Below are 72,089 nucleotides of genomic sequence, written 5' to 3'. Positions count from 1 at the left end.
TGTTACGGGGAAACCCAAAAGAGAGGCATCTCTATTATTAGAGTAACTGCCCTGGCAGATAGAGCAGCCAAGGCCACCACTAATGGAAAATTGGTACTACTGACAGCTGCAATCATACCTGATACTCCATCCATGTCAGCGGTGCCATACTATACACCTGAGAAAATTAAATGCGCCGAACAGAAAGGCTTACAAAAGGATTCCTCCAGACAGTAGCTAGAAAGCGACAAACTTTTTATCTGAGGCTGAGCAATGAAAAATAACTAAGCATTTCCATGGCTTCTCACATCTGGGACAGTTCGCTACTCAAATTTATTTCCCAAACATTCCTGGGATAGGGGCGATTCTAGACTACAAAAAGGGTCAGCACGGCCTTTGAACTTTGTGACATGAAGACCCAAGGATCCACCGCTTTATTCTACTCAGTGGTATATTTAGATCTCCATTGGCTGCTAGATGTTCCTACTATAACTTTGATATTTCTATGTTCAGACCCAGTGTCTTCTCTCAGAGCCTTTAGCACTAACCTCTTTCCAGAGTAAAATAGTAGATTCATGCTTATGTTTCCTATCCAGTTACTATTTCATATGCATCTCATTTAACATTCTTTAAGGCTAAAATTATTTTATTTTCCCAGTGAGAAATCAAATAGCAGTTTATGAAAACCAGAAATGTAATAATAACTCAGAATTAATTACTCATTAGCCAATTATCCTCTAGATTAGAAATTACAGTTCAGGTTGGTAAAAACAAGGCTATAAACAGTACTTAAACTGCAGAATTGGGAAAATCTCTGGAGGATAACACTGAGAGTGGGGCCATAGTTTTCCCATTTTTGGCTCCTTGGTTTTGGCCAATAATCTCATATTCTTATTTTTTACAAAAAAGCTTCTCTAGTGCTGTTAAAAATCATGATCAAAATATATTTCAATATATTGTATACACATTATATTTTCCCATCTACAGAGTTAGTCTGTTTGCTTGCCTGTGACTGAATAGGTTATAATACTAAAACGGGTAATTTATTTACTTTTTTTTATGAGAACAGGAAGAGAGAAGCTTCAGATTATAGGGTTTATTGTTAATGAAGATTCTTTTGTCCTAGGAAATAAATATATTTGAACTAATTTATGAACAAATGTGACAAGAAATAAATAAAATACATCAATTAAATATAAACACAAACAATTCCTATCATAGCTATGTAAATAGACACATTTTATAAAATGTTATATAATATACAGGCTAGTTTGGTAAAATTATATATATGTAAATATATCATGGATTTAAGTTTCCTGGCAACCAGGGCAAAAAAGAGAGATACTTTTAGTTATGAGAAGGAGAATCATAATAAGTTATTTAGGGAAGATAATTTTCCTCCTGACTTTAACTCTGAAGAGGAGGGATCATATGGTGCTTTTCTTTAGTCACACAATAATAAAATGGGAAAAATTCTTGACGTACTTCAACTGTAAAGTCAGAAATTGACTTCACTTGTCTATTTTACCCATTAACCTCCCAAAGAAAGCTATCAATAAAACGCATTGAACCTGTTCAAATATTCTATACTGTTACCAGTTTTGGGATGTGATCATTTATACTGTGCTGAAATGTGTCACTTAACCACATTGTATCATGAATTACAACCTGGTGTCATTTAAGAGGTTATTCATATGACAAATTAACACATTTGTCACAGATCCAAAAATTTAAAGTCTGAATTGGAATTTGGTTTTAAAATGCTTTTTTGATAGAATATTTGGTTCCAAAAAGTAGAAATTGAATCAAACTCAATTTAAATAATGTTTAAAAATATATAAAAATTAGTTTTAAACTAGTATAGCAAGTTTTATCCTGTGACAACTACATTCAAACAGAAGAGATTATGAGACTAAACCAAATATTAATCAAACTAAACTATGACTTCTAGAATCTTTTTAAAAATAAAGTTTCATGTTAGTGCCTCAATTTCGAATGCTAAAGTCTGCGTTGATCAATAAGTTTTAGAAAAATAAAAATGGACCGGAATGAATGAAGATAGTTATGCTAAGGATAAAATAATCTAATAATATAATTTTACTCACCTTGTCCCCAAAGGGCATATGTCCCTAGACATAATGCTGAGAAAATTGACTCTCAGCAATTTATACTGTACAAGGAGCTGTGATAACGTCTGGGCTGTGAGACTCAAGTGGATATTTTTCTTTTGGTTTCCCGTCGCAAAATACTCCAGTCATCACCTCTAGTAGTAAGTTATTCTTCATTCTGTGGCTTAATCTTAAAATGTGGGTTTTCTTTACATTCTTATGCTGCCCCTCTCCATTGCCTCAGAACCACATCCTATCAGTAGATTTTTCCATTCTGAAAGCTGCCTACATTACAAGTCTTATCCAGTGGGTGTTAATGTGGAAATAATGAAGATGTCACATTTTTAGAAATGTTTTCACAGCCTCTCACCTTCACATTTCTTTAAAAGTGTTAAGAAGATTTATTTTAATGCAGTGACCTTAACTAATAAGAATTAGTCCCTCTAAAGCTATCAAAATACAATTTTTTTAGCATTTCATTTTCTACAACTTGAAAAAATTATATTTCTACCAAAAGTTGCATTTCAACAACAACAACAAAAATACTCAATACTTACTCCAATTATACAAATTCACTTTTGGTTAAAAAACATAACTGCTGGAATTATCATCTTGGGTCATTTATATGCATAAAAATGGGCAATGTCAATATAGCACATCCCATACCATTCTTTACTTATCTTTACTCTCAGAAAATTATGACTTAACATTTGTATCATCAAGCACGTCACAATTTTGGTCTCATATTGAGAAAGCATAAAGTATCATAAGACCCTGTCGGCCATATGCCAGTGAAATTAGAAGGGCTGCATGACATTGAGAGTGAAAGACCAAAACTATAGGTAGGAAATGTGGAAGATTTTCACTGGAAAATTTATTGTTAATGTAAAAAAATCATGAAATCTTAATGCCAACTGGTTTTATGGAAAAAGACAATGGGTTGAATAAGAATTAGAGTCATAAGAAGACATCACAGCACCCTACACTGAAGAATTCACTGAAAGAAAGGGACAGAAAGCAATGGGACTCACATTCAATTTAGACATGCACATAAAATTTCAATGAAAATGAAAAGAAATGCTTTTTAAATCTAGAGGAATGGTTAATCTATGATTATCCCCAAGAATATGATCTGAAAGTTTAATAAAACGGTAAGATGGTAAAATAGCAATTCATGACACTCCTAGGCACATACATGCTCACAAAATCAATACAGTGTTCTATCAAAGGTTATACAAATCTTTATATAGCTTTTAGAGAAAAAGAACTATACAGATAAGAAATAAGCAGAAAGTCATTTGTTTATCTTCTTTAAAACAGTTCAGAGATGTCAGTCAAACTTTGAATGACACTTGTCATACTCACAGCTCATCTTACGTAGGTATTTTTCCCATCACTTTATCAATCCAGGATTTGTTTAGAGTTACAAGAATAAGGATTCTTTGTCCAAGAAAAGCTGCATAACTAAATAATCATGATTTTGGTGAGGCTTTTAGGTGTATATAAAATCCATGTTCCTTTGATTTTTTTGTATTAATGAATAATCTACTACAACAGGATTAATTCATGTCATTTACAATTTAATCAGTCAGGCACTAGCATGTGTTGTGCGACCTACTAACAATAGCTAATAATAAATTAAGTGGTTAGGAATACAAAAGTAAAAAAAATCATATTGGACAATATCACTCACGTAGTGTTCATGCCAACAATATTTTACCTGTTTTCTAAAAATGAAGAAGAAAGCAAAGAAGAGAAATCCAGAATCCAGAATGTGGGAGATTGTGCAGGACAACTGAGTTGGACTTTAAAAACATAATATTTTCATAAAAGACAAACAAATATATAAGGTATTTCTCTACATTTGATTAAAATAAAGAGACATGAAAATCAAATAGCCTGTGTGAGTCATAAGAAAAAATATTGTAGGTGGTATTTTTGACACAATTGGAGACAATTAAATATGGTTCTTTGGGATGGAAAGAATTAAGCAGCAATTCTCCCAGTACCAGTGGGTGTACCCAGGAATAAAGAAGGCAAGTGAACTGTCTCCTTGGAAACATTTCATTATTGGACCCTCTGACAACAAGCTAATAGTTTTTGCTAGCAAGAGAGTTCTTATCATGAAACACTTTAAGAAGGATACACCTGGATGTCTGGGATTATTTACAATAAAGAAATTTGGATTCTGAAGGTGGATGGGGCATGGTTCTTTAGAAAATATCTCACATAAGCTCACAGAACTTATGTAACTGAGTATAAAATGTTTTCATGACTAAATAGCTTTCTTCTGTGTAAGTGATATGAAACGCAAAACTTGCTTAGAGACTGCTCTTGTACATCTAGGCCAGGGGAGAGCTCAGCTGATGGTCTCAGTTCTCTCCCTCCTTTGCTGTCTCTCTCGATTACTTGCCTTTGAAACTGCTAGTAAATCAAGACGCATGTAAAATTGTGTTTCCTGTTAATCTGATTTGATTAATGATTCTTTGTGTTAAATAATACACTTGAAGTCATTGTTAAATCAATATTACATTTCTGTTGTAATAATATTTTACATAATGTCCTTCATTATTCGTTTAATATTTTCTATAACTGTAGCTGGCTAATCTTTCTCATTCCAAATCAGGTTGATCTTTTTTCTTTTCTTGATTCTTAACTTCCCCCAAGGGATGTATCTATTTTAATAATCTTTTAAAATAATTAGCCTTTAGATTAATTTTTCATTTCAAAAATATTGTATAAAAAGACATATAGACTATATGCAATACACAGATGGCAAATCATTTGTGTATATTATATATGTAATTCTGGATGTCTAATGGGTTTTTGTTCTCTTTTTTTTCCAATTTCTTATTGCTCTCTCAATTGTTTTACTTTTTATAATTTCTTACTGTTTTCTAGCTAGGTTGTTATTTAAATTACGTTCTTTTCTTTAGCACTTATCAACAAACAGGTTTCTAGTTTCCAACAATCAAGGTATTTAGGAAATTTTTAGATATTTCTAGTTTTATTGAATTATGGTTTAAAATCTATGCTTTTTAAAACCCATTAAGATATTAGTTACCAAATTATGCATGATCAATTTTCCCTAAGGAGGTATATACCCACAGTCACACAAGGTGTATACACACACTTACACAAAATAGTATATAGTATGCGATATCATTTTTTAAATAGTATTTTTTAGAAAAATTATTTCCACAGTATCTCTCATGGAGCCTGTACTTAAATCCTCACATACATTCTTGAAATTTTTTCTTGTTTGTTTGTTTATGTAGGTGTCACATGTCACCTTTGTCTACTCTATGTCACTATGGGCATTTTGTGAGGTTTGTACTCTTTGCTGGCAGGATTTCCTTGTCTGTTCCTTGAGGTTTATAGTAGGTGGTATCTGCCCCAAGGCTTGTAATGGAGTTGCTGGTAGTCAGGAGACTTCCAGGCCACTGTCCAGGCAAAAAAACTGAACCTCTACGTCCTGGGCTCCAGCTCGACCCCAGTCTCAGGTGGAGAGAAAACTCATCACACTTGCTGGCTGTCTTCTCTTTGGCTTAGGGTCAGGGAGTTCAGACATACTCTAAGGGAAAACGAGTGTTTTCCTTTGCTTGGTGGATACAGATATTTTCAGTCCAGCTATTCTGTGATCATTCTGGGGTTCTCTAATGCCTGTGTTTGCCCATGTTTCTGATACAGAATGGTGGAAGTGCTGAGCAGGGATTGGAGGAAATTATATATATAATTATATATATATATATATATATACACACATAAATAACGTGTTTATGTATGTATATACACACATAAATAACGTGTTTATGTATGTATATACACACATAAATAACGTGTTTATGTATGTATATACACACATAAATAACGTGTTTATGTATGTATATACACACATAAATAACGTGTTTATGTATGTATATACACACATAAATAACGTGTTTATGTATGTATATACACACATAAATAACGTGTTTATGTATGTATATACACACAAATAACGTGTTTATGTATGTATATACACACATAAATAACGTGTTTATGTATGTATATACACACATAAATAACGTGTTTATGTATGTATATACACACATAAATAACGTGTTTATGTATGTATATACACACATAAATAACGTGTTTATGTATGTATATACACACATAAATAACGTGTTTATGTATGTATATACACACATAAATAACGTGTTTATGTATGTATATACACACATAAATAACGTGTTTATGTATGTATATACACACATAAATAACGTGTTTATGTATGTATATACACACATAAATAACGTGTTTATGTATGTATATACACACATAAATAACGTGTTTATGTATGTATATACACACATAAATAACGTGTTTATGTATGTATATACACACATAAATAACGTGTTTATGTATGTATATACACACATAAATAACGTGTTTATGTATGTATATACACACATAAATAACGTGTTTATGTATGTATATACACACATAAATAACGTGTTTATGTATGTATATACATACATAAATAACGTGTTTATGTATGTATATACATACATAAATAATGTGTTTATATTCATCAATGATACTCTATTGTACACTTAAAATTTGTTTTAAGTGTTATATATCTGTTTTAAGTTATATATATAACTTTATATAAAACATATATATGTTTTAAGTTATATATATACATATATACATATATATACATATATATATACATATATACATATATATATACATATATATATACATATATATACAGGAGTATATATATATGTATATATGTATATATATATACATATATATATATAATTATATATATATATATATATAATTATATATATATATATATATATATATATATATATATGCCCTGGACTTGTTTTTCTTTCCTCCATTCCAGGAGAATGCAAATGTAGCAGTGCCTCTTCTGCTGTGCAGAGGAGGGTCTCTCCCTAGCGGGTGGAAGAGCAATGACATGGGCTTTTAAACCTCGATCCCTGAGTGACTTCACGGAGAAGAGCTGCATCATGACCCTGACATGGGTGGAGGTGACACTATAAAAAAGTAAACATCGGTCCTTTTCAATACACTCCATTTTGTGGTCCTTTTGTTGAATACATCTTAGTAACCAATATGGTACACAAAAATGCCTCTTTCCTCACACTGTCTCACACTTTTAACAACAGTTGTCAGTTTGATGTTTGCTAACTGCTCTGTAAAATTGTATCTTATTGTCTTTTTCATTTTTTTCTTCTTATGAATGAGATTAGTAACATTTTATGTTGATTGAAATCATTTCTGATTTCAGAGAACTCTGGCATTTCCTTTAGTTATTTTTCTATTGGTTTATACAACTTTTATTATTGTTATTATTTATCTTTAGGAATATCAAAGCTTACAGTGTCATATTTGTCATAAGTGATTTTCCCCATTTTTTTCATGTTTTATATATTTGTGGTGATTTTTTGATCATGAAGAAAATGGTGATATTTTAGGTAATGACTTTTATTGATCTTTTAAAAACAATTCTTGATTTCTGTTTATGCTTATAAAGATCTTCTATACTCCAGAGATTTTTCAAAATTGGTATTTTCCATTAGTATCTCATGATTTATTTTGGTTGCTTTGCATAGTTGATGCCTCTGGAATTTATTTTGGTAAAGGTTTGTGAATTTGTGATTCATTCTTATTTTCATCTAAATGGGTGCCAGATTATCACAACATTTGTTGAATAATTCATCTTGTCACCATAGATTAAATGATGATTTCACAGTGTTAACATTACAATAAAATATTCAAATAAATATGACCCTGTAGAACAAACATAAGAACCCAACATTATTTGCACAAATAGTATAGAACTGTAGTTTAGGTCTCCTGCCCTGCATAAGTTTTTAAGTTATTAATTCAAACGTTATTGGGAGTCGATATTAGAATGGTTTTGAGGGAGATCAACAGAGAGCAACAGAAGTTGGCATCAGCTCTCTGGACATAATAAAAGGTTTCTATAGAAGATGTTTTGTGTTCTCACTTATCTTCTCACTTTTACAAAATATTTATAAAATATCTATCAAATTCTTTGAACTTTTATTTTATTAACAGAGATCTGATTATTATTTCTTCAGTATTAATTCACAGTGTGAATTCACTGTGAATTGTTATCTACCTGTATTACATCTAATGCTAGTTTTAATTCAAAACATATTTTGCTAAATTATGAATGACAGAGTGTTTACTTGGTGATTTGTATTGATTTATCCTGTATGCTTCATAGATGAATGGCTCATACATGGTAATATGCTTCCAGAACCTTCATAAGTTTTTGGAAATTATGTGAACTATTGTTGTATAAACTGACTTTATTCAACATCATCGATGGAGTGTGATTGCTACTTGCTTAGGAATGAAAAATGTAATATCATATCCAAATTATTCTTTTTCAGACAAATAAGGATCCTCAAGCTGCATGAAACTGAGAATAAATATTGTTAATCAAGCTTGCTACATTGGAGCCATCTGCCAATTAAAGCACTGTTTCAATTTAATCGAAGGATCTATCAAACAGAAGGGTGTATAAAAATTTCTGTAAAGGAAATACAACCCACGAAAGAAAGTGTGCATGATGAAGCTGCAGTGGGCAATGGTTTATGGTGTGTAATGGGCTGAGATTATCCTATGGAAACCCAGGCTGTGTTTTTGAAGTGAGGGGATGGTTTAGGGGAATATCATGTCTATATGGTAATCAAATACAGGATTTTGTCCAAGCAAAATGATTTGGACGGGCTTCCTGATCGACTTTTAGATAATTGATACATAGTCTTGCTCATAAAACTGACGATTTCAGGCTCGAGAAGCTCATATCCCTGACCTCACCTTGCCCGCCAAACTGGCCCCCAAAGTCTGTGACAGGATCGTTGGTAAGATACAAACCTGTGAACAATGGTCTCAGAGACATCTCTCCTCCTCCCCTGCCCCATTCTAACAGTTTTGAGGATAAGACATTGACATTCTTGGGAAAAAATAAATAAAAGAAACCTGGAAGAAGATAACTTCAGTGACAAATTCTACATTACCCATGTGAAGCTGAAAGAAAGTTAATCTCTTTCTGTCCCTTTCTTGACAAAAATCAAATCTCATGCCTTTATTTCCTTCCATTTTTTCTCCTTTAAAATAGTTTAAATGTTTCTCAGCCTGAAGAGCCATAAATATAAACCGTGATTTTTTTTTTCTTCTTTCTTGAACAACTTCACTGTGTGATAGGTTTTTGGCTACTTTTCCAAGAAACATCCTGTGAGTGTGTTTCTGAATAAGGCAGTGATTTATACTTACCCCAGTGTCGCCATAGGGCCAACTCTCACATCCTCCTCCTTCCGGAGCCGCTAGTTCTCAGGCACGGCCTTACTGCTCTTATATTCCTCCTTTCTTTTTTTTTTTTTTTGATGTTCTTTGACTGTCCTGTCGGAGAGGTTGTAAAGCAAATTGATGTCACACTCTAGTCTCTGCAGTTTCTCCTAGTTATTTATTTTTATAAGATCTGTGCATTGATTACTTTCTTTTTTATTATTCCAAATAGAGATTTACTGTAGAAAGTACAATAACTGCCTTCCCCTGTATTTTGGTGTCATGTACTCTTATTTTCTATTTTCAAATGTTGAATATTAAGAGAAGAGGGTGATGCAGAATCAAAAGAATATGCTTTAGGTGGTTGTTTTGCAGTGCTTGGAATAAAAAGAAAATGAGCTACAGTGCTTAATTCTGATTAAGAAGGGATCCTTAACTTTTCCTCATATAAGAATAATAGGTTTCTGATAATGTAGAATTTTTTGAATCACTGGTGTTTAAAATAGAGAAAATGTAAGTAGCATTACGCCTGTTTTGAATAAAATTATATAATGAAAAAATATGAATTGGTTAACAGCAAGATATTAGCAAAAATAGCAAGGAGACTAATTCATTTATTCATTCAATAAATATGTATTGAGGAGCTACCATATTCACACACTCTTCTAAGTGCTAGCAACACAGAAGTGAACAAACACACAGGGTTCTTGCCGTGTAAAGGACAGGCATCTAGTAATAAACATTTAAAAGATCAGATATGGGGAGTACCATGAAGAAACATGCAGAAGAAAAAGGGGTATAAAGGAAAGGCAGGTTAAATATGAAATAGAGTTGTGGGCAAAGGTTTTCTGATGCAGCACGCTTGGTTCAGACCCCTAAAGGATATCAGGCTGATTTGGAAAGAGCTTTCTTCATGATCAGAGAGATATCCCAATTTCTGAATGTCTTGTCTCTGAATAAATCATCTGCTCTTTCTGAAAATGGGATGTTTTCTCTTAAAATAAAGAGAACAAATAGCTGTTGGGCTCCCATGCTAACTCACAAATCCTAAATAGTTACTAATTTAGTTGAGTTTGTGCTTGTTCCAATAAGCAGTTTGGAGGATTAGTGAATATCAAATACTCACAACCCATTCAACACCTGTCCCCAAACATGTCCTATATTACAGTGTCTGGGCAGAGGGAGCTCCGCTCAAGTGAATTCAAAAACCGATTGACACTAAAATCCAAACAAAATTATGTTCCTGATCTGATGAAGAGAACAAGAAAAGAAACTGTCCGTTCTATCTCCCCCATGCTGATGGGCACACTTTTAATTTTAGAGTCCCTTATATGTCATTCCAGGCTGTTTTCAGGGAATGTGCCTGACAGGTGGGGAAAGTCCACAGTCAATCTTTGGAAACATCACCCTTGCAGAATGGGTGGGTCGGTGGCAATCTGTGAAAAGCAGCTGCCATGGGTAGCTTGCTTTCTCAAACCCGGCATGTACCCACAGATCTAACTCTGTTCATGGAGTGTCTGCTGCTCTAGGATTTCAAATAGGTGCCACTCTCATCATCCTAATCTATGGCTCTTCTAGTTTCGGTGATCTAGCAGCAATGGGAGCATTTTCACAGGTGTTTTGCTATCATCCTCTCGACAAAAATGTTGTCTAGGTAAGTACGGTCTCCAATGTACAGATGGCAAAATTAAAACACAGATCAGTAAGTAAACAGATGCTCTGCACACAGTGTATTAATTAAGGTTCTCTAGAAGGACAGAACTAATAAGATAGATGCATACATACAGGGGAGTTTATTAAGGAGTATTGACTCGCATGATCACAAGGTGAGGTCCTGTAATAGGCCATCTGTAAGCTGAGGGGCAAGAAAGCCAGTCTGAGTCCCAAAGCTGAAGAACTTGGAGTTCGATGTTCGAGGGCAGGAAGCATTCAGCACGAGGGAAAGATGTAGATGGGAAGACTAAACCGGTCTAGTCTTTCCACGTTCTTCTGTCTGCTTTTATTCTTGCTGTGCTGGCAGCTGATTAGATTGTGCCCACCCAGATTGAGGGTGGGTCTGCCTCTTCCAGTCCACTGACCCAAATATTAACCTCCTTTGGCAACACCCTCACAGATACATCCAGGAAGGATACTTTGCATGCTTCAATCCAATCAAGTTGACAGTATTTACCATCACGGACAGTAAGTATCAGAGCTGAGATTAAAATCCAGGGCCTGATCACTCCAAAGAGCACGGATGAATCTCTATCAGTGACTCCCAAATTTAAGTATGCATCAGAGTGACTTGAGGTCGTGTTGAACACAGACTGCTGAGTCCCACCCCAGTGATTCTGATCCCATAGCTTAGGGCTGGGGCCCAAGAATTTGCTGTTCTAAGCAAATTCAAGTGATACTGGTGCCTCTGGTCCAGGAACCTCATTTTCAGAACATCGATGAGTCCCACACTGACACAGAGAATTTAGTTTGCTTTCAGAAATTTTGAAAGTTGGACTTTGAAATTATCACTTTTATTTTTTAATTTTTAAGTTTTTATTAACCTAGGGTTACTTTGCTATTGTGAGTTAATAATAAAAAAGACAATGGCTCTGGGAACCATTTTTATTCTTTGAGGATTCTGCCATGAGGTGGAGTTGAAGCGACTAAGTGTTCCACTGTTGGAAAGCAGCAATTACTTCTTCTAGAATTACAGCATCAAGGGAGTTAAGCAGTTCTGTCACACCAAATACTAGGGGCAACAGCAGCTTGTAGAGTGTACTGAACTCTCAGGAGCAACTTCACATAATCAGCATTATCAAGTCACTCTTGGGTAGCTCTTTCTACATAACCTGTTTTGATCTAGTGAATTCAGAATACTGATCTGGCAGCCTGCCAAGGCATAGACATTACAAAGCACATAACGATCTTAGAAGATACATTGCCAAATACTTTTTATAAGTGACTTACAACTGTTGAAGTTAAGTGAAAATGAAAAGGAGAACAAGTCTCTTGGGTCTTTTTCTCTAAAACACCATTTGCTGAAATGTCCCATCAGCAGACATGGATTGTTCCTGAGAAGCTGGAAGGATTCAACAAGGCATACCCTGCAAAGATGTGGGCATCAAAGACGTGTAATTTAACCACTAAGCGTCAGCCAGGTGCGATGGCTCATGCCTCTAATCCCAGCACTTTGGGAGGCCGAGGCAGGTGGATCATGAGGTCAGGAGTTCGAGACCCGCCTGATCAATAGAGTGAAACCCCGTCTTTACTAAAAATACAAAAATTAGCTGGGCATGGTGGTGGACGCCTGTAATCCCAGCTACTCAGGAGGCTGAGTCTGGAGAATCACTTGAACCTGGGAGGCAGAGGTTGCAGTGAGTGGAGATTGTGCTACTGCACTCCAGCCTGGGTGACAGAGTGAGACTCCATCTCAAAAAAAAAAAAAAAAAAAAAAAAATAGAGTCAATTCCTCACACTCTGTAGCTTAAGGACTTTGTTAGTAACTCATATTAATAACTCACGAGCAACGGATTTTTCCTAATACCCTCTGGGTGGTTAGTTGCAACCTTTTCTTGGACAGCACCAAATCTGAGGGTATCTTGTTCCCTTCAGTGTGACAGGAAAGAGGCGGGAAGAACACACTCTAAGTTTTGGAGAGAAATCGGGCTTTTCATGAAGTGCTAGAGCATCAGCCCTGGCCATGGCCGTGGTTCCTAAGACGCGGAAAAGTGCTTATTTTCCCAACTGTCTCAAATTTTCGTTTTCAAATATTTTGCTAATTTCTTTGGTAACCTAAATATTTCCCCTTACATTTAAATTTGCATCTTATGTTTCTCATCACAGGTTAAAATAGTTGTAAAGGGCAAATTTTGAAATGTTGCATATTGACATTATGAACCACAATTATTTTATCTTATTGACATATATGCCATAGATGATAAATGCCAATGTCATTCAATACCATTTTATTTTCAATACCAGAGTCCTTATAAAATTTACAGAAAAAAAACTCTTCTTCAGCAGTCAGAAAGTTTACATTGCTGCATTCTCCTTTTTGAATTCCTAATTGCATTTTATCTTCCCCACAATATCACACCATAATATAATATGCTTTTATTTTTGAAAATATTTTACGGACCATCTATAATGTTTCTTTGCAAACAGATGTATATATGTATGTTTACACATATATATATGATTTAAAATGTCTTGTGATCTTAAATTGCTGTGAAATTTTTCTGCCCAATGGTATTACAGTATCATCATTATTATTGTATAAGGATAACCAAAATATCATTATTATTATTGATATAAAGATAAAACGCTTAGTAAATACTGAAGCATAAAGAGCAAAATTTCATTTGAAATGCATCTTTTAATAAGATGGGAGGGATATACATGTACCTTAAGGAAAGGATTTTTTTGGTTGGAAAATAAAAGTCTAGCACTCCAGCGAGGTTTACTCCTTGTGACAATGGCCGTAACAAGACCCAGGAGATAGATTACCTGGCTTCACCAATTACTAGCTGTGTAATTTTGGACAAGTTAATTGATATCTCTGTGTTTAAGCCTCTCTATCTACCATATAGAAATAGCAATAGTGCCTATCTTATGAATCATGAAAAGTACTTAAAAGAATGCCTAATATATATCATAGGTGTGACACAAGTTTTAGCTACTATGATTAATGCTATTATGAAACTTTTACCAAAACCTCACCTGCTTCTGGCCCAGTCCTGTCCCCCTTGCTTGGGTAATTACTACTTTTCACTATTATTTCTTAAAGTTAATTTTTATTTGGGAAGCATTTTCTTACTCATATCCTCTGAAGCCTTTATTCACCATTCCACAGCATTAATCACAGCTTTGTAATGCCATGATGAACAAATACTTTCTTCCATAGGAACTGTGTCTTGGGAACACTTGCAGCCCCTCTACCTACAGGAAGGAGACCCTCCATATAAATTATTTTACATGTATTTAAATGATATACCACAAGAACAGTTGACATTAAATTAGTATTAAGAAAGCAGCATGTTCTCTTTTGGTGTTACGTCTAGTTAAAGAATCATCATATAACTCTTAATGTATTATGTGGCCTTCTTAAAAAGAATGATGGATTCAGTGGCTTTGGACACATAGGTTTCTACAAGGTGATAATACTTCAGGAAGTAACAAAGACACCCACTCGTTTGCATTTTCCTGGGAGCTGACCTCGTTTCTCATGAGTCATGGGTTAGCCCTCCACTCTATTTTCTACTTCTATCTAGAAGTCGACTTAAGGATTGTGGTCAGTGGCAGGTAACCTGGACTGAAAGAAGTCTCACATTCCAAGTGAGTAAGATATGACTTAAAAAAAAATCAGAAGAACATTTCCAATGTCAGCCATCATTCTGTAGTGATATCACCATCAGGGCAGATCCAAGAGGACTTTGCTGTGGGGTTAGGGCAGAGAGAGCTGAGCAACGATTTTTTTCTTTTCTTTGAGATGGAGTCTCGCTCCGTTGCCCAGGTTGGAGTGCAGTGGTGCTATCTCGGCTCACTGCAATCTCCACCTCCCAGGTTCACGCCATTCTCCTGCCTCAGCCTCCCGAGTAGCTGGGACTACAGGTGCCCGCCACCACACCCAGCTAATTTTTTGTATTTTTAGTAGAGACGGGGTTTCACTGTGTTAGCCAGGATAGTCTCAATCTTTTGACCTTGTGATCCACCTGCCTCGGCCTCCCAAAGTGCTGGGATTACAGGCCTGAGCCACCGCGCCCGGCGTGAGCAATAATTTTAAGTTGGGTTCCATGATGTAGCAGCCAAAATTAGCCCTGATAAAAGCTCCTTTATAAAGCCAATAGAAATCTACATCTCAGAGAAACTATCCATACAACTTCTCCAATAGGTTAAGCTAGATCCTCTTTTTCGTTATTAATATTTTTTAAATTTCTGACTATTATGAGTTCTAAAACACTACTGATATTTTGATTAGAAAAAGTGATGGCTTACTCAGAATACTTCAACAAGAATTTCAGGATAGTTGGATGTAAGTTTTAGTTGGACAAATTAAAAGTCTCAGCATATATTCAAGACTATATATAGCATATTTAATCAAGAGTCCTTGTTGAATATTATTGTGTAAACTTAAGGAATTCCACACCTCTTCAGTTTCAGCTTAAAATATTTCAACTTCAAAGAATAATCATGTTAACTTCTCAAAAGTAGGATGATGTGGCTAGTTTTCTGTTGTAATTGATCATGAGTTATTTTGAGTTATAAACTTCCATATGGATGTACAGTTTGTATTAAAAAGTGACATAGTTGAATTTGCCAATTTGCTTCGAGTTCCCCCTAAATTATATTCAACCTAGATAAATAAACCCATCAATATATAAATGTAAGAAATGTAAAATGGACTCCACAAATCACTAAAATTAAACTTCTATCAGCTAATGATACTCAGGTGATTTCAGAACTTGCTAAGACTGAAAAACACGGTTGAAGTCTTCTCAAATCTGTGGGAAAAAGAAACAGATTTTTGTTTTGGATAATCAAAAGTGTCAAAGCAATGGAAAATTCTCAATACTTTTATAATTGAAGCAAAGCACATAAAAATGAATTTCCTGTTTTCTTTCATGACAATTTGGCCTAGTGTCCCCATGTATCCTGTGGGTACCCACTCAGAAGTTTATAGAAGCATTGGCTCTCTGTATGTTACCTAATCTCAAATTAAATTTAGTGTATATGAAGAATGTTATTTTATTCTCTGTGTATGCAATCTCTCTCTCACACACACACTTACACACACACCACTTTTTATTGAGAATGTGAAATCCCTAGACAAAGGATTGAGGCAATAGTTTTCTAGAAATATTCAGGATAAAAGAAGGAAGGTAAAATATTTTTGGTTAAAAGTCCCTAAAATTTGCGTTTCTCTGAGGATCGCACCACTGCACTCCAGCCTGGGTGACAGAGTGGGACTCCGTCTCAAAAAATATTAATAATAAAATAAAATAATTTAACAAAAAAAGTCCCTAAAATTATGCAGGGTGTTACTATTCATTCTGTGAGAACCTATAATACAAAAATTAAGCAAAGAAAAAAATTTCTGCTCTTCTTCTGGCATTGTAGAAATTAACTATTTCGTTGGTTTATCCAGTAAACAGTAGTCAGAGCAGACCTACACAGTACAACTTTTCACCTATTGGGCCAAGCCAAGAACTTGCTCATTTTCACTCTCATGGTTGTATCATTCAATACCTAGCCAAAAAACTGATACGGAAAAACAACATTTTATTTATATGATGAGAAGTCAGGAATAATGGACAGTAAAGTGATACAACTACAAGCTGAAGTTACTGAATATCTATTAAAATTCGTTTATGAGCATAAGCCCAGGAAATAAGAAATCTGGTAATACTCTAACATTCACAGCATTTTAATCTTTATTTTCTACACTACTCAGTGTGTTTGATGGTTAATACGTTTAATACTTGAAGTTATAACTTCAAAGAACATTAAAAACCTATAGCCCTCTAGAAACCATTGTTTATGTGTGGTAAATAAGATACAGAACGACCCATCAAGAGTCAGAGGTCCCAGCACGAGCAGGTCGGACATAAGGAAGTCCAGGCTTGCGCAGAGAGGAGGAACCTTCACACCCTACAGCCCCTGCTGGGAGCCCAGGACAGAAGACGGCTGTGAGGGGAGGAAGGAGAGGCACCCGGGAGGAAGTGTCCCATGCTCTTTCACTATCGTCTTTGGTAAATGTTAGAAATTCATTATAAGCAGGCTGGGCACGGTGGCTCATGCCTGTAATTCCGGCACTTTGGGAGTCCGGGACAAGTGGATCACCTGAGGTCGGGAATTCGAGACCAGCCTGACCAATATGGTGAAACCCCATCTCTATTGAAAATACAAAAATTAGCTGAGCATGGTGGCACACGCCTGTAATCCCAGCTACTTGGGAGGCTGGAGCAGGAGAAACGCTTGAACCCAGCAGATGGAGGTTGCAGTGAGCCAAGATCACGCCATTGCACTCCAGCCTGGGCTACAAGAGCGAAACTCCATGTCAAAAAATAAATAAATAAATAGAAATTCATTATATGCATAATATCTATGACTTGTAGATTGAAATCTTCTCAGAATAACAATAAATCATCTTTGACAAAGTGTAAGGAAACACCTACCCAATCAAGTATTTTTAATTCCTTAAAAAGTTTATATTATTTAAAATGAAAAGATATAGAAATAATTACTTTAAATTTTATTAAAAGTATCTTTAACATTAGTCATTTTATTAATCGGAAACAATAAGTAGTAAAGACTCTACATCCTGTAGAAAATTTCTCAATGTCATTAAAATATGAAGTCACATGTAATTTCCTACATAGGGTAGGGTATATGGAATAGAATAAGAAATGATGTTAAGTTTATTGATTATAAATTGCTTAGTTGGCAATCACTGAACCTGAAACATTATCTTTTTTGTAGTAATTTTAGTTTAGACTTCTTTAAGTGCTAATTCAGCACAATAATACAAAATTTCATTTTAATGTTAATGAGTCACACATTTTGAAGGCTTTAATTTCAGGAGTATCATCACAAGAGCAAGTTCAATGTGAACTAGCTTGTGCCTCATGTCTCTGGTGTATTTTTCATTTTTCCAGTTTTTTTTTCTGTAGATTATATAGGCTTTTCTATGTTTATGTGAACTTTCATAGCTATTTTCATTTTATTTATTATCCTTTTTATTTCCTAAGATATGAACATACTCAAAACATTTTAAAGGCATCACTAAATATTTTTATTTAAAGAATAATTCCTTTACAGGGACATGGATGAAGCTGGAAACCATCATTCTGAGCAAACTAACACAAGAACAGAAAACCAAACACTGCATGTTCTCACTCATAAGTGGAGTTGAACAATGAGAACACATGGACACAGGGAGGGGAATATCACACACTGGGGCCTGTTGGTGGGTGGGAGGCATGGGGAGGGATAACATTAGGATAAATACCTAGTGTAGATGACGGGTTGGTGGGTGCAGCAAACCACCACAGCACGTGTATACCTATGTGATAAACCTGCAGGTTCTGCACATGTATCCCAAAATTTAAAGTATATTAAAAAAAAAGAATTGAGTGTAAAGACAGAACCTTTGTGCGTTAAAAAAAAAAAAAAGTTTAAGCAAGGTAAGGACTGAAATTCGTAGAAGAGAGAATTCTAAAGGATACATTGATGTGTATATAAAATTAAAGAGAAGGATAAGGAAAATAAGTGTAGTTAAGTATACACTAATGTCCAAAAAACCTAAATGTATTAGATATTGGCATGGGTTGCATATATGTACATAGACTTAAAGCTGATTACTGGAAGTTTTTATGCAAGTAAAAAATATTATTTGTAACTTCTCAAGGCTCTGAGAATTAAAGTAAAAATTCAAATCATTTCTGGAAACCTAAACGAATCATGATTTGAAAGATAGAATTAGTGGGAAAGCGTATTGTTTCACATAATAGGTTCTCAATAATGGCATACAGAGATAAGTAGAATTAGTTTTATATAGTTGCATTTAGCAGAATAAAGATGACTATGGTTATCTTACAGAGAGATTATTGCCCCAAAGAAGATACATGTTTATAATCGTTCAGTACTGTTTTCTTAACAAATTACAGAATTATAACTTGAGCAGATATTCAGTTCCCACCAAAAAAAGGCAATTCAGTGGCTATTTTGAAAATAAAACTTCTAGGACTGGAACTTGTCTTAGACATTAAAACTGAAACCAAAAACTGTAATATTGGATTAAACAAAAGCCAAATATACTACTTAAAATGAATATACTGTAAACTGCACATGAAGATAATTAATAAACAGGGAGATAAGGCCAAAACAATAAAAAATAGGGCAAATGTTATGACAATATCAAAAATTTCCTTGAGTAATGAAAAAATTAAAATCTATCAGGAAGAGGTAGTCACCTAAAATATAGCTTTAGTATATTAAAAATAAAAACAGAATTATATGTGGATTATTGATCAATCTATAGTAACAGCTTGAAATTTTGTCATATCCTCAGGATTTGATTAATTAAGCAGAGAAAAATATTAAAAACGATACAGAAGATTACACCATCCAAAATAATTTTACCTAATTGATCTATTTTAATATGCAATAACATACACTCATGGAACATACAACACTTTTTTTTAGTAACCACAAAATATTTATAATGGTGCATGTACTGAGATACTAAGGCAACTTTAAATATTTTAAGATAAACAATAAAATTTAACATAAACAGATAAAATAAACTAGAACTCTTTTAATTGCCGGAAAGAGCATCTTGAATATTGATTCATAATAGCTACTACGAAGCAAAAAGATAAATTGTAGAATGAATAATACGGAGAACAAGGCCTTCTAAACCTAGTTAGCTCATTGCCTCCTGTCTGAACATGGGTCCCCCTGAAAGTGGAACTTGAGACAAGAAAGTAATATTAGGGAGCAGAGTAGAGGTTTAGAAGAGGAAAAAAGGCAGGAAACCTAGCACAAGAGTAAATTACCTAACTACTCACCATGTAGACAAATAGAGCTTGATTCTGGAAAAGTCTTCTGAAGATCCACATACAATTTATATCAGAAGTTTCAGTTATTACGAAAAAAATAAAAGTATCAATTGCCTTTTGTCCTTCATGAGTCGCTTGAGACTCCAGATGCTAGCAGAGTTCAGCAGGCATCTGGGGCCGCAGTATCACAGACTCTGAGCAGAGATGGATCGTGGTAGGTCTTAAGACTGTCATCTTCATTTGTTGAGGAGTCATCTACATCATTTAAGGCAACTTTTCTCTGGATGTTTTTAAGATTCCTTCTTTGTTTTACATTTTAACAGTCATTCTATAATGTACTTTTGTGGCTTTTTTTTTCTGTATTTACTCTGTTAGAGGTTACAGAGCTTTGCAAATATTTTCATTGAGAGTTTTCATACTTTTGAGGTGTATGTCGTCTATTACATCTTCAAATATTGCTTCTATCCCGTTTTTGCTTTCCCTTCTTTTTCTCAGACTGTAATCACAGTTATGTTAGATCTTTTCATATATTCATCTCTTCCATTTGTTTCTGTACGTTTCCTGCTTTTATCTCTGTACCTTGATGTGTAAATTTTCTTCTGATCTAGCTTTAGTGTACTATTCCTCTCTTTAGGTGTGTCTAAACTAATGTTAAAGTGATGTACTGACATATTTCTGCTTTTATTTTTCACTTGTAGAATTCCACTTGATTATTTTGTACTGTGTTTTATTCTTTCAAAATATTCTATATTACTCACAGTTACTTTAAAGTTTTTGTTGGTTAACTGCAATATCGTGATGTCTTGTGGCTTTATTTTTCCTCTTACTTTTAATCTTTTGAATTTGGTCAATGCCTATCTTTTTAATGCATTAAATGTCATGCTGTGTCTGAAAAATTATAAAGACAATTGAAGAATCTGGATGATGTTGTTTTCTGCCAGAGAGGACTTATACTTCCAGCAGTCAGTTAGGATAAGGGCAGGTAATTTTGCTCCAAGTAAAGATTGAGCTGCTTGAACCTGGCCTCAGTTTTTATAAGAACGGGCTTATCCGGGTTTGTTTCTGTTCCTATTGTGGTGATTATTTTATCTGAACTAAAAGCCTGATTTGTTTACTGAAGCAGATTTTCTTGCAGAATCCTGAATTCAATTCCATTTCTACTTCCACCTCTATAACCTTTAACAAAATAAAAACAGAAAACTACAAAAGCACCTCATAGTACAACTGTGAAAACACAAGACAAAGAAGGAATCTTAACAACAACTAGAGAAATGTTGCATTAATGATGTAGATGACTCCTCAACAAATGAAGATGACAGTCTGAAGACCTACCATGGATGCATCTCTTTGACACTGCAGAAAGCTCTACTCACAATTCCAGCTGCTTCTTAAGATGGGCAAATGCCCCAAAGACCAACATGTTGCCAAGTTCAGGACGCCCCTCTGCGCACTTCCTTCCCTCCATAACAATGGGTCCTATTGTCATGGTCACTTTGTTGGTGTGCTGATGCCTATAAATAGATATTTGAAATTGCTTTTATAGCTCCTCTAGCTGTTGTTAGTGGGACAGTTGATCTTCTAGAATTAAAGATAAAATTTAAAAATATTTGTTTTATAAAAAACAATCAAAATAGGTCAATTAACCACTATTCTTATTCCTCTTCAGTAAACTCACATTTGTGTTCAAATGTATAAGTAATAAAATGGAAGAATAATAATCCAGTATAAGAAGGTATTAAATCCTCATTTGACTGACAAATACATTTCAGAAGTGTTGAGTAGAATTTTGATCAATGTGCTTCAGGAATTTATCGGTGCTCAACTACTGAGTACTGATGCATGAAAAAGAATGCCAAGTACTTTAAATATTGTTTTCAATTAGCATTAGAAAAATCGGAGTTGATAATCATGTCCAGAACAATATATCCCAGATCACATAATGCATGTTAGTCTGGCAACATTTTGGAGACCATTATACAATGCAAATTAGCTATTATGTAATGAAATATGAGAAAATAAAAATAACTTGTTTTTAGGAAATCAAATAAATTAGAGCAATGATATTCTTTATTGAAACTGTGCACACATAAAAATAAGTGAGAATTTGGAAGATATGAATTCACTAAGCACATTTCTTATGGGTGATTGCTTTAATAATAAATTATTTTTTCTTAGTAAAAGGCAGGTCTCTTTTATATGTACAATTGCTTGGTACATGTGAATGATTGTTTAAATGGTGCCAATTACTTGACCCAATGAATATGAAAAGAGGAAGCTTAAATTATTGGCCTTATAATAATTTTTATATAATAGGAAATTACTTATAAATTAACGAATGAGTCCAAAAGCTAAAAACATAAAGTTTCCCCCCACCAATCCCACCCCTTGTCCACCCACATTACTATTCTAAGAGACTGGCATACTTCTCTAGATGCAATCTTGTTCTCAAAGTGGACTGATCCACATTTGTACCCTCCTGTCCTCTGTCCTATGGTCAAAAACTCACATGTCCCTTGGAATGTGTGGTAAAAGAGTTACGACTAAAATCCTACTCCAAAATATTGTCTGAGTTTTGCTAATTTGATTCTGAGTAAATAAAAAAAAAATGTCAGAGTTTTCCATTTAGGAAACTTACCAGCTGAAATACAAATAAAATGTATGTGACATACAATTTAAAACAACTAAACAATTATAAGGCACGTTATAGTATGGGGTGGGTTTAGAGAAATTATATTATTCAGTACTTGGTACCTTTTACCTGACAATGTGGTTATAGAGGCAAATTATAACTAACTTAAAGCTTTTGTGAATTCTTTTACAATATGGTATTTCATTTCCCAATCACCCTATAGTCAAAGTTCAAATTTGTAGATTTATAGTTAAATAAGTCCTTATTTGAAGTCAGAGTAGTACTTCTTTTGAGTTAAAGGGGTTTTTAGTTCAGTTGTGAAGTTGAACATCAACCTATAAGGTAAGTTAAGAGATGGAGTGAGCAAAATAAAAGCGTAGAAATTGCATGCATACCTAAAGATATCTTGAAAACAAATCACATATCAGTCCATGTGCTCATATTACTTAAAAAATATTTTTTCAAGCAGATCAATTGCTCATAGACTTGTAAAACAACAAATTGATATATAAAAGAAGACATTTATGGACATTTTTTTTTTAAGGACAGATTTCTAAGCTGGGCCCTAACCATGCCTCCCATTGATTGTTTCGTACATAACTCGTTTTTGGAGAAATCACTTTAATTATGTTTTTATTTTTCTGGATAAATTTTATTTCCTGCCCTCAGGCCTCTGCCATTTTCCAGTTGACAATGTACGTAACAACAACCACGGCTGTACCACATATGTAAAATAGGTGCATAGAGAAAGGTACCCACAAACATGAATAATTTTAGTACCTTTGGTTAACATTATAACAACAAACTCCAAAAATTAGCTTTTGTTGCAGAAATCCTGAAGTTTTATATAGATAACTTAAAATTCCATGTGTCAAGGGGTCTCCAAGACTACCTCCATACTGGATGGTTTATTAGGAGGTCTCAGAACTCACACGCTCAACTCTTGATTATAAGTGATTACCGTGAAAGAACACAACGCAAAGTCAGCAAAGGGCAAAAATGCATGGAATGAAGTTGGAGGAAACCAATTGCAAGTATCCAAGAATCCTCTCGCAGTGGAGTCACGCAAGACGCACTTAATCCCTCAGGGCCATGCTGAGGGACAGCACATGCGAAATGTCTACAGGTGACACTCATTAGGATTCAGTTCCCAGGTTTTATAGGGCTGGTTGCTTAGCCATCTTGTGTGTACTACATGCCATAATTCTAGACTCTCAGAAGAAAAGCAGTTCGAGAAGAAGCCATATTGCTTGCATAAACAGTTTAGGGACAGTGAGTCACCCTTATCAAGGAATCATGGGAATTGTCCTGAAATACGAGATCCCAGACATCACCCAAGGGTTGAACTTGTTGGCAGGATTTTTTAAGTGAGAGCAGCCTCAGGCCTGCTCTGTCACCATTCTTCTGCACAATTCCTTTGATTCTGTGGTCTTATTTCACTTGTGATTTAAGTTCAGTTCACATGGGATACTCATATTCAGCTATTACAGATACACCAACTATAATAATGATAGAGAAACAATAGTGTATTATTATGTTATATATTATTTTTAAAAATTCTTAATGTAAAACCCAGGAAACAAGTTCTTTTTGAAAGGTAATTAGCAAAATATGGCAAGGAAATTTTCCTTCACACATCACTGATCACCGAGGTCTCAAAAGCAAGTCTTTTACTCAAAAGTAATTCAGCTTCATTGATAATACTCTACAGGTTTAAAAAATAATTTCTTCTTTGTATACATTTGCAAGAACTATTAAAAAATTCTATTCAAATGTGATAGATCTATTCAAGTGCTTTTGTGAAAAAATATAGTAATACCTATGATAGATTAGAGATAATGGCTAAACTTATATCGGCAAGAATATTTTGAGCCCTCATAGAATAAAACAATAAGAATTGCTGCATAAATGAATTTTGGAAGTACTGATTTGTTACTTAACTATGTGACATATCATTATGGATTATTAGAAGTTCAAGATCTCAAATTATTCATGTAATATTAGCTGCATGATCTTCTTATAAATGTCTACTCAGATGAGTTTATTTTTTGCCTTGACCTTAGAATTCAGGATATGTTTGATGATAATTATTCTCTACATGACATTGAAGTTGAGGTGGTAGTTAAAAAATGAATATTAACTGCACTAGCATATTCAGTTTTAGTACTAGCAAACTATTATTTTTGCCCTAACCAGGACTCTAAATATTTTTGAGAGTCAAACAATAGCAACAAGCATTAAGCTCATCAGTAACATATGCATTTCAAATAGAGTAATTACTGCTATCTGCTGTGACATTCAAACCACAAAATTTTATTGATTAAACACAATAGCGATGTATTTCTGACTCAAACAAAATTCTACATGGGTTTGGCAACTTTCACAGGGATTTAGGTTATTTTAATTTTGAGGTTTTACCATCTCATCATGTCATCCTGAGTCCTCTACAGGCACTGCTAGAAGAACACTGGATTTTTAACCCCTCAGCCCCAAAATGACAGCATCACCATGTACAAACCATTGCCCAAATGGGTTGCATGGCTGAAATCCAACTCCAAGGAAGGCTGGGGAAATGTAAGGGAGTGACTGGAATATTCAGTTACTGTGGTCTTTCCTGTACTTATTCCTAATCTCTTTTTTCTTCTTTACAAAGATCTTTTCAGATCACTTACTTTTTGTGGTTTTTATTTAGCAGACACAAAAACAAGTAAAGAGACAATTACACAGTCTAGGTAACTGCCATGATAGAAGTTTTAATAGCATGCAGAAAAATAGAGGCAACTGGTTTGCCAATAGACAGGGAAGTTTACCTAGAGAAGATGTCATTTGAAATAAACTTAATTCTAATCTTACAGCTTGAACAGCTGTGCCACTCTACTGCTGTGTGCCCTAACTGCCCACTTAGACGCTTTTTATTCAAAACAGAATTTAATATTATCAATTTATAAAGTATTCCTTTTCTCTTCAACTTTATTAAGGATACAAAATGAACATACAAAAATAAATATTGTTAAAGTGTTTGTACTACACAAAGCCATTGGCAGAGTCAATGCAATTTCTATATAATATTATGAGACATCTTTGAAAAACGAAAACTATTTTTTTTTTTTTTTTTTTTTTTTGAGACGGAGTCTTGCTCTGTCACCCAGGCTGGAGTGCAGTGGCGCAATCTCGGCTCACTGCAAGCTCCGCCTCCGGGGTTCACGCCATTCTCCTGCCTCAGCCTCTCCGAGTAGCTGGGACTACAGGCGCCCGCCACCACGCCTGGCTAATTTTTTGTATTTTTAGTAGAGACGGGGTTTCACCGTGGCCTCGATCTCCTGACCTCGTGATCCGCCCGCCTCGGCCTCCCAAAGTGCTGGGATTACAAGCGTGAGCCACCGCGCCCGGCCTATTTTTTAAATTTAGTTTTTGAGCTGCTCTGTTATGTAGAGTAGTTACTTATGCATAAATGGTTCTCTGCTTGTCCAAAAATAATATTAACTATTTGAAAATAATCAAGAATGACCAACAGAAATATTTAAAAGATTCAAGGGGAAATGCAATTCTAATACATTCATACACAGTGATCAGATCTAGCTTTTATATTAATAATATGTAACGATATTGTTTGGATATTAGTTCAGTTGCTATAACTGAATGGCCTGAAAGAATAGTGCTGTAAAAAAAGGAACTGTTGTAGCTATGCAAAATAAATGAAAAAATATATACGTCTATATGAAGACATGTACTCAAATGTTCACAGCTACTTTATTCATAATAGTCAAAAATAAATGTCCATCAACACTTGAAAAGACATATAAACCAGACAACTGAGTACTCAGCAATAAACAGGAACCAACTACTGATACACAAAACAGCACGAATGAAACTCAAAATTATTGTGAGGAATAAAAGAAACCACAAAATTGCATACATACAAGTTACATGTATGTACATCATGCTCTATGATTCCATTTGTATGAAATGCAGACTAGTGCATAATAACAGAGGGCCAAACTGTGGTAACCTATAGATGAAGGCAGAGTGTGGGGTAGAGGTCTAAGGAACATGAGGAATCTTTTGGGGATGATGGAACTATTCTGCACCTTGACTGCCATGGTGTTTTGATGGATGAACACATTTGTCAAACTCACTCAGTTGAATACTATAAATTTACTTGGTAAATAGTTCCTTCTATCTTGGGTGGATATTTTTGCCATAGCATGTAGTACACTGCCTTTGCATTGTTTTGGCCATTGAATGTAGCACACGCCTCTCTTTCCGGTGAGACTCTGAGCTACCAGGTTGCAAGAATAGGGGCTAATGGCTTTTTGAACCTAATGTTATCTAGCGTCTTACAATATAACATTTGAATAATAGATGTGTGTTATACTAGATGTTCGGGGATAGATAAGGCAAAACCCCTTTCGCTGAATAGCTAAGAGATTCATGGGAGAAAGAGAAAAGGACATAGACAACACTCTGTAAGTTAAGTGCTGCTACTGTGGTCAGTGTGTGAATTATGAAAGAGAGCAGAGAGCAATAATTCTTCAAGGTTGAGTTCCAATTCCACTTCATTTGGAAAGCTTCAATGAGTGTTATAGGGAATTTTTTTTCTCCACTTTCAGTATGTATAGCAGTTAAAGATTATAGCATGTATCTGCTTCTAATTAAATACTATAAGTCAGGTCTTCATGTGTGTCTCCATGAATATGAGCTCATAGCAAGCTACAAGCTTCTTTGTAATTCTTTGTGTCTCTAGAAAAGCACAGTGCATTTAGGTGATGTCCAGTAACTGTGTCTTACTGATGTCTACGTACTCTTGATGACAATAATGAGAATCCATTTTACTAAAAGACTCCTATGCGTTTGAAAGGCTAGTCTGCCAAAATGCATTATAAATAGTATGGTATATAAAAAGGTATATGAGGCTTAATGTCAGAATAATTACACCATGATTAACCCTCATGTCTAGATTTAAGACAACTGTGAAAATCTCCTAAAGGAGCCTGGTATTTGAATAAGCTTTTGTGGTATAATTATACTTAAGTAAATATTTTATATAAGATTGAAGCAGAGGAACTATATTCAGTCATGAGTCTGTGGATTAAAATACCAACATCCCTGCACTAATTTTGAAATGCAAATAAAAATTATCATTTTATAAGTAAAATTTACTGTGAATTATAAACTATATCAATTACATTCTGAATTACATGGGCAAATTTTGACATCCTGAGAACAAAATACTTTATTGCAGCTCCTGATAAATTCAGTAATGGTGGTGATCCTTGTAGTCACATCTACGAGAAAAATTTCTGCAAGTTGCAAAAAGAGCATCTGATATTCCAGAAATATAGCCGCAGAGAGTGTGTTGATTCTTGCATTAGTCCATTTTCATAATGCTATAAAGAAATATCTGAGACTGGGTAATTTATAAAGAAAAGAGGTTTAATAGACTCACAATTTCACATGGCTGGGGAGGTCTTACAATCATGACAGAAGGGGAAGGAGGAGCAAAGTCATGTCTTACATGGCAGCAGGCAAGGGTGCATGTGCAGGGCAACTGCCCTTTATAAAACCATCAGATCTCATGAGACTTATTCACTATCACAAGAACAGCATGGGAAAAAATTGCTCCATTATTCAATTCCCTCTCACTGTGTCCCACCCATGACATGCAGATTATCAGAGCTACAATTCAAGATGAGATTTGGGTGGGAACACTGCCAAACCATATCATTTCACCCCTGCCAGCTCTCCCAGATCTATGTCCTCACATTTCAAAGCCAATCATGTCTTCCCAACAGTCCCTTAAAGTCTTAATTCATTTTAGCACCAACTCAAAAGTTCATAGTCCAAAGTCTCATCAGAGACAAGGCAAGTCCTTTCCACCTATGATCCTATAAAATCAAAAGCAAGTTAGTTAATTTCTAGATACAATGGGGGTACAGGCATTGGATAAAAACACCCATTCCAAATGGGAGAAACTTGCCAAAATGAAGGGGCTACAGGCCCCAGGCAAGTCTGAAATCCAGCGGGACAGTCAAATCTTAAAGCTCCAAAATGATCTCTTTTGAGTCCATGTCTCACATGCAGGTCATGCTAATGCAAGAGGTGGGTTTCCATGGCCTTCGGCAGCTCTACCTCTGTGGCTTTACAGGGTACAGCCCCACTCCTGAGAGCTTACATGGACTGGTGTTGAGTGTCTATAGCTGTTTGCCAGGCACATGGGGCAAGCTGTCAGTGGATCTACTCTTCTGTAGTTTAGAGGACAGTGGCCCTCTTCTCACAGCTCCACTAGAGAGTGCTTCAGTGGGGACTCTGTGGGAGCTCCCACCACACATTTCCCTTCCACACTACCCTAGGTTCTCGATGAGAGCTTCGTCCTTGCAGCAGACTTCTGCCTGGACCTCCAGGCATTTCCATACATCCTCTGAAATCTAGGCAGAAGTGCCCAAACCTCAATTCTTGACTTAAATGTACCCACGGGCTCAACACCACATGGCAGCTGCCAAGGCTTGGCATCTTTTAGCAAATGCTGCAGAGGCTGGGATGCAGGGCACCAAGTCCCTAGGCTGCACACAGCAGGGGGGCCCTGGGCCCAGCCCACAAAACCATTTTTTACTTGTAGGCCTCCAGGCCTGTAATGAGAGGGGCTGCTGTGAAGGTCTCTGACATGCTCTGGAGACATTTTTCCTATTGTCTTGGGAATTAACATTTGGCTCCTTGTTACTTATGCAAATTTCTCCAGCTGGCTTGAATTTCTCCTCAGGAAATGGGTATTTCTTTTCTATCAATTCAACAGGCTGCACATTTTCTGAACTTTTATGTTCTGTTTGTCTTTTAAACACAAGTTCCAACTCCAAACCATATCTTTGTGAATATATAAAACTGAATGCTTTTAACAGCACCCAAATAAACTCTTGAATGCTTTGCTGCTTAGAAATTTCTTCTACCAGATACTCTAAATCGTCTTTCTCAAGTTCAAATTTCCACAAATCTTTAGGGCAGGGGCAAAATGCCACCAGTCTCTTTGCTAAAGCATAACAAGAGTCATCTTTGCTTCAGTTCCCAACCAGTTCCTTATCTCCATTTGCAACCACCTTAACCTGGACTTTATTGTCTATATCACTATCAGCATTTTGGTCAAAGCCATTCAGCAAGTCTCTAGGAAGTTCCAAAACTTCCCACATTTTCTTGTCTTCTTCTGAGCCCTCCAAACTGTTCCGGCCTCTGCCTGTTACCCAGTTCCAATGTTGCTTCTACATTTTGGCATATCTTTATATCAGCACCCCACTGCTGGTACCAATTTAGTGTATTAGTTCATTTACATACTGCTATCAAGAAATACCTGAGACTGGGTAATTTATAAAGAAAAAGAGGTTTAATGGACTCACAGTTCCACATGGCTGGGGAGGCCTCACAATCATGGCAGAAGGTGAAGGAGGAGCAAAGGCACATCTTACATGGTGGTAGGTAAGAGTGTGTGTGTGCAGGGGAACTTCCCTTTATAAAACCATCATATCTCATAAGACATATTCATTATCATGAGAACAGCATGGGAAAAACCCACGTACGTGATACAATTACTTCCCACTGGGTCCCACCCATGACACGTGGGGATTATGGGAGCTACAATTCAAGATGAGATTTGGGTGGGGACACAGACAAACAATATCCATTTTTATGCTACTGTCCCTCAGCTTCAAATACATCTTGATATACTTTGCTTTAGGATGCAAGAGCCGGCCTCTTCAAACCACATTTCTTCTTTTACCAATACATAGAATCCCTTTTTTGAGCTTCTGCATAACATCATAAGGAGATATTTCAGTAAACATCTGTGTTCCTGCTTAAAAGGCATATCTTTCAAACTTGTAAATTCTAAAAATAAGCCAAACATTTACCTTTTATTCTTCCAAACTTTAAAAAATTTGTTGCTTTGTGCATTGCACCTGATGACTTTTTAATGTCATATTTTTAACCTTTGCAGATCTCAAAAGCTGAATAACGTGTATGTGTATATGACATTCTTCCTAAATTGTAAGATAACTGTTATGGTTTCAGTGTCCTAATTGGACCCTGCTTCATATAGCTAGGTAGGCATCTTGTACATGAATGTAGAGTGTGCTTTCTGAGCTCTACCTAACTACCTTTAGTGGTTGCCAAGAAGAGTGGTTCAGTGACAAGGGCTGCAACATCAGGTGAGTGAGACATGGGTTCCAATCCCTTTTCTTCCTGTCACATGATCCTGGGTAAGTTATTTAACTTCTTGCACTTCTTGCATCCTTAGCACGCTAAATGTGTAATAAATGTGTTTAATGATAATTAGATTGAAGATTTAGTGCAATTAGCAAGTGTGGATGAAAACTCTGAGCACGTAATTATTGGCAATCATCCCTTCTGCAGTTAGAAATTACTACTTCCTGATTATCTATAGATTGTCTTTTGTGATTTCTACAATCCATTATTAGGTCTCTGTGATAATAAGTTGTAGATTCATGTTTGAACTCAGGTAGAAACCCAAGCTTCCACCTCAATATCAGGAGAAGATTCCCTTCTGGGTTGCATAGGCCTTAGAAATGTCTCTATGATCCTACTGTATTGTGGCCATTGGTTTATTTCTTTTAACTATGAGATGGTGAGGTCCTTGTGGGCAGAGATGATGTGTCATTGGCATATCTGTCATTTTGCAATAGACTTTATCACTCCTACCTTAAATTAGCTGATATCCCTAGGCCTTAAATTAAAAGCCGGCACTTGACTGTAATGCGCCAGTTTAATTCAGGCCACATTCACTGCGTGAAATGTTAGAGTTGGATAATTTGAGCTGCTAGATTTTTGCTCAGCCTCTTGTCTGCCTCAGCCTCTGCCATATCTTTACTAGGCTAATAAGAAGCCAGAGGCATAAGGAAGCCCTTGAGCCAAGGACATCCTTCCAAATTGTCCAGTGGGTTTAGAGAAATAAGAGGTAATGTTAAAACTGGATTTTATATTAGTCATACTTTAATAGTCTATTGCTTTGAGTAAGTCAATACTCATTTACAGAAAAAAATATTTTCTTATCTTTGGATCTGGAAATCAAGTTTTGATTGGTCTAAAAGCCTCACTCATTTTTTTAAAAAATCTTTAGTCTATAGTGGGCATATAGTTGCCTTTCAAGAAACTTTGGAAGAAAGAGAGAAATTTAAAATTTCATTTAATTAAATAAATTAAAAGGCAGATGAGGGAAAGAAGGAAGGAAGGGATTCAGGGAATCTGGTATTTTTCTCCTGAAGATTGCTGTGTTTTGTTTTGTGTGCCTGTTTGTTTAGTAGCATGCCTGGGCTAAAGCAATGAAGTATACATTTTCTATATAAGTAGCAATGAAGTATACATTTTCTGTATAATGTTTCTGTTAAGTTTTTTTTATTTGTATGTATTTTTATTTTTACTTTTATGTAGGAATTTCTGATTGGAAATAATTTGTGCTGAAATTAGTCTAGCCAGTAAGACTTCCATCCTCTGCCGACAGAACCTTTTGTGAGTAAGAGAAACATTAAAAACTTAGGCTCCTTTTAAGTCTGCCTCCTGTATTACTTTCCTTACTTATTTTTTAAAATAAATGTGTTATTTTAGGGTATCTTTAGGTTTAAAGAAATGCTGCCAAAACAATAAATGGAGTTCCTATATAATTCATACCTAGTTTCTTGTATTCTTGACATCTAACATTAATAGGATACATTGCTCATAATCAATAAGCTTAATATTGATGCATTATTAATAATGAAATTATTCACTTTGTTAAAATTTCCTCAGTTTTTACCCATTTCGGGATCTTGTGCAAGACACCACCTTTAACCATGAAGTCTCCTTTGGCTCCTCTATACCGTGAGAGTTTCTTAGATTTTCCTTGTTTGGGATGACTTTGACCGTTGTGAGGAGTACTGCTCTGCTATTTTATAGAACGTCCTTCATGTTAGGCTTGCGTGGTGTTTTCCTTGTGGTTAAACATGGGGTTGTCAGTTCCAGAAGGAAGGCCATGGAATCAAGCACATTCTCCTCACCTCAAACCACAGGTACGTGCTAATGACAAGCCTTATCACTGTTGATATTAAACTTGACCTCCTGGCTGAGGAAGTGCCTGAGAGATCTATCCAGTGCATGGCTACTCTTCTCCCTCCTTTCCAAATTGCCCACTTTGGAAGAAAGTCCTAACATGCAACTGACACTTAAGCAGTAGAGATTTGGGTCCTGCCACCTTGAGGGCAGAATGTCTACGTAAGCTATTAGGAATTCTCCGGCATGAGTGAGGTATCTCTTCTCTCCCATTTATGTACTTAATTATAATGTATTCATCAGCATAGGCTCATGGATATGTATTTTACATTTGGGGTTGCAACCCAAGAATATTTTTGTTGTGTTGCTCAAGTTGTCCTAGTTCTGCCTGTTAAAACCCCTTTCTATGGGATCCTTTATTCATTGACATAACCCCATTATTGTATTTTTTCTTGAGCAACTCCTTTTTCTCTGGTACTATAAGATGCTACAGGCTCATATTTTATGTTCTCTTCCCCAGCCCTAGAACAAGCTATTTCTGCAAGGATTCTTATTTCTCTTTTCAGAATGGTATTAGAAGCTAATGTCTGAGCACTGAGTGATCAGTGGCCCAGTTACCCTTCAATGGGCCCTTCCAGGTCTCGTCTGCTCATGCATTACACTTCAAAACCTTGAGGCCATAAGCATGTGAATGTCTTTGTTCCCGTTTGGTCTCAGCTGTTTATGTGCTCAGCTTCAGCCAAGACTTGCTTGCTCCAAGTGAGAAGGTGACCTCGGGCTAACAGAGCCTAGAATTTGGCCCTTCCTCTCTTGCCTGCCTCCAAGACGTCACTGCCACGGACAGAGCTGCTGGGCATGGCCATCACCCTTTGTTGCCAAATGAGCCAGCCCCTGATAACTATTGCAGAGAATCAGCTCTATTCACTGTTTGCCACGCCCTAGCAGAAACTTGGCACTGCCAAGCTGGGAGCAGGTGTGGAAGCACCCCCAGGCCAGAGTACCCTAAGCACCCACTGCTCTTTCTAGATGCTCAGCATCTATGATGGAATTACGAGATGGGGACTTTGGGAGTAGATTATGTTATGAGGGTGGAGACTTAATGGATTGGATTAGTAGCCTTATAAAAGAGTCCCAAGGGAGAACCTTTGCCCCTTCCACCATGAAAGGACTCAGTAAGAAGACTCTGTCTATATCCAGAATGTGGGGTCTCACTAGACACTTAACTTTTTTTTTTTTTTTTTTTGAGAAGGATTCCTCCTCTGTCTCCAGGCTGGAGTGCAGTGGCACGATCTTGGCTCACTGCAACCTCTGCCTCCCGGGTTCAAGCAATTCTCCTGCCTCATCCTCCATAGTAGCTGGGATTACAGGCACATGTCACAACGGCCAGCTAATTTTTGTATCTTTAGTAGAGATGGGGTTTCACCATTTTGGCCAGGATGGTCCTCGATCTCTTGAACTCATGATCCACCCAGCTCAGCCTCCCAAAGTGCTGGGATTTTTGGCGTGAGCCACCGTGCCTGGCCGACACCGAATCTCCGGGAATTTTTATCTAGGACTTCCTAGCCCCCAGTGCTGTGAGAATTAAATATTTATTCTTTATAAACCATTCAGTCTATGACAACTTGTAACAGCAGCCCAAATGGACTATGACACTGCCACTTGGGCGTTTAGATCCAGCAGATGCAATGGAGATCCTGGTATTTTGTGGTAATGAGGAAGTGGTGTGGCATCTCTGGAAAGCCCAAACAGCTAAGCTAAAATGCAGACACTACGATTCTGGAGCTAGACAGACAATGCCATCTTCAGCAGAGTCCAATCCAAACCTTGCTTCTGGCAGGCTATGAGGCCCTAAGAGAGAATAGGAGACTAAACACCTGATCCCAGGGAGCCAAGCGACAATGTAAGTGGAGCTGCTCGTCATCAGATGGTTACTGCTACACCTCTCAATATGACTTGATGGTCAGCCAGGCTACAGGAATCCATTACGCAAGGGACACTGCACATTCAAAATCAGGCTTAAGCAGCCTGAAGGACAAGAGGACATCACACAAAAAGGTAGTCCAAACCTTCATGCTATCTGCCCTTGTAGCACTGATATTTTTCACTCAGCTCACACCTCTGGCACTATGGTGATGAGAAGGTTCTCTTCGATTGCCTGATAGAAAACACCTCGAATCTCATTTAAGAATGGGATATAAGTAGACATAGATAGATAGATAATTGCAGGTCAAAATGCACTGTATAGCATCAACTTTGCATTCAGAGGTGAGTCTGACAGATCTTGGTGAGGAAATCCTTCCCCTAGGCAAAGATGTTAGCAATACATACTGTCATCAGCTTCATATTTTAGGAGAAGGGACATGTTATAAGGAAAAACAATCCACTCCTGGGCAATGAGGAATGATTTGGCTGGGAATTCTGGAGCCTCGAAGGAGCAAGGTTGAAAGATTGGAGATAGAAAGTTATGGAAAAGTGATGCGTGCATTCAGCAGCAGAGACTCAAGTTGATCCTTGATATGGCACCAATCCTGGAGGAGACCAGCTCGCCATGTGATGATAGTCTTTTTTGCCAGACACTTTCCACCTTACAGCAGGAAGTGTGTGTCCTCATGGAGAAGGAGTCATGTCCTGGGATTGCCTTCTTTTCCTGCAGTGGCCGAGCCAGCCACTGCACTATGCAGCACTGTGTGCATACTCACAGATGGAAAGTTGTCACGGAAACTCATCCAGCATCATTTAGACAAATAAATCTGCTTTCTGAAGAAGGTGGGGCTTTATGAGCAATGTCTTACTAGATACAGAATATACTTTGACCCAACAGCCAGTAGAAGATAACAGAAAAAGCCCATTTGGGTAATTTGGGCTTCCTGTCCTCTCAACTTCAGGCTCTGGTTGAACAGGGGTCCTGGCTCCCTACGAAGACATGCTGGTCCCAGGGACCTAGCAAGCGATCCACAAAATTCAAAGTTATGGCTAGATCCAGTCATGCTGGGTTCCTCATGCTAGTGGGCCATTAGGCAGAGAAAGAGTTAATATACTGTGGGGCAACTGACTGAAATTTTGAAGAGGAGAGAGGTTTGCTCCTTCATAATGGCAGCAGGGAGAAGTATCTGGAACTCAGCAGGTCCTTTGGGTACCTGCTGTGGGCTTCCAGTTCCAGAAATAACTGTAGATGTGCAGTTGCTGCAATGGTGGCCAACAACATAATAAACAGGTGCAGAAACCCTGAGGCACTGTTTCACTGTGCGAATAGCATCCATCAGCAAAGTGCTGGCTGAGGGTGAGAGTTATGCAGAGTTAGTGAAGGAAGAATGAGAGGATGACTCTAAGATATGATCCTGAGATTAATTGGAACAGTGGGAAGCATAACTTGATCCATTAACACTCTCTGGTGAGGCTTTTTTTTGTATCCAGCTACAAGGGTTTAGAAGACTCAGTGACACTTACCCCTTAACTGGGTCTGAGTGTGTCAAGGGGTGGTTGGGAGCAGATGCGGTCTATGCTCTATCCAGGCTTTCAGCCCTGCAATGTGAGGGCACTGCTCTAATAGCAGGAAGCTTCAGTTAATACTGAATCATGCAAAATGAGCACTGTCTGTTGGCTAAATAATTTTTCAAAGATATTACATATATATTATGTATATATATTGAGACCGAGTCTCACTCTGTCACCCAGGCTGGAGTGCAGTGGTGTGATACCGGCTCACTGCAACCTCCCCCTCCCAGGTTCAAGTGATTCTCCTACCTCAGCTTCCCAAGTAGCTGGGGCTATAGGCATGTGCCACCACACCCAGATAATTTTTGTGTTTTTAGTAGAGACTGGGTCCCATCATGTTGGCCAGGCTGGTACCGAGCTCCTGGGCTCAAGTGATCTACTCATCTCAGCCTTTGAAAATGCTGGGATTACAGGTGTGAGCCACCATGCCCAGCTGATATTACATCTTTTTAAGGCATATTTTTGATAAATTTCCCGTGAGATTCTATAATTATATTAAATAATTTAAAAATGAGTCAAAGAGTCAAAAATGGCAGTTATCCTGCTGTTGTGTATTTGTCTGAGTTTGGAATTGTCCATATTTCCACGTGGTGTGCTTCCTTTTAGACTGTAAGATTCTGGACAGCCCAGAGTAATTTGGTTTTAAAATTAATACTCTTTAAATAAGCACTTGGTAGGTTATTTTCCATAATGAATTTCCTAAAATCAAAACATGGCTGGAGTGGACTGACCAAGAAGACACGGTTTAGAAGTGAGTTTGGAATGAAAAGCAGGGGCAAGGTCATAAGGGAATTTTTAGACGGTTTTTCCTGCTGTTGTTGTTGTTGCTTTGTTTTGTTTAGGTCAGCTCTGCAACTTTTTTGTGTGGTCACATCCACTAATGAGATAAAAACTTAAATCATTTAACCTAATATCAAGAAAATGGCTAATTTGCCTCCAGAGAGATCTCATTCTAGGTTGTCAGCAAGTAACTCCACACATATAGTTCTTCTCCTCTGTATTTACAATAAGACACTCAGCCCTGTGTTTCCTAAAGGCAGGAAAATTTAAAATAACAGAATGATCCCTAAGCTAGAGACACGTGCCCATAAGAGAAAAAAGGAGACTAAACATTTCTTAAATCTCTACTCTTAAACTTCCAAATAGAAGGGATATATGGGGTTTCTACTATTTCACATATTTTTATATTTCTTTCAAGACAATAAAGTGGCTGGTAAATTATTTAAAAGGATATCTCTACATTATGCATGGAAACTGTTTCCATAGCCCAAACAGCCATAAGTGCTTGAATTTGCAGCAGTACTTAATGTCTCCCAAATAACTGTATTCCGAATAATAGTGGGAGCAGTTTGACTCCAACCGAGAGGATAATCTCCTTTATCACTTCAAGCACTTTTGTTTTTTTTTTTTTTTTTTCCCAGATACCATGTCATGTTCATAAGGAGCGCATCTATGGGAGTTACTATTTGGTAAGTCCTGAGTGTTTAAGCTATACCTCCATGACTCCTCACGATAAACCAATGTGGACATTATTATCATGATCTTCTTTTCACAGATAGGAAACTGAAGTACGAAGAGACCAGGTAACCAGCCCAAGGTCACACAACTTATAAATGGAAGGAGCATGGCGCACATCTAAGCAGTTTGGCTTTAGAATTCTTGATTTTTTCTGGATCCGTCAGAGGGAATGCAGATAGACTTTTGAATGTTTTCAAGTATAACTTCGATGCTGGCAAAAATAAGCATTGGTAGTGACAGATGGCTTTAAAATTGTAATGCTTTGGTGATTTTTATTGAAAACATAACTCAGCTTGACATAGATGTGAGAAGCAGCATAGTGGAGAGAAAGTGGACGGAGCATCTGATTCAGGAGACTCCACTGCAAGTCCTGGAAGAGCCACTGACTGGTGATCACCAGGAAATTATTGTATTTCATTCTCATCTCTCAGAAGAAAAATATATACTTCTCACTGATACCTAACAACCATCTTTTATAGATTTTTTGTTATTTTAATATTTGCTTTGCCTGTTTCTCTTAGGTTGACATTTAAGTTTCAGTGTAACAACAAAAGAAATGTAATGTTAACTGACACATTTATGCAGTTTAAACTTGGAGAATACTATAAATGTTAAAAATTAATTCATCGATTAATTACAATCAATTTAAAGATTGAGGCACACCCAGATATTCTTGTGAGGACAAACTAAAGCAGGAGTGGTTTGCAATAGAAACGACCAGACTGGTCTCAGTCAGGGCTACACAGTATTTAAGGGTGCCCTGGCCCCTTAAGCTTCCCTTCCATGCTCACCTCCACCCCCCCCTCCAGGACTTTGATGCCTGGGGGCTGCCCACACACAATTGCTCCAACACTACAGCCAGCTCTTCCAATAGCACAGACATTGCTTTCCTAAGCTCCACTCTGCCCTTGAAAATCCCTACTCAATAGGGCCCCGGCGGTGAGCCCAAGAGACAGACTACCACCCAGCAATTCTGTTCAGTGGCAGGCAGGACAGAATAGTGAGCTGGATTGTATGAATCTCAGACAAACCCTCTGGGGAAGTGATTTGAACAGGCCAATGTCATAGTACCTTCCAAAATGTACCGCATAGATAGAAATGAGTACATATAGATACATATTCTGGAAATAGACTTTAGCATAGGCTACTAGACAAAACTAATAACACACCACTAAACAAGGAGTCCACAGACCTAAATGTCTTCCAGGTTGGACCTTTGCTTGTGTGATCTTGGGCAAGTCATGTAAGTCCTTTGAATACCAGTTTATTTACAAAAAGTTACCATTTATCCCTATGAATTTATTTTGAGGATAACAAACTCCTCAAAATTATTGATTATTTTAAAACAAGACAGTGCTATAATTTATTCATTAAAAACAAAATTATCTCTCTCTTTTAATATAAAACAATTACTTGCACCAATGACATCAATAGCTAAAAATTTAACATACAAATATAATTTTGCAAAGTCAAACAGAGATTAATCAAGTAATTCTTGGGGAAAAAACTCATCAAATTAAATATGTTAGCTAGAATAATATTGATTTAGGATAAATAAGTCACTTAAAATGGATATTAAACAATGCTAGTCAGATAATTAATAATTATGCTTCTTAAAACACTCCTATAATAGTTAGCTATTCTTATAATACCCTAAACATTAAACATCCTCACATACTCTATTCCCCAGCCATTTTTTTCCATTAATGATAATATACTGAATTTACTAGTGGATACATGTGCAACACAAATATATTTTGAAGCTCCCATGGCATTTTAGATGTAAGTAGCCTTGAATATTAGAACATAAAAATGGTACTAGAAGGTATACAATGAGAAGTACCTTCGTCTTATATATATAAAAAAATAGTGCACAAGGATGTAGGTGCTCTTTCAAGGTGGATTAGGTCTCTCCGAAGTAGTTCAGTCTAGCCCTGTATATCCACAAAACCTTAGAGGGTGAATTTAGAAAAAAAGAGCTAAATCCTGTGGCATGCACTAATCTTGGCTACAATTGAGGAGAGATACTTCAAGATGTCCCCAATAGTTTCTTTCCTAAAACAGGAACACATATTTAATACAATAGTAGGGACAGAAATTTGAATTCTTTCATTGACAAAGATTTACCATGAACACATTGTTAATTAGGTTTTTTACTTTAAAAATACCTTAATGATTCATCACCAAGCAGTATAGTGTTTACCAAGTTGTTGATCCCCCAGACACCTATAGCTGGGTTACTACCTGAGTTACATATTAGAGAGATAAATTCCTAGGCCCCATTCTCACAACTTCTGATCCAGGGGGTCTGGTGTAGTTCTAGGAATCTGCATTTTAGCAATATTTCTAGTAACTTTCATGAAATGAAACTTGAGAATTACTGACTTTGCTATTATGGTTAGATACGAGTTTAAATACAGCTGTCCTGTACAAGCTGCAAAACCTTTGGATAAACATTTGACTGCTTTAGATCTCAGTGTAGCCATTTGAAAAATAAGCCAAAATATTTTATTCATAGGCCTGTAGTGATGTACATGTGGGCAATCCTGTAAAATCTTTATCTTTTTCCCAGCTACCTACTGTGTACTCAGCAAGTGTTGCCATTATTATTAATCCTATTTAGTCTTTTCAATTAAAGTTAGTATTAAAGAAAATCAGTGTATTCTTTGGGAAAATAACTAAAATATAATGAAACAGTTTTTAGTGCAAAACTCTTTGAAAATCCCTAAAGAAAATTTGACATTGTTTTTGATGAAATTTTGTAAAGTTCCATTAAAGACAGACACAATATATGCACAACTGGGTGCTAAGATACATAAAACTTCTGTTTATTTAGTTTAAAAATTCAATAAAAGGTTACAGATTTTTCTTTAAATATTCCTATAACAATTATGTATGCTTTTTGAAAACAATTTTCCATGTGTATTTTATTGGCTTGTGATGCAGTAATTATTTCAACTACAATTACGCATCACAAAAGCCAAATAAATTTTCATCCACACTATGCAGAGTGCCAGATTTACACCTACAGACAGGTACTTCCCTAGACTTGATTAAGTATAAAAGTATTTAACATTTTCCTGGTTTCCATTGATACTAGAAGCACAATAATCTACACAGCTTACCAGTGGCATCATAAAATAATATATGCAAGTGCTTTAAAATGTTACATGAGTCAAATCACTGTAAGTTATTATTATCACTTCATCACCTGTACTATTAACAGTCATGACAGCCACAAAATGCCCTTTGAATGGGAGACAGTAATAATAATGCTGTCATTTGTTAAGAGCCCAATTCGAGCCTGGCACATGACTAGATACTTTATAAGCATTTAATTTTCTCAGTAACTGCGTGAGGTTAGTCATATGCCCATTTTTAGACAAAGATCCTGAAATCTAGGTTGTTAAGTAGTGTTTCCAAAATGACAGAATGGTGTGTCAAAGTTGGACGGGATCTTCTCTTCCTCTTTTTCTTCCTTCTGTCTCCAGGGGACCTAGCCCGGATCTGACACATGGCAAGAACTTAGGGTAAGGTTTTCATCGTTTCCAGCCTATTCAGATGCTCCACATCTGCAGTGTACCAAAGACCCTTGTATTAGTCAGGGTGCCCCACAGAAACAAAAACAACAGAGTGTGTGTGTGTGTGTGTGTGTGTGTGTGTGTGTGTGTGTGTAGAAAGTGGGATTATTTTAAGAGATTGCCTCACATAGTTGTGGAGGCTGGTGACTTCTAAAATCTGCAGGGTAGGCCAGCAGGCTGGAAACGCAGGGAAGAGCTGATGCTACAATTTCCATCCAAAGGCCGTCTACTGGCAGAATTCCCACTGCTTAGACAGAGGTGAGTCTTTTTCTATTAAGGCCTTCAACAGATTGAATGAGCCCCACCCACCTTATGGAGGGCAATCTGTTTTACTCAAAGTCTACTGATTTAAATGTTATTTTCACCTAAAAAATACCTTCACAAAAACATGTAGAATAATCTTTGACCAAATACCTGGGCACTGTTGCCCAACAAAGTGGACATATAGTATTAATCACCACTATCCTGCAAAAAGTCCATGAGATCAAAGCAACACCACCGAGTCATCACCTTGACTGCAGTGAGCCACTTCTGTTTGGTTGAATTTCAAATGTCAATGATTACTTTTTCACATTCCAACACACTTCTCTCCACCTCCTCTGCTCCTACCACGATGCAATCTCCTTCAAACCTGAGTTACTGCAATTGTTCTCCCTGCTTCTATCATTGCTCCTGTGCAATACAGTAGTTATACAAAGGCAGCGACGTTTCTTCACCACAAAATCCTCTGTTGTCTTCCCATTTCACCTAGTGAAAATTTGAAGTCTTTAGAACGACCTCTCAGGCTCTACATGATCTGATCCGGATGCTTCTTTTGCTCCCTTCTCTCCCTGCTTCCCCCTGCTCATTCTATTCCAGCCACATTGGCCTCCAACTTATCCTCCAGCTTCCTGGCTTTGGCCCTATTCCCTTGCACTGGCTGACTCTCTGCCTAGAATCCTCTTACCCAAATATCCACAAAATTAGGTCCTTCAGCTTTGTAAAGATGGTTCTCATGTCTCCTTCTCCACAGCCATACCTTTAAAAACTACAGTTCTTCCCCCACTTGCATTAGTTTTCTGTTGCTGCATAACAAATCGCCACAAATTTAGCAGCTGAAAGCATCACCCATTATCTCACAGCTCTGTAGGTCATGAGTCCAGGTGGGCTCCACTGAGATCTCTGCTGAGAGTTTCACAAGGCACCTCATGTTAGGAGGCAGTAAGTATAGTCAGCTCTTCTATGAATTTTTCTGTAAACTGGAGGAAATGGAGTGGTAACTGGAGAGGAATTAGGGGCCAAATGAGATTTTGTTTATTTATTTGTGTTATTTTTTAATTTTATTTTTTATTTCCATAGGTTTTGGGGGAACAGGTGGTATTTGGTTACATGAGTAAATTCTTTAGTGGTGATTTGTGAGATTTTGGTGCACCCATCACCCAAGCAATATACACTGAACCCAATTTGTAGCCTTCTATTTTTAATGCTGTCAGGTTCCAGATTATGCTTCCATGCTGATTAAAATGGTATAAAAGAGAAAATTTCCACTGATGCTGCAGAACAGAAGGAAGGAGAAAATTATGGGTGCGAAATCACTGAGTAGTCAGCAGTGGATCAAATCTGGAGCACAATAGGGAAGTGTCTCGGTTGCAAGTACACGAAGTAACCAATCCAATCAGGAGGTGAGACAGAAGACAGAGGCACAGATGCAGGTGGACAGTAGGACTGTGTGGGGAATGCTTGGCAATTCTCTTTGGATACTTCCAGTTTTTCAGTTGAGAGTGAGGAGGAGTTGCAGGAGGGTTATTATCTGTTTGTGGGGAGAGGAGAAGCCTTGACATATTCTTCGGGTTACTTGGGGAGTGGAAGGACAATAAGTAGGCTTTAAGATTGTCAATGACAAGGGACTAATTGAGGCTGATTGCTGTGAACTTAAAGTAAAGCCATTTAGCATGGTTGGTGATTGTTTTTCTCCAGCCATAGCTGATGGGGTGGAGGTGAGGAAAGTTAGATTTAAAAGCAGTTGAGTTAATTAAAAAAAGGTGTGTCAATCATGAAAAAAGAGTTGGAAATCACTAAAAACCAGCATAAATAAACCAACAAAGGAATATTCAGTTGTTCCTCTATATCTAAGGTGGATTGCTTCCAGCAGATATGAAAATCTTCAGACACTCAAATCCCTCATATTGGCATCCTTCCATAAACTCTAGATTACTTATAATACCTAATGCAATGTTAATGAAATTTAAATAGTTGTTATATTGTATTGTTTTAAAATTTGTATTACTTTTTGTTGTTGCATTATTATTTTTTCAAATATTTTCGGTCAGTAGTTGGTTGAATCAGTGGATGTGGGACCCTAGGATATGATGGGTTGATTGTGTGTTTCTGTGTGTGTATAACATTTTTCATATGTAAACAAATGTGTTTATATATTTAATAATATAATACATCATATATATTTAAGAGAATGTTTCTTAACAGAATTTCTTATATTGTTTATGGTATATGTCTACTGTGATTACACAGTTTGCATAATATATGGAATTTCTAATACCAAGTTTACCAGAGAAAACTCGGTATGTTCTCCCTCAAAGCTCTCAGAGGTGCTAATGTTCCAGGATACATTCTTTAGAAGGCATGTAACTTTAAGTTTCTCACCAAATAACATCAAATCACTGTGCTGAATCACTATTTGCAAAAGAAGGAAAGAATATCTAAACTCTTTCTTTTGAAAATAGTGATATTTCTCTTTCAGTTTTCTGTCATATTAATAATTTCCTAATTTCTCTTAAAGATTTACATTTCCCGTTATGGTGAATTACCTTTTCCTAGTAATGTGAAATTAAAGTATATTTATTGAAAGAACAAAGGATTGTCTTAACAGTTCCCCACTGTCTTAGTCCATTTAGGCTGCTATAACAAAATACAAGGTACTGGGAGCTTGAACAACAAACACTTATTTCTGATAGTTCTGGAGGTTGGGAAGTCCATGATAAAGGTGCCAACAGATTTGGTGTCAGGTGAGGGCTCTCTCTCTTTTTTTTTTTTTTTGAGATGGAGTCTCTCTCTGTCGCCCAGCCTGGAGTGCGGGTGGCAGGATCTCGGCTCACTGCAAGCTCTGCCTCCCGGGGTCACGCCATTCTCATGCCTCAGCCTCCCAAGTAGCTAGGACTACAGGTGCCTGCCACCACGCCTGGCTAATTTTTTGTATTTTTAGTAGAGATGGGGTTTCACCGTGTTAACCAGGATGGTCTCTATCTCCTGACCTCGTGATCCACCCGCCTCGGCCTCCCAAAGTGCTGAGATTACAGGGGTGAGCCACCGCGCCCAGCCAAGGGCTCTCTTCTTGATTTGTAGGTAGCCACATCTTGCTGGGTCCTCACATGGTAGAGAGAGAGAGAGCACTCTGGTCTTTTCCTCTTATATGGGTGCAGCACACTAACATGGCACATGTATACATATGTAACAAACCTGCACGTTGTGCACATGTACCCTAAAACTTAAAGTATAATAATAATAAAATAAAATAAAATAAAATAAAATAAAATAAAAAGCTCTGATCTTATAATGGGAGCTCTACACTGATGATCTCACCTTAACCTAATCATCCCCCAAAGGTCCTACCTTCAAATAGTATCACATTCGGGGTTAGGGCTTCCACATATGAATTTGGGCAGGGACATATTCAGTCCAAAGCATACTCTAATTCTCTCCCTTTTTAAGTTAATATTCTTTAATAAATGATTGAAAGAAAATTGGAACAAATGCATTTATTCACTCATACACTTTCCTCTGCTCACTCAGTTTTTTTCAGGGTTCACAATGGATAAAGTTGAATGAAATTTCAAAATCAAATTGTTTTCCTTCTTGCCAGTCATGAATATGATAATATTGTTTTAGTTTATAAGAAGTTATTTCCAAGCAAGTTGATCTAATGATCTGTGAAAAGCAAGCCCACTGTTTAAAGATGTCATTTTTTATGAAATAATCATATTTTTGGGGTAATGTAGTTGTTTCAAAATAAACATTGAAGCCTTGCTTTAGGCAATGAAATACATCTTAATATTACTTATATTAATATATTAAATATATATTTTGTATTTTAGGCATTTTTAATCACCAACATTTTTTTTTTTATGTGGTCAAAAAATTCTTCACTTTTGGAAATCTTTTGTATAAGATATCTTCTCACAGTTTTTATGAGGCTATTAAAATGTTTTTAATGAAAATGTAGGCTTTATTGGCGTAAATGCCAACAGAAAGTATGAAATTAGAGTATTTGCTACAGTAGGCATCTAGCTATAAAGAACAAGTGGTGGATCGCAAATGAAACTGCAGCTCAAACATGGTGTTTGCCAGTAATTGAGATGTAACTGTTGACGGCCTAAGCTCTGTTGGGTTAGTTTGTTTACGTCTTGATGCATATTTTAAGTTGATGCATTGATAATACTTTACATCATTACCTTGATTATCTTTTACAGGCTTTAAAAATCTCAGATACTATAATTTTATTATTTATTTATTTATTTTGAGACAGGTTCTCACTCTGGAGCAACATCCAGGCTGCAGTGCACTGGCACCATCATGGTTCACTGCAGCCTCCATCTCCTAGCATTAGGTGATCCTCCTGTCTCAGCCTCTTGAGTCACTAGGTCTACAGGTGTGTGCCACCACGCCCAGCTAATTTTTTTGTATTTTTTGCAGAGATGGGGTTTCTCCATGTTACCCAGGCTGGTCTCGAGCACCTGGGCTCAAGTAATCCTCCTCCCTTGGCTTCCCAAAGCTGGGATTTGGGGATCCCAATGCTGGGATTACAGGCATGAGCCACCACACCTGGCCTAGAAGAAATTTAAAACAAATCAGAATTCTATACAAATATGGTAAAGATTATATTATGGTAGTATTTTGAATTCATAATGCATATATTTTAGAGAGAACTACAGACAAAGTTTTCCCTTAACCGATCCTGGCAGCCACCGTTTTATAATAAATAAGGAAAGAAATAAATACTATAGCACTAATCACATTTCCAGGCACATGGTAGTTATTCAATATTAACAACAGGTATTATAATTTTGAACCAATGGTTTTCAGCTCATGGAAGGTATATTTTCTGTTACTATAGATGGACTGTCAAAAGACTTACATCTAATATATTATTTAAATGATGGAAAATAAACTCAATATACTTCAAGACCTGGCTTTCCTTTGTGTCAAATTCAACAGCAGTTTCTTCCACCTTTATCCTCTAAGTCACGGGTGTATTTCTCATATTCTAGTTTTTAAAGTGAATTATCCTGTAATCGTGGAGCCTGAAAATAAAGATGATTTGAATATACGTAATTACTTTGGTGGTTTTATTTCCATCACATTACGAGCAGTTTCTTGACTGTTTTCTATGAGAAGTATCTTTGAATATCTGTCACAAGAACCTCTAGATAATGAAAGTTTAATAAAAGATAGTTTTATTTCATTAAATCATCAGTCTTCTTAGGTATATAGTTACATTTTGATGCATAAAGAATCTATAAAAGCAATTTTTCTGTTTTCAGGGTTTTACCTAACTACAACTTAGTGTAAATTTTACATGTTAAAATAACATGAGGTTGTGAAATGCCTATTTAAAAGAAGTTGCAAATATGCAAAGTAGAGGTTTCCATGATCTAATTTTTACTATAGACTATGTGGCAGTAATGTAATAATTACAATTATTTTAGTGGATCAACAAGAAGGTTTTACTTGTCTCCCCAGGTGCACATTCCTCCTGGATAGCCAACCCTATTGTCTTGTGTTGCTGTAATCTCAGCATATGGTGTCCAGGGTCTCGATGGCATAGAAATGGAGCTGGAGGGGGCCGGGTATGGTGGCTCACGCTTGTAATCCCAGCACTTTGGGAGGCTGAGGCAGGCGGATCACCTCAGGTCAGAAGTTCGAGACCAGCCTGACCAACATGGTGAAACCCCATCTCTACTAAAAATACAAAAAAAAATAGCCAGGCGTTGTGGCGCGTGCCTGTAATCCCAGCTACTCGGGAGGCTGAGGCAGGAGAATTGCTTGAACCAGGGAGGCAGGGGTTGCAGTGAGCCGAGATCATGCCACTGCACTTCAGCCTGGGTGACAAGAGTGAAACTCTGTCTCAAAGAAAGAAAGAAATGGAGCTGGAGGGTTACAGACAACTGTTGTGACCTAGCATGGGTATGTAAGCAGATCTAGTATCTGCTTACATTCCTTCCACCAGAACTCAGGGAGGCTGTAATGTGTCATTTTACTATGTGTCTAAAAAGCGAAAAAAGAAATGCAACTAGGTAGATCTATAGCTGTATAATTCTCTTGCTTTTAGAAAATACCACATGATTAGTTTTCCACTGTCAAGCAATGATATGCAAAAGAGAGATGTCATAGCTTCACCTTTTTTCCATTTATATACCTGGAGCTATTAAGGTATTTTCATTCTACAATAAAATTGTATGATTTGAATCAGTACATTTACAGATAGAGTAACTTTTAATCTCCGTTAGATCACAAAAATCTATACTTAGTCAACATTCCCTGCTTCCTCTTTCCTCATGATCACATCCACCATAAATGTCTGTTCCCACCCTGGTTTATTTAGATGATGACACTTTAATGAGAACTATACCATATGTGTGTTTTTAAATTGTGGCCTGAAATTATGTTTAAAGCAATATACTGTACTATAAAATAAATGTCTCTGAATGGAATCCCATGTTAATGTCGGCTGCAATTTAGGTTGAGAGCACTGCCGCTCTTCTGGCTTGGATAGTGTTTCCTACAGTGAAGAACACTTAGCGTTAAGGAGCAGAATTTCGGTTGTATTTAACGACTACCTAATGTCAAGCAGTTGCCTGGGAAGGAAGGCACCCATATTATATGGTTCAGTGATGGGAAAGCCTATGCTCCACTTTTCCGTTTTTACACTTGACATTGTTTAAATATGAGGTTTTCTACCATGTTGTTTTATTTTACAACTTCAGTGAAGAAAGAGAAGTAAATGCTAACATTTGTTAAAAATAATTAAAATGTTTTTCTTACATGTAAAATACGTTATGCTACGTTAGATTGTGTTCGTATATATTTTCTGCATAATGATATGAGAAAAACTCCTTTATCATCTCCTGCTATTTACTTGTTCTTTTAGACACAGAAGCTATAATAGCTATGATAGTGGTTGTTAACGTGACATTATTGTCATCTTAGCATTAGCATTGCTTAATCTGGTATCACTGTCCTTGCTGGTCTTCATATGTATGCTGAGAAGATCACAGAGATGTTACCTATCTGAAGTGGTTCAGATGCACCACTGTTCAGTAACCTTTTGTGCTGCTTAAAGCACTGTTAAGATTTCTTTGGAGATTTACTTCTGATCTGATCTGATCTGATCACTAGATCCTTAGATCTAGATCACCAGATCCCTTAGCCATGTATTTGACTAAGTCTTGTTTTGTATTTTTATCAAAACTTACAGGATCATCAGAATTTTAGAACCTCGAATGTCAACATTTGGCATTATCAAAATTTTACCTTACAAAGCTGGAATGAAAGACTAATGCAATAGATGATAGGTAGAATCAAGATTTGGGCAAGAAATCTTGGAAAGACATCTTTTAGAACATGAAATTACAGCCTCTGTTGAAATCTCTGAGTTTGAGAGTTTTAATGAATCTTAAAGATTATTTATTCTAAAATATCCTCTTCTTCTGATAAGGGATAGGAATGCAGAGAGGAAACGCTGATCGGAATTCAGTATGAATTATAACATGGCACATCTACTTCTATACTTATGCTAAAGGGCCTGGAGTACTCAAGCATTGTATAAGAAAATTTTGTTGGGTGGCTGGTAAGCACTGTATTACATCAATTCCTAATACGATATAGAAAGTAGTGGCTGGAAAATCCTATCTAAAAAAGCATATCTCTCTCCGCATTGTCTCTATTGAGGTGAAACCAATGATTCAAATTGTAAAGATTTACTCCAATTTTAAAAAAAGATGATTGCAATAATGTTTTACTTAAATGTAAACCCACTAGAAGGCTAACACCTTAAGCTGTCAACTGTTAACATTGACAGACATATTGTCAATGATTACAAGCCCCAAGCACAGTTAAGAATAAGGAGCTTCAAAAATGGAATATATGCCCAGTGAATTTTGATGAGGAACATGGACGAAATAATTTTAGATAAAATAGTCGTAGATCATCCTGCTCAGGCCAGTTTATAGAGAAGTTTATAAGAGTTCAATTAATTTGCTTTTCTTTCCTCTATTACGGCTGGAGAAAAATATAAGTCAGGGGTAGTTTTATAATTGTAATATGTCCTTCATACCTTTGTATATATACCAGCATATATATTTGCTGTCAAATAAATACATGTAACTCTCATCACTGAGATGGAAAATAGAAAACCCCAGAACTTGAAAAATTCCAGAATTCTAAGAAGAAAAGTATAAGTTATGTCCATGACTTTTCTCCCATAGGTATCAATGTTTATCTTGCCATCTTCCTCATTGCCACTTCCAAAAGCAATTGGATATAATTATCAAAATATAGTTGCCAGATTAGTTTTCATCTTCCCATCTCTAAGTTCTATAACAAGACCTGTGGACTCAATCATCTTGGACATATTCTTTGGCCATTTTTATAAAGTTATATTTTAAACAGTTTCTTTGGGTGTTTGCACAGACAGCTGAGATGAGTGGGAGGTGACTGACTATTGCAGTATGGATTTTGCTTCACAAAGTGAGAAAACTAAGGAACACCACCTTTAGAAGATGCCATTTTGAAACACCTTACATGGATGTTCCATTTTTTCCAAATAGCAGTAGCACAGAAGATTTACTTACAATCTCAGGCTATGCCTAGGCCAGGTCTGAGGGCATCATAGTTTTCCCTATAGAGACAAGTAAATTATATAATGATCAACTGATTATTTCATGGTAATCTTGTTAATGTTTCTCCAGTTTCAAATCTGTGAAGTGGTCTTCAAGTCAGAAACTACCAGAGAACTGTCATCCCTTCTAAGGGCTAGCAACTCTATCAGCTTCCTTTCTCTCTCTTTTAAAATTCAGAGTAATATATTCATTTCCTAGATTGCAGGAATGTGCTTCTTAATGGCCAAAGCTTTAATTACCTTTTTTGTGTGTGTTTCTCTAGCATCGAGTATACTTCATTAGTCCAAGCCTAGAAAGAAACTCAGGCCTGTCACTCGATTCTAAAATGAATGGATTTTATTTATTTATTCAACATAGTTTTGTCTCAAATCCTTACATTTTGTATCAAAACACATCTTTAACAATTTCCTCTAGCCTGGCGCAGTGGCTCACGCCTGTAATCCCAGCACTTTGGGAGGCCGAGGTAGGTGGATTACCTGAGGTTAGGAGTTCAAGACCAGTCTGGCCAACATGGTGAAACCCTGTTTCTACTAAAAATACACACACACATACACACAGACACACACACACACACTAGCTGGGCGTGGTGGTGGGCGCCTGTAATCCCAGCTACTTGGGAGGCTGATGCAGGAGAATCCTCTGAGCCTGGGAGGTGGAGGTTGCGGTGAGCCGACATGGCGCCACTGCCCTCTGGCCTGGGTGACAGAGCCAGACTCCACCTCAAAAAAAAAAAATTCCTGTAGGTCATACTGTATTGAAGAAACTATATAATTAAGCAAGTGAACACATAATCAGAATAAAATATTTTCATAATGTCAAATTCATTTATTTAAAATAACTCCTCCAAAAATGATAGGATTCTAACTAATATAAAGTGAACGGTTTTAGGACTGGTGGTCCACGAGTAAAGGATGACAATTTACGGTGACTGTAATCTTGTTTCCTGAGGATCATGTTTATATTACATACTTTATAGTCACTCTTTCTTTTTACCCTGTAGCCACTGAGCAAATAGAAGCTGGAACATGAACATCTAAGACTGCAGTCAATTCAGCTAGTAATTTCCTTGTCAAGCCTGCTTTTCTACTGTGGGCAGAGGGGGTTAAGTAGGGATCACAGCTAAAATAATTTTACTTGTATGCAGAAGATATTATTGGCTATCATGGATCCAAGGTAAGGAAAAAAATGAAGATACTTCTCAAAGCATTCACTGAATAACCACTATTGATGAGGCATTTTAAATAAAATATAACACATATATTTGAAAAAATGTCAAAACTCATAAAATTAGTTTTTAACAATATAGCATGGTTAGTATGTCTATTTCACTCTTATAAATTTATTTTTATGTCCAGCATATAACTATTATAATGTTTATGAAATTTCATTGAAAGAGAAGATTTTATTCGCCCCGGTAAATAGACTACATAATTAAAAACACTGACATGTAAAGTAACTTGTAATTTCATTTTATTTGGGCTGTTAATAAATCTCATCCAGACAAAATACTTTTATATTCTATAAAGACACAGGTAAAGCAAATTGGGGGAAGGCTAAGCCATTGAGAGCTTTTTATCTAGTACAAAATATGTTGAAACCTACATTCACTCTGTACTTATAAGAGTGAATCATCATTTTTAGGAGAGAAATAATAAATTGCTGCAAATTTTACTAGCACTTGAACTGCTAAACAAAAGACGGAACACATTATGGTATATTTCTTATGTTTGATGTAAATAAAAAGCCACCTTAATATGCATCTTTAAGCGTATGTATTTACAGATGTCACTGAGAAAAGTAAGTATCCATTATAGAGGTAAAAAAGTGAATGGGGTGAGGGCAGTTTATCCTTCAAGGCCATGTGGAACTTTCCTCAGTGAAGTGCATATAGCACCTGATTTAGCAGGGCCTCTCTGGTGGCCTCCTGTCTTTCTTCAGAGTCTTTATTGCAGAGTTCCCTTCAAGACACGTGTCTCTCTTGGTCCAATTTCAGACTCCACACAGGCACCCCACTACAACTGGCACATCTTCACTAAGGTCAAATGCAATTCCCTTACACATGAGCCACTTTCTTCTTTTCTGTCCCTTCTGGAATTATCCTCATAATTCTGCATTCCTCCTTCCTCACCAAAAAGTATCCCAGAATGTACATATTTCTCAATCAAGGGATTACCAAGTCTCTAAATTAAAAACTGCTCTTGGGTTTGCTTCTGTTCTCTAAATGAACCTCTCCCAGGGCTTCTTGGAGATTACTCTCCCTCAAAACTGCTGTTTCTTGAAGTGTTTGATTCTCAAATCTAGGACATCACCGCATAATTTTTTTCTTCCTTAGAATATGATCTAGTATGAGTTTTTAAATCCCCTAAAATTGGTTGTATTATGGTAAATGAACAATATAAAAAATGAACAAAATAAACAAAATAATTTTCTTTCAACAAAACAAACTAAACTTTGAAACACCTCTCTTTAAACTGAGCATTCTTTATAATACAAGATGCTTTGTTATCTATGGCTGTGTAACAAACATCACCAAAAGTTAGTAGCTTTAAATGACAACAATGTATTATATATCATAACTCTGCAGATTGGCCAGATATGTCCTCTGCTTCAGATGGTGTTAGCTACAGCATTGCCATGGCAAGAAGGACCAGGATCACCTTGTCAGATGACTAAAAGTTGGTGCTGGCTGCTGGCTGCTCACTGGGAATTCCACTGGGCCCTCTCCATTTGGCTGCTTGGACTTCCTCCCAACAAGGAGGCTGGATTCTAAGAAGGAGCTTTCTGGGAAGGATGTGCATTCTGCCAATCATCCTAAGGCTTGGGCTCTGAAAACTTTGAAATAATTCTATTTGTCAGAGCAGTGAAGGGGCCGCACATATGCAAGGGCTGGGGAACAGCAGAGAGGAAGCAAATGACAGCAACCATGTTTGGGGAGTGTCTACCATGGCACTGGGGAGAACAATCTCCCACAGGACTCCTAAGGTACAGATTTTACCCTTCGGGTACATGTCTAAATTATCCCATAACTTCTTTCAGAGTCTAAAATAGACTTTCTTCCCAAGGCTCTGACTCACAGTGATGTGGTTAATTTCTCTCATACCTGACAAAGCAATGCCTCTCGTTTGGGTTTCCATAAGTAAAACTTACCCAAGAAATACATTGCCCTGGGATACTAAAATAATATTCTGCTACAAAGTACAAAGCCGATACAGCATGCACTGATTATCTTGTCATCAGAATGCCTCATTATGTCTTTCTTGTAATGAGGGCTTTATTTGTGAGATTCTTGAGCTATGAAATACATTCTAATTAATTTTGGAATATTAATTGATTTTAAATATTCTAAATTTATAAACCAAGAAGAATACATATTCTTTATCTGGCATAATCTATTCCATGTTGTGGATGTTGGCTGACCATAGCTATAAATATGGCAGCATACAAAATTAAAATGACAATACAGATACTGAAAAACTCAGTTTTATACCAAATTAAGTTTTAATTAGAATCTGATCTTTCAAAGATTAAAAACATATATACATACATGTAATACAATCACTCTAGAACAATTTCTATTAAAAGTGACTTAAAGGAATCACCCATGCTTACTTAGCAATATCAGACTAAATGGCCAGCCTATTTATCTATCATCTAGTCATCTTTCCACTTGTGTCGTACCGGATGACGTACCACAGATCTTCTAACTGATAAGCTTTAGTTGTTGTTAGATCCAATTTTCTCATCTTTGTGGATATTTGGACTTTTGACCAGGACCCAGTCACCACCTTTTCTCTCCAGCATCATGCTATCAACTTCGTCTTGCCGACATCCAGACTAATTACAACTTGAGGAAACACACACACAGGCAGAACACACGCAGATTAACTACGGCCTCTTTAGTAGGCACTGATTCCTAAACTCGGCTAAAGGGAATGTAAGGATAAGCCTGTATAGATTTTCTTTTACCTCAGCACAAATATATACGGAGGTAGAGTGACCCATGAATAATATAGAACAACAATATGGAACAATGGATATATTATTTTAGTAATATATTTTAGTTCAAAGACCTTTCTTTGTAAAGTATAAAATCACACCAAAATTAAAGGGGCTTAAGTTATCAAGAAAGTCTATTCTTAAATTAGCATAAATCAATAAGGAGGTCAAAGTACTTTTCCTTGAAATAGTGAATCTTTAAACACTGTTACTTCCCCAAGATAACAAGAGTCTAGTAGCCACCTTGTCTCTCATCAGAACCACCATATTTAACCTCACTTATCTTTAACAAAAATTATTACTGAAAAATTTAAAAAGCAGATATTAAACTTTACAGTTTGTAGTTTAACTTTGTAGGTTATCTGCACAAACTACACATAGCAAACCTCAAATTTGAACAGGAAATAAAATATTTTCAATGTTTGAGCTCTCTACACCTTTTTTCCTTTAGCTGATTTTACAAATTTCTTCTTGAAGTCACTCTTCCATCTCTTCAGAGTGGATTATTATATGAAATTCAGTACCAATTCAGCTAAATGTGTAGGCCTTGATCTATGCGTACAAGATAAAAACATTATCTGAAATCTAAATTAATGGACAGACATCTCCATTATAAAATTCAACTGATTTAAAAAGTATTAACAAACACTTTCAATAGTTACATTCTGTGATTTAAAAAATGTAAATAGCATCTGGCTGTACTAATTTTCCTTGAGAAACTAATTAGTAACCAAAATGGAACAGCGTTCAAAGAGCAATTGCCTAGGTAGGAACTAACACACAAGGCATTCATGAAATGACATTGGCCGAAATATGCTGGGAGAAGCATGTTGCTTTGTAAAACTCATTTCAAGGACAAACTTGCAGCCTCTTCATCACAGTCTAATTTCCCCACCTCAAGCTTCTATCACAAAGACTGTCCTTTTGAAAGCAAGATCTGTAGCAGCACCTATGTATTTGTGATGTGGATGAAGACGCATACTCTGCCACAGTAGGCGACAGCATCCGCCAACATCCCTGAGCCGGCCCTGGTGATGCAACAGTCATCAGCAACAGCATGCAATCACGTCTCCCTTCATTTCTGATGGCGACTGTGTCAAAATGACGAAATAAAATGCTGCAATCTATTTACTTAGTCTGACCATCCAGGCTAATATTTATGGCAGACATTGTGCACAATATTCAAACAAATTAACATCCTATTAAAAAAATGTGAGAACTCTGCACCATGGTAAGAAATAATGGGGACTCAATATATGTACACTGCTCTCAGTCTTTCCCTCTTTAAGTGACTGAGAATTAAACAGAATTCAGGTGAATATGTAAATTCTAAGTATCTTTTCTGAGATAATTATAATTATAGATGGAATATCCGCATCTTCAGAATGGGAAACAAGCAAATTCATATTTATTTTTAATACTCAAATTAATGTTTCATCCTCTGTGTGCCAGAGTAAGCAGGAATTCATACATTCTTAATCATTCGGTCTTGTCTAACTCTTGTATTGAATTGTCCAGAAAACTGGGCACTTGCACAGCCCCAGGGACAAGCCATAGTTTAAAGTCATGGTTTTCCTAACATCTGTTTCCAGGGACTCCACTCTGTGACACAGCTTCACCGTGATATACATCAGACACCAACAACTGGGTTTTGCCTGCAGCCTCTAGTACTGATCTACAGTGTTTCTGCAAGAAATTGTGAAGGAAGTAGAGGTGTATCTGTCACCAATCTTGGCATGGGTTGGTTGCTCTCTGCCCAGGCATTGAGCTTCTCCATGTTGCAGCAGTCTATGTACAAGTACTAGCACCTGTCTCTGAACACATGACCATGGTTCCTAGAGAGAAGATACTCTCTTTCAGCACTCCGTGTGCGTATGAGGGTTTCCATTGTGAGTCTGGTGTTTAATCCTTGCATGTGGAAAAATCCACAAGAAAACTCACCACCCCAGGATGGCTGGTATCTTAATCCCTTCGAGCTGCTATAACAAAACACCAAAAATAAGTGACTTATAAATAACATGAATTATTTTTCACAGTTTTGGAGGCTAGGACATCCAAGATCAAGGTACCAGCAGATTCAGGGGCTGGTGAGGGCCCATTTCCCGGTTCATGGGTGACCATCTTTCCCTGTATCCTCACAGGGTGAAACAGGTAAGGGTCTCCTTTATAAGAAGCACTAATCCCATTCATGAGGGCGCCACTCTCGTGACCTGATCACCTCCCAAATGCCCCCTGCCTAGGATCATCACCTATTGAGGTGGGACTTCAATATGTGAATTTGAGGAAACATAAACATTCAGACCATAGCAGCTGGATTGGTAAAGAAGAGCTCATGTCCACATGCCCCCATGTCTCCCATAAATGTTTGAACTCTACATCAAGCACTATGTAAGACACAAGCCAAGAGAAGTCTCAACAGAAAATTGTCCCGCCACAAAATCACCCTTGAAAACAGTCACTACTTTCCCTACATGTACACAACTGAAGGAGGCACTTCAACATTCTTGCTTAAGAAAGAATAAGGAGAATCTGATTTAAATCTGGTGGCTTCTCCTACACTAAGGAGAAGTTAGCAACTTTCAAATAAAAAACCACACGAAGTTAAACTAGAAGTGCTTGACCAGAATTTGTAGCATATAAATAACATGAGAATTTATATTTTATTCAGTGAGCTTTATTTTACATCATTCACAGTTTTATCAGCTTTTGTGTTTCCAGTCCCAAACTCATGCCTTTGAATTCAATATTTCCTTAAATAAATTTACATTTCCAACATTCATTGTTTCGGGAAAACTGAATCTAAATTCCACTGTCCTTTTCAATGATCAGTTTGTGGATATTAATATTTTGTTCAATTTGAACTGAGATTAACATTTTTATACCTAAAGAAATTATTTCCATTAATAAAAACACAGTGACAAATTCCTGCTTATATAGATATACTCACATGTACAGAAGACACACGCTGTTCTATTCAGGCTGGGCTGCTCAAAAGATGGGCTGTATATAAAAATCCATATATAACCAGGCAGTGCTCACATTTAATAAAACTGGATATGTGGCAACAAGCAAATCAAACAGGTTATATGAGTTTTTGCATTTTTGTTTGGCTGAAACATCCTTGGAATGCACTGATTTGTAGTTTTATTGTCTTTTAAATTCCAGATATGAAGCAAGACTTAAGTTTTAAACATTAGTAATATACAACAAAGAGGCCATACAACATATTTCCTGATAGATTCAATAGGAATGGTGTTTGGACGAAAAGGAAGAAATTTTAAAATGGGTAATATTTTGTCACAATACCTCATGTTAAATTTGTGTATGAAAAATTATTTTCTGCAGTCAAACATGTACTCCCCTTTACAGCAAAAAGGCATACCTACATTGATATCTTGATTTCATTCAAAGAGTAAATATTTGTCATGTCTATTTAAAATATTGCTACCTTCCTACATAAACCAGAAAATCAAGATAAAATTCATTTGAAGGTGAAAGAGAAATAGCTGAAATGCCGAAAAGGGTACTTAGCTCTCAGAGTTGACATGGTTATAATGACAATTATTATAAATCAAAAGTTTCCCTTTAATAAGGCTATTAGAAATATGGAAACAAATAAAACATTTAAGATTCATGAGGCAATCTATGATTAATTCTATATTTTCCACTTCTTGAATATGCCACACATGTGACTAGATATTTCTAAATATTTAGACATGAATTTTGACTTTAATTTTTTACCAAAAACACGAAAAATGAAATCACTTTTGTGATGTTTCCAAAGCAAAGGATTATGATTAATTACATATTGATATTTTCTTTTAAATATATTTATTTAAATGTCATTTAAAACATTTATAAGATTATCATTCAATAATCAAAATTTTGTTTATTTGAATGAATAGAAAATCCATCTTTATACTGAGATTACACTGAGAAAAAATCTGAAAAAACAGAGATGGTAATTCTAATATTTTAACACACAATTTTAATGTTGCAAAATAATTGCTGATTTGCGACCTGGTTTTCTGTTTTTGGTTGAATATCTCAAAGTAGAACATTTTTATTGTGTTTTTCTTCAGTTCTCAAGTTTAATCACTGTTATTTTTAAAATTAGATATGGTATCTTCCATATGAAGTCTTATTGATTCAGGGCCAATTGATCTGCCTACATACCAGAACCCAAAGAATAGAATTCAACAAAACTTAAAACAACAATGTGAAGAATCAGTAACTTTTCTTTCTCCATCTGATTTCAGAAAGTTTTCCTGAACTTCACACTTTGGCATCTGTGGCATTGCAAATACCTTGCTGAGAGTGTCACTCACTGTGTCTATCACATTGTAAGAGTGGGTTACAAAAATATTTTGATGGAAGGTTTGCGATTATATTATAGTCAAATAGTGAGAGAGAAGTAAGGTATTGGGTACCAAATGTTTCAGACTTACAGAAATAGAGAAATGAGGCAGAATAGGGGAAGCAGGGTCTTAATGACAAACCCTGCTTGCTGTTCAGGTCTTCTTCACCTTGGCCTGGAATGTCTGAGTATTTTGATTATTTTGAATTTGACATGTTTAAATAGGTATATTTTTTCCACTTGATAGTTTATTGCTTTATAAGAACCTATGAAAAGGAGATTATCTGTTCTGAAAAATAATGATGTGTGAATGTGAAGTGAGATGTAGAATTTTGCCAGGATTTTAATTCAGAAGTCATAATAAAGTATATATAGAATTTTCTGAAAATTACATTAAAAATCATTTCCTCCAAAATGGTATAAGTCTATATGTAAAATCATAGGGATATATATATATATATATATATATATATTTGGTATATATGTGTGTGTGTGTATATATATATATATATACCAGAAAATGTTTGCAGTTCCTAAAACATTTTAAGGCATCATTATTGATAATTGAAGGTTAAAATAAATGAATAAATTTCATGACATGTATATATTTATCATCTATCTCTGTTTATAATAGGAAATAACTATATAAAATATTTGAACTCATCAATATTACATATACTAGAGAAATAAAGAAATTAGAAGTAGTGCTGAGAGTGATTCTGGTGGTCCAGAAGCCACACTGACTAGTGATACTTTATAGGAAAAGAATAACAAAATAATATTTTACTTCTATCCTGTTTTATGCTCTGAAGTTTCAATAAATGTCATATCTAATAACTAACATGATAATCTTCATCATTAATTAATTAATTAATTAAAATTTTTTTAGGCGGAGTCTCACTCTTTCCCCCAGGCTGGAGTGCAGTGGTGTGATCTCAGCTCACTGCAACCTCGGCCTCCCGAGTTCAAGCAATTCTTCTGCTTCAGCCTCCAGAGTAACTAGAACTACAGGTGCACACCACCACGCTCAGCTCATTTTTGTTAGGACTATCATGCAGTTTGTATTTTTTAACTCTGAGTAATTGGCCAAAATTAATTTAAAGGAACCATGTTTTCTGTATATGCATATTCCTCCTGGATAGAAAGTCGCTGACTCTTTTGTCCTAACATCAACGATTATGTTCCTTTTATGTTAGATGTAGCATAGTGATATTAATGGCTTTCTCAGGAAAACACATGACTTTTCAGATGACTTGAATAAACACTCAACATTTAATATACTAATACTTACAGATAATGTTTAACAATGAGCAATCTTGTCTCTGCAGGGCAAAGGCACAATGTAGTCTGCATCAGTATGTGGGGAAAAATGTGCATGGTTGGAACAAATATCATTCTTTAATAATGTCAAGGATCATCCTCTGCTATTATAGCTAAATTGATTATCTGAATTTTCTTTCAGGTATAGTTGAATAGTATAACCATGTTTGTAGATTAAGCAATAACTGCCTTATTCCAGACAGTAAAATGAGAAATGTAAAATGGCAGCAATATTAAAGACAACAGTTGATATATTCTACAGCAGATGATTCTATAATGCCTATTTTAAATGCTAGGATATTTTCCTATTTATATACAAGAATGAATACTGATTGCAAATATTTGATGTAACGGCTTTCCATATTTCTAGTAAGAAATTATTGAAACTAGTACCTATGGTAGAACTATCATATTATTTCACATAACCTGGTTCTATCTCATTTAGTGGCCCTAGCAGAATACTCTTCTTTGGAAGTTACAAATATCTGTTTAAGAAAGTTATATCTGAGGGTTTTGGGCAGTCTGTATTCTTTAAATCACATACTAAGTCTGTTCTGGTTGGTAATTTGAACAGGGAAGCTCCACAATTATTTCCCATTCTTTCAAGCATCACTTTCTAGAATTCTAATACAACATTTCTATATGTTCGCTGGGATTCACAGCTTGTCAAATTATTAAATTTTCTCCATCTTTGCTAGTTCACCTGACCATTAAAATGTAAAAAATGAGTCTTCATGTGTTTAATAACTGCCAATATATTCTGAAGTTGAAATGCAGAATATATTCTATACCTTGCAAGTTCCTTGGTGAATTTGAAGACTATTTTCTTAGCCTAAGACCTGTAGAAAGCAGAGACTGAGACTAAGCTTTATTACTCATACTTCAGTGGAAGGTTGAAGCCCAGGATAGCAAGAGTAGGGGTTAGGAGGCAGAATAGCATGGGGAGCAATGCAGGTCCCACATCATTATGCTGGTCACTGCTTCATGAGAGGCTATAGAGTGACCTGTTGCATGTCTAGCAAGCACACGTGTGCTGCCTTCAGCGTCATCTCGAGAACAGAGACCCTGCCTTATGGCATGGGGGTCTATACAATGAGGAAGTGCGGAGATTAACGAGAAATGTGGCGAATGATATTGGCCAGCCGCAGACAGTGAGACTGAAGAGACTAAACAAAGTTAGTTATCTTTAAGCATCAGCTAAGGCTGAGTGTACTAGTTTCTTTTCATGCTTCTATGAGGAAATACCCAAAATTGGGTAATTTATAAAGGAAAGACGTTTAAATGACTGACAGTTCCACATGGCTGGGGAGTCTTCAGGAAATTTAACAATCTTGGGAGAAGGGGAAGCAAACCTGTCCTTTTTCACATGGCAGCAGGAGAGAGAAGTGCAGAGTGAAGGGGAAAAGTCCCTTATAAAACCATCATATCTCATGAGAACTCATTCACTATCATGAGAACAACATGGGGCGACCCCCTCCATGATCTAATCACCTCCCACAAGGTGCCTCCCCAAGACACAGAGATTACAATTCAAATTATAATTCAAGATGAGATTTGGGTGGGGACACAGAACCAGGACATATCACTGAGCAAAGCAACACAGTGTCAGGGAGAAATGTGGCCAACAGAAGCTCTGGAGCTGCCTAAGGTAGGTCTGGTACAGACAACACATTAGACTTGGCACTTTGTGACCCTCACATTCCATAATCTTTTCCTAAATGCCCAGGGTATTTCAGTGTTACACTCCATTTTTGCTCTGTGAGTTGCGACCTCGACTTTAGACGCATCCATAGAAAGATTTCTCAACCTGGTTCTGTTGACATTTGGGCCTGGATACCATCTGTTATGGAGCTGTCCTCTATGCATTGTAGGATGTTTGCAGCATTCCTGGTCTCTATTCACTAGATGCTAGTAACTCCCCCACCCAAGTTTTGAAAACCAAAAGCATCCTCAGATATTGCTAACCATTGCATGGGTGGCAAAATTGCTTCAGTTGAGAACCACTGATTTATAGAACCTACATGCTCATTAGCATCTACCTGTGTAGTCTCCCAATTCCCTAGCCTACCTTTCTGAAGAGATTCACGCTATAATTGTTAAGGAGATTATACACAAGCAGGCTATAATGAACACCGTGCATTTTGGTTTTCAAGGCATCGTATTCTCCTCGTTTTTCCCCTTCTCTTCCCTAAGCACTTATTCCCTGACTTTTTGATACTTCATTTTCTAGGAACCTAAATAATAGGTGAATACAGAGGCCATGTTTACAGATCTGGCTTACTCTCTGCAAGTATCAAATTATCTTTGTGAGCTTAATCCCACTATTATAACCATCCCTATTTGAGTGGAGTGACACATGCATAGGCTCTGAATCAGACTGGCTAGTCATGAATCCTAACTACACCTCTTAGAGCTGCTGGAACCTTAGGGGAGATGTTGACAATAAGTGACAATATCCACCTCTTAAAGTTGTGTCAGAACTACAGGACAAAATTAACATCATGAATGCAATATTAATATAATTGTCATGATACCTGGCATATCTTTAACAATGAATATTTCCTATTACTCTCATCTCTGTTTATATTCGGATCTCTCACCTGCGCTTTACTCCATAAAACATCTTCATGAGATATGCTCTTATTTCTTGTGAGATCTAAAGATTTTGCTTCTCACTGATCTCATCAAAACAAGCCCACTTTATACTACTTTGCAAGGACACAAGCTTTTGTCTTCTCTCATTTAAAAAAATTTGAGATGGCTCTACTGTTATCTTCCACATCTAGTCCTCTTATTCTTTATTTAATACAATAACAACTCACATTTGGATTGTGCTTTACGGTTTTGAAAGCATTTTCAATTTGGTTCTTTCAAAATCCCAGTGACTCAGGAAGGACATGTACGTTTGTTATTAATTCAAAAGGAAAAAATGTTATTTAAGAATTATGATGAGGCAGACACTGTTCTGGTTTCCAGACAATGAAAATAATGATCATGGTCTGGATTAGTATAAAGTACCCACCTTGTTACCTTGGCTCTGGGTCACTCCCTCTGTCTTATCCTTCTTCCATGTCACTTCTGGATAATGTTGTCAAAACACACTAGTGTAAAGATCTCAAATCATCCCATATGTTTACATAAGAGTTCTCTAGCAACAGCTTTGAATGCGACTTGTATTTCCCAGTATTTCATAACATTTTAACTCCTAAAACTGCATTTTGGTCAAGCAAGTCTGCTTACTTTCTGTCATATATTCTGGGTTCCTGCAACCATTTTTTCTCCCACACATACTATTTCGTCTTCCTGAAATTCTTGTTTTAGTCTTTTTGGATTGTGTGATTGTGTAAATCCGACATATTATTTACAAGTGCAATTTCCTATGCCTATGCTAGTGCAGGATAGTATTTTTTACGTCTGAGCTCTTTACAGTCCTGAGTTTCACACTGTTTAACATGTAATTATTCTCCAATTATTTTATATATTTTAGATTCTGCCTCTTGGGCATGCTGGTAAACCTGATAAAAGATGGAATCATATGGATGAGTACTTTTATACTTACAGATATTTAGAATTTGATGTCTACTTATAAATATCTCCCGGATTAGCATTTGATCTTCCCAGAGATGAAGAATAATGATTTATTCCAAAGAAAAGCTATCATAGAGGAAATTTCAAGCATATTGGTAATCTGGGGCTTGCAGCGTCTCTGAAAACACACCATATGCTATCCACTTCTTCTAGTTAATATTCTTTCTGATCACGCTCATTTTAGACATGATTTTTTTGCCCTTCAACAAGGCTGATCACTACAAAACCAATCTCAGAAAGTACTCTCCTTATCATCTTGGCAGAAAATCTTCTTTCTCCAGCCAAGCCAGGAGTTACATCACAACTTCCAGAAATGTGTGACTCATTTATACCCAGTGCTTGGTGTTGTTGCAGGATGTTTTCAAAGGTAAAAGATTAATATTGCATTAGAACATACAGGTATGTCTAGGGTATTTTTATAACTTGATACAAATAAAAACTTTTTGGAGGACTAGGAAAGGAATAGATTTACAATCCTGTAGAATTGGTCCTAGCATAAACAAGTACTTATTTTATTTTATTTTCCTGTCTGTAAGAATCACACCTGGTTTTACATGCTATTCTCAGGAAAAGATTGGAAATGACAGTGGCAGTTAAGGATTGCTGTTAGTGTAATTCCAATTTTCACTTGTGGTATTCTTTTGCCTCAGTCCAAAGCATTTTGGCTTCCAGGTCAATTTCACCATTCTATTACATACAGTCCATTAAAATATACAAAAAGAACATCTGTGTCAATCAGTTTTATAAACACAAAGATGCCTGATTTTCTGTCTTCGACAAGAAATTTGAAAGATTTTTCCACTCTGAAACTCTGTCTCTTCTAATAAAAGATGCATACATTAAATAAGGTGAGTTTGAGTGTTATTAAATTACTATACATTTAGAGATTTTTCAGGACACTTTAAAAATTGAATTATTGATTTTTTTTAAGTTTAAAATTGAAATATTTATTTCAGAATTATGTGGCTGAGGTGTTTTCCTGAGTGGTTCCCAAGAATGATACCTCACCATGGATTTTGGCACCTGTGAAGTTAATTTCTATGGCCTTTTCCCATGGTTCGTCAGAACACCAAACCCAAATTTCTTGATCATTTCCTCTTTCTGTTTTTAAACGTAAACATCAAATCTCAGGTTCAGATACAAAAGAAGTAAGTAGATGTGGAGGAAGGTGAAAGAGCTTCTCTTTTAGCTAGGGAGCCAAACGTGAGTCTCTGAGTAAAAAGCAGAGGGAAGATGAATCTGCAGCAGCAGCAGGATTAATCTATGGACTCTCCTCACTGGGCAGCATCTTAAATTGAAAGTGTTCTCAGGTCACTACGGTTAATGAGTCTTATTTACAGGAAGTAATTTAAGTGGTGACTTAACTTCCACATCATGCAGAACTGTGCCTTGACCTGCAAAGGAAATAAATAAGAGTTGTCTAGGTCTCTAGGGTTACAATGTATGCCCTGTGAACTCATCAAAGGAGCTGGGAGATGAGTAATTATTTCTTCCCCAGTGAACAAGAGGAATAGGAGCCAGGTAAACCTACTCAGAAAGGAAAATAACATCCTTGAATGGCCGACTGCTGCTGGTACAACACCATGTGTTAACCACCAAGGCAAAAATGCATTTTGTGACTATGACATCTGAACCACTGGTTGAAAAGTGAAAAATCCATTAGCCAGCTAAATGTTCTATTTGAGAACTAAGGAAGATTGTAAAATCAGAAGGCTGAGTGTGCTTTCCACTTTGGGAGGCTGTTGAGTAGTTGTGATCCCTGACCAATGACTTCTAAGAAAAAGAAGAGAATAAATAATCGGTATGACAGTGGCAGATCTTCCAGTTCCAGCTCTGGAACTTCTTGGCAGCTATGATGAGCATGCTATCTGCCAACTATTCCATAGCGTGAGGTGTCACTGGCAGCAGTGAAGGGGACATGGCAATTAACAATCATCTTTCTGTCATTTGAGTGACAAGGTGAAATTTCTAAAAATTACATGAAGATAGTTCATTATTTAGCATATAAGTTATTTGGAGGCTTTTCAGCTTCTCAAAAATTGACTAACTGATCATTTAAAAGTGATGGCAAATATTTTCAATAAATTATATTTTTACCAATTGAGCTAAGTTCCTTGTTTTGCATGTGATATCACCTAGAATAATATTATTATTTCTTCATTTGTCTCATAAGTAACTCTTCTTCACTGTAATACTCTCAAAACTTCATGTAAGTACTATCTTCTCTGCGAAAGCTTGCCTAACTCCCACTCCCTGTACCCTGAACAGAATAAGATGGTTTTCTTCATCCTTCATCTGCTTGTAGGGTGTCTGCCTGTTAATAGAATTTATTATAATATATTTCTTTTTTTTTTGAGACAGAGTCTCGCTCTGTCGCCCAGGCTGGAGTGCAGTGGCGCAATCTCGACTTACTGCAAGCTCCGCCTCCCAGGTTCACGCCATTCTCCTGCCTCAGCCTCTCCGAGTAGCTGGGACTACAGGCGCCTGCCACCACGCCCGGCTAATTTTTTTGTATTTTTTAGTAGAGACGGAGTTTCACCGTGGTCTCGATCTCCTGACCTCGTGATCCGCCAGCCTCGGCCTCCCAAAGTGCTGGGATTACAAGCGTGAGCCACCGTGCCCGGCCTATAATATATTTCTATAAATGTGTTTGTTTCCTCTTTTGGTCGAGAACTTTCTCTGTGCAAGTTTGTTGCACAATGTTGAAGGGATAAACTTTGGTGCCTAGCAGAGTAGACAATTTTTAAAATTGATGAGCATTTTTGTTGAATAAAATTAAATAATTTCCTTGTAATCCTATATTTTCTCAACAGCTTGGGTTTACATTTTACTACTCGAAATTCTGATTTTTAGATAAGAAGTCATTTTCTCAGAAATGTGGTGTGTGTGTGCATTCTTACAGGTGTGTGCACCAGAGTAACTCTTCCCTATGTCCTTCACTGGAAATCTAGGATAGTTAAACCAATATTTCTGAGTGTACAACTCCAATGTAGAAGTGAAAAGAATGTTGGACTTAGATTTCAACAGTTTGGGAATTATATTTAACTTTCTTCATTCACTAGACACATAAATCTGCAAAAACATCTGGATTGCTCTAAATGTCCATTTCTTCATGTGGAAACTAGTGGTGAAAGTAGTGCCCACCTCAAAGAGTTACTGTGATCATAAGGCATAATATTTTTTTTTCTAAAAATTCTTGATAAAGTGAATCATATCAAAATGAATTTTTTCAGTCACGATCCTTTAGACATACTTTTTAGCAATAAAAGAACTGCATTTTAATCAGCATTTTTATTCCTATATCTCCTATCATACTGAGAATTTCTCAAGGACAAATGCTTTGTTTTCCTAACATTGTAACCCTATGTAACACATAATAGGTACTTTAAACATGTGTTGATTAAAGGATGCACTCAGGACTAAAGAGAACATAGAGAAACAACATAGAGAATATAGAGAATCTTGGTGGGGGTGGGGGAGGCAGAATGCTGCACACCATACTGGATTGTGTTGTTGAAGTTTCTGGCCACTACTCTGTAGTCGTGTCTTCACTTGGACACGCTGAGCAGCCTAAGAAAAGGAAGTCGTTATTCTTTAAATGCACAGATTCTCACTGCCTGTGTCTATGAAAAGACAGCAGTGTGACCGCTGTCAAGTTTGAAGACCAACCCAAAAGGAACATCTGTTTAATTTCCAATCTAACTAATTCTGTTAAATTTGGGTGTAGGATTTGTGGTTTCTTACAATATATAATTAGTTGCATAACTTAATTAGTAAAGTACTTTTAATTACTCATTTCCAGCTTGTGGTGTTGTATATTATATTTTGTATGCATTTTGGAAGCAGCTTTGGAAAGGAGCAATTAGACGATGAAAAATTGTTTTCCATAAATTGAACTCCTTAGATCAAAAGGTTTGGTGACAGCTGAGGAAACAGTTGTGATGAGGAGACACAGTGAGATTTGATGAGAAAGAGGTGCTAAAAGAAAACAGAAATAACAGAAGTTTAGGTTCATAAGAAATAATTGAGGAAGTAAGTCAATGTGAGGATGTGGATCAAAGACCTTATTTCTACACTTTAAGGCTAAGAATATCACTAAGGGAGAGAGAAGATATCTTGAAAATAATAAAAATCTTCAGATTAGGTACCCTCTTATAAACTCATACCCAGATACTGGACTCTACATTGCAAATTTTACTTAATTATTTGAAAACCTGCATTCCAACTGTTGTTTCTGAATTCGACTGTATATGTATCTATATATTTACAGTCTATTCTTCTCTATTAACTAATTACTTAACATCCATCATACGTAGGAGACTACAATTTTAGTATGTTAGGAATAAAGCAATACATAACAACACAGTGTTCCAATCCTAAAGTAGTTACCAAATTAACAGAAAGAAAGATAACCACAGGATTCATTATAAGGCTAAGAGTACTTTTGATGCAAAGTGGTATTTATTGTAGTGGTTCCCTAACTAGCTGTTCTTAAGAATCAACTAGGCAGATTATAAAAGATATAAATTTACTTTGCCACACTAGAGATCTGCTGAAATTTTATAGAAAAGTGGACATTAAACATATAAATAAAATTTAAAAAAGCAAAAATTGGCCATAAGAGTATATGGTGGAGCCATAAAAAATTGCAAATCCTTTTTGCAAGATGGTCACTAATAATGACCGATGACAAAATGTAGTGAAGTGAGGGTATTCATGACGAAAATAAAAAGGTCATAAAAATATTTATATGTTCATCCTTAGATAACCAGAATCTTAGGCAATGTGGAAACATCAGTATCTTGGGGACAGAGAGATACTGGGGAAGGACTATCTGTTAGCAAAGACATAATAATGGTGTCAACAACAGATAGGTGAATGAGATAGACTGGAGAAAGCTTGCATAACTTTTTAATAATAATTCAGATGAATACAATGGGGGCTGTGTGAATGAACATTATAGAAGGGATTCAGAGGAAGGGTGGCAGGGATGGTTTGAGCTTTCTGGGATGGAATTTTAGATTAATGCATTAAGTCAACTAAGATGGGGACATAGAAGGAAAAAAATGTGTTCATATTTGGTCATTTTACATGTATACAATATTCACATGGACATAGGCAGCAAAAAGCTGTAAATGTTGGCTAGAAGTTGAAGAGAAAAATGAAAACTTGAGATATAAATTTGAGCATCATTTTAAGATGCGAGATGAAGCACAGACAGCAAATGAGATCAGTGGTAGAGATCAGAAATAATATCAAATAAGTGAGAAATGGGGAAAAATTGAGTTAGAGGAAGAAGAGAATAGATGGTCAAGAAGGTAAAAAGGATCATCAGAAATATGTAAGTGCATTTACTACAAAGCATGATGATAAAGAAAGGTGCTATGAAAAAAATTAATGGAATGAAGAGTAAGAAGACATAGGATTTGTTACTTAAGAGGAAAATGAAATTCTGTGCTGATAGCAAATGTCAGATGCTTTTGCCTACCCAGAATCCAACCCTCCTTCTTTAGGTTAACAAGAAGTAGGAAAAAATGTAAATGCTCATCAATCATGGAATGACTGAAAAATACACTTCATCTTCTTGATGTAGTTATAACAGACACTTATGCTGTTAAAAGCTATTAGTCTTCTAGTAACAACACAGAAGGATATGCATAACACATTGGAGTAAAAACGGTAAAAGAAAGCCATCATGAAATAATTGTTCATTGCAAAAGTCAAAGCAATGAATGCATTGATGGGCTGAGGCACGTGCACTGAGGGAGTGTAGTGAAGCCCTGGGAGCCGGATCCAGGAGAGGCCAGGGGCTCATGGCGATCCCAGAGAGGCCACAGTCATCTTACAGAGGTCACAGCAGTCCCAAGAGGTCACAGGCTTCCCACAGAGGTCACAACAGTCCCACAGATATCATGGCCATCCCATAGAGGTCACTGTGCTCACTCTCAGGGTCAGAAGGATGCAGCTTCCCTTAGCTGTGGGGCAGGAAAGAAACATGAAACCCAGGGCTCCAGAGCACTGATTTCTGAATATATGAATTGGGTGTCCAGTAACATTTAAACAAATATTGGGGATCACCACAAACTTTTCATCTGATTTTGAGTTTTACCAGAGGTGAGTTTATTAAACATTTAACATCTCCCTGCAACTTACTGTCACATCAAAACACACAAGAAATTATATTTTACTTCAGGATGATCAAGAATCATGGTCTACTGGTGGCTCTGCAAACTGTACAAATCCACTTTGTAAAAATGCTGCTCCTTTGTTCTAATTTTCCTCTTGGCTCAGATTGGTGAATACAGTGTCATAACCCCAAATCAACACATAGACACGACTCCAGGAGCACCTGCCACGGTGTCCCCATTAAGGACCTGAAGAGTAGACTCAAGTGGAGAAGGAAAAAAAAAGTGAAGGCTGGGCCAGGCGCGGTGGCTCATGCCTGTAATCCTAGCACTTTGGGAGGCCGAGGCGGGTGGATCACCTGAGGTCAGGAGTTCAAGACCAATCTGGGCAACATTGTGAAACCCCGTCTCTACTAAAAATACAAAAATTAGCTGGGTGTGATGGTGTGTGCCTGTAATTCCAGCTACTTGGGAGGTAGAGACAGGAGAATTGCTTGGACCCAGAGGCAGAAGTTGCAATGAGCCAAGATTGTGCCACTGCACTCCAGCCTGGGTGACAGAGAGAGACTCCATCTCAAAAAACAAAACAAAACAAAACAAACAAACAAAAAAAGTTTGACTGAACCTCCAATTGTATTTTTATAACCTCACGTGTAAAATATGGCCAGTGGCCTTTATTCCTCTTAAGAGTCCTTTGGGCTCTAATATTTTGACAATGCAGTGGCTTATTTTGTTTTCTTTCAGCATATGGTTTGATCCAAAGGATATAAAAGCATGTATTCAGGCAATAACTCCAGTTTCTAGAACCAGGATAATATCCCCAACAAAGCTATAGATCTGTAGCTGATCAATTGAATGTTGTATCTTCCTTGTGCTGGGCTAAGCCAGAGAGAGAGAATCAGGATCAGAAGAGGATAATATGGGGCTGAACTGAAAGGCAAGAGTAAATTGTCTCAGCTGTAAAGGCAGTGGACCCAGATATAGAGTATAAGCTGATTATTATACTTAGCTAGAACCAAGGCATTAAAACAAAACAGTAGGAGCCCCCACCACAACTGCCATAGCTAAGGGGATGCAAAAACAGGTGTCCTTGTTTAAGGATAGGCGTGCACACCATGTGAATATTCCATACAGAAATCGGATTATAATGGCCATTTGGCATTTGTGAAATGTAATCAAGAGTATGGTAATTTTAAAAACATTTTGATTATGAGCCAAATACTTCAGAGAAACACATCTTTTTTTTTTTTTTTTTTTTTTTTTTTTTTTAGGAGGGTGGGTAGCACAGAGTCTTGCTCTATCACCAGGCTGTAGTACAGTGATGCAATCTTGGCTGCCATCTCTGCCTCCTGGGTTCAAGCGATTCCCCTGCTTCCGCCTCCCAAGTAGCTAGGATTACAGGCACATGCCACCATGCCCAGCTACATCCTTATAGAAGGAATACCTAATGTAAATGAGAGTTAATGGGTGCAGCATACCAACATGGCACATATATACATATGTAACAAACCTGCACGTTGTGCACATGTACCTTAGAACTCAAAGTATAATAAAAAAAATTACTGAATTTCTGTGTAGAAATATTGTTAATGGTGTTTATTGTTTATGAACTTCTGATTTGATAGCTGAAAACAATTAAAAATAAGATATTGGTCTTTCAGAATCTCAAGTCAGACTTGCTTTTGATCTTTATCAACTTGTCTTAGACTATTCAGGCTGCTGTAACAGAATACCATAGACTGGGTGGCTTATAAGCATCAGAAATTTATTTCCTACCACCCTGAAGACTGGGAATGTGCCAACTGTCAAATTGTGGCCATCTCCACATTGTTTGGCTGTGAGGTCCTGATAGCTTCTCCTTTCAGTGGCAAAACCAAACAAACCTATGGTCTGAATTTATTCTCCTCTGCATTTAACCTACTGTCCAGGTTTTATATTGCTGCTGCTTCCTCCCAGATTCAAGACATCAGTTCCAGCTTGAAGCACCTCCACAACATGAGTTACTTAAAGAGAAAACTTTTTAAATTTGTTCCAGAAATTTCTTGAGAGATGCCAACATGAAGTTTATCTGTGTTGTCCCTGGTGTGTGTTGAGTCTGTGTTTTCTGAATCCTAGAAACTGCTGAGACCATTGCATGGGAAGTAAAAATGAGTGCTGATAGTAACAAAGGAATCTACTTCTCCAAATCTTTAGGTGGGCCTGTTGGTGAGGGCACTTTTCCCTAATGGCATATTCCAGTTCCTGTAGATCCTATTCCAGTTCCCAGGACATATTCCAACCTCGACCTCCAGTCAACTTTGAACCCCTGAAGCTGTGTGCTGATGTGTTTCTAACAACATGGTCTCACCCAATGACCTTCCTCTTGTGCTTTTGCAGGACATTAAAGTTCCCAGCTCCATGACTGGATCACATGCTGGAAACCCTCATATAGAAAGGAATGATCTCCCCAGACATGGTTCTCCTCAATTTTTTACAGGGAGTACTTGTGCTTCTACAAACCCATGTCAGTGTCTGGCAGCCTTTCCTTATGTCCCTTGTCAATCTTTTCTTCCTTCACCTGTGAGAGGCATTTCAGACCCACCTCATGTCTCCTCCCTCTT

Source organism: Symphalangus syndactylus, chromosome 1, assembly GCF_028878055.3.
Source record: "Symphalangus syndactylus isolate Jambi chromosome 1, NHGRI_mSymSyn1-v2.1_pri, whole genome shotgun sequence".
Taxonomy (NCBI): domain Eukaryota; kingdom Metazoa; phylum Chordata; class Mammalia; order Primates; family Hylobatidae; genus Symphalangus; species Symphalangus syndactylus.
The sequence above is the reverse complement of the archived record's forward strand: the minus strand, read 5'-3'. Positions refer to the sequence as shown.